This window comes from Brassica rapa, chromosome A05 (genome assembly GCF_000309985.2).
Source record: "Brassica rapa cultivar Chiifu-401-42 chromosome A05, CAAS_Brap_v3.01, whole genome shotgun sequence".
NCBI classification, from domain to species: Eukaryota; Viridiplantae; Streptophyta; class Magnoliopsida; order Brassicales; family Brassicaceae; genus Brassica; species Brassica rapa.
The window spans coordinates 12,309,595-12,370,542 of record NC_024799.2 but is presented as its reverse complement, the minus strand read 5'-3'; the positions used below and the strand labels follow the sequence as shown (position 1 = coordinate 12,370,542).

Genomic DNA, 60,948 nt, shown 5'->3' with positions numbered 1-60,948 from the left:
GCCTTCCATAAGGTTAAATAACTATTTTTTGTATCGGTAAAAGGTTTAAATTTTATGTTTTAAGTTTTAATTTTTTTTTGTTTTCGTATATTCATGATATACAAAAAATTTAAACCTTTTAATTTTTTTTGTATATTCAGGGCCACAAAAAACATAATATAGCAGTACAAATTAAATAGTTTACCTAAACACTAAAATACGATTTTCTAGCTTGTAGAAATGTTGACAGTTTACATATTCTAAAGATATTACTAATTCATTTACATTTATTAACCATATTGTTTGGAAAGAAGTCACAATATATATAGTTCTTTAATACATTCTTGAAGATATATAAGATTTAGGATATTTTTTTTGCGTCGATTTAGGAAACTTATATATGCCAAATAAATAAAGGAAACGTACTTATCGATCACTTAAAATTTTCAGCATGGAGCAAGCTACGACCGGGCAGAACCAGACCCAGAAACAACTGCAAAGCAACCACCACGCTGTTCCAGCTGTCGGGAACAGTCAACCAGATAATCTGAAGGGTCTGGGTATAATGATGCAACAGCTGTTACAGAGTCAGCAGGTTCAAGCCAAGGCGATGAATCAGGTTACCACGGACATCAACAACAGGATGTACAACATGTACACCGACCTGAGTACAAAGTAGGATACTGTTGCTAGCCACATAAGGAAAATAGCTGCTTAGATTGCTCAAACTGCTAAAAGTGTCAAGAAGCAGCAAGGTACCTTACCCTTCCTGGAAAGAATATGATGAATCCTAGGGCTGAGCATTGTAATGCAACAGAACTGAGATGTGAGAAAGCTGAGAGAAAAAAACCGGAGCAACTGTCTGCTGAGACTGCTCTAGGCGCATAAGAGAGAACAGAGCACCCTGCTAGTTCTGAATTGACTGCTCCTGACAAACTTGATGAGATTCCACCAGTTCGAGTCTATGTTCCTAAGGTTCCCTATACGATTCCACCTAGACATTTGATGGATCCCATTAGTGCAGAGCAGCTGGCTGAGTTTAGGAAGATGGTGAGAAGGCTTCCTCAAAAGATCTCATTTGAACATGCTTGCGAGATTCAGCCATTGCATATGTTTTCAAACATTGCAGAGAAACTCGTGGGGAAATGAAAGCTCGCTTTATTGAAGCATTGACACCATCACTGAAGGCATTGCCTAAGGTTTATGATCCTGGAAAGATTTATTTTCCATGTTCCATTGCTGGAGTTGAATTCAAAGAAGCTCTTTGTGACTCTGGGTATAGTGTGAATCTTGTCTCAAAGGCAATTGTAGACGAACTGGGCATTGTTGATGTTGAGCCTTCTCTAGTGACTCTGGCTTTTGGAAAATCTTCCACGAGAGTCCCTTATGGCACCATTCGCAATCTTCATGTCCAAGTAGGAGACTGTATGCTCCATATCAAATTTCAGGTTGTTGAGATGAGCAAGGATCATGACATGCTTTTGATTTCTGGAAGGTCATTTATGGCTAAAATGGGAGCAATCATCGACCTGCCTAATAAGAGAGTCTCCTTCTTCAACATCAACAAGAAGGTTTTCTACAAGACTGTCCCAACAAGATCACAAATCCGATACGCCTCTTGCATCTCAGTGGTTAATGGAGAACAACCGATAATTATTCGTAAGGAGTTTGGAGAAAAGGCTGAGATCAAAGAAGCCCTGGTTGGAGATCCTCACGATACAAAGAAACTCAGTGGAATGCAAAGGTGAATGAAAAAGTTCAGAAGAAAAGGGTTAAGGGTGACCCTATGATAACTTTGATACCTCGCTTGTGTGATGATAAATCTATTGAGTATGAGGTAAAGTGCAAAGGTACCTCTAAACCTTTCTCTAAAGTCAGATTAATTCTCACACATGAGCTGAAAGAGAAAGGAGAAGCTGTTGTGAAGGGGTTGTTGAGCAGAGTTTTGAAGCTGAACATTTCTGATTGTGGAGCTTGTTTTGGAACAAGCCCTCATGCTCAAACCGACTGATTAATGTCACCAAATCAAGCTAGTGACTTAAACCAAGCGTTTGGTGGGAGGCAACCCACTGGTAAGTGTAAATATAACTTGATTTTGTTTTTGTTTGCTTATTTTTCGTTTTTGTTTATTGAGTTTAAAGTCAAAAAGCAGAAAAATCTGAGATACTTAAAAATTTTGGGTTGTTAAAGGAGTGACTGCTCCAGGCAAAGATCTTGCGATGGAACACCCATAATTTTTGTGGAGCGCCCGCTCCACTCAGGTAAGTATCTCACACACAAAAAGAAAATGTTTATTTTTGTTTTCACCTTCTCTCTGTTTTATTTCACACCAAGGACGTTGTGAAGTAAGTATGGGGGAGGATTTTCGTCGTTTACTAACTCGTTTCTTTCTTTTGTTTTTCTTTTGGGTCTGTTTGAGTCAGTTTTTAGGATTGAGTCAGCCAAAACTTTGTGCAATTAGGACCTTATTCCGTGTTGATCACTAACCACCTTGTGCTTTAGTTATCTTATTCAGTGGCCTTAGCAGTGGCGAAGGACACACATGTGGACCTGGAACACCCTGACATATCTCACTTGATTCTCCAGAAGTTCTCAGCCGATCAGGTTACACTGGGTAGACTTAACTCCACCTAACTTGAACCTAATCTTGATTGAAATTCTTCTTCTTATGGACATTAGATCAGAGAAACGAGAACACACTCAGGACTTCTTATCCTTTTTATCCATCTTGCTGATCCTGAGTGGTTAGCTCATCTTTAGCTAGTTCCCACCCTGCACCTTAGCCTTTATTCCACCTTCATGCATTTGTTTTTCCGTGTCATATGTGCAGATATGTGCAAAAAGGTCGGAGAGGAAAGGATTAATGCAGCTTCTTACTCGTTACTGCTGCAGAAATTCAGTCAGAAAGGAGAACATGTAGATTAAGGGAGCAACCGCTTCATAACCAATGAACTGCGCAAGAGCAAGGGTGGAGAACCAGAATGGTTGCGAAATCAGAACCACCAGTGGCACTCAGAACCATCATGTATCACCTCCTTCTTCGTCACATGACCGTATCAGTCTTCAAATAAAAAAACGAAAAAAGGTGATGGAGAAAGGGAAGAAATCAAAGAAACATGAGCCACTGGAAAGGTCGAGCAAAAGAGTGGATACCAAGTTGAAAGATTGGAGAGCATGCAGATGATCTGAGCATCCAGATGGCTGATTCAAAACGGAGCAGTTGTTCCCGAGGAGGCAAAAATTAGTAGAGGATGTTGACATCAATGGATCTATCTTCTCTTGCCATTTTGTGCGATATCCTACATCCTCTCCAATGAAATAGTAGCCCTTAAACACTCTTAACTCCACCATTAAATAGCATGTTTCACAACTAGGCTGTCTACCTTGAATATGTGTCTGTGATGAGAAGCTCACGCTACTCTTAAATGAATGTAGAGAGTTTTGTTTCGATAGTGTTGTTTTTTCAGGTTTGAAATGTAGAGTATGAAGCTGATTTTTGAACAGTAGTCAGTGGGGTTCCGGTAAGGGTGTGTTGTCCTAGTTTTACTGCTTGTATGGTTCAGAGATTCGTGGTTAAAATATAGTTGCTGAGAATATGAGAGTTTCCGCACTTTCAAACTTTTCTACGTGTTCTTGATACTTGGCATTGTTTGAGGACAAACAAGGATCTAAATCTGGGAGAATTGATATGTTGTGTTTTTGATACATTCTAACAATGTTTTCTAAAGTGTTTTTGAGTCTTTATCGAGTCTTTCTAGTCTACAGTTCTCATAACAAATTATGGAACTTTTATAAAAATTCAAATAAGAATCAGGTCCTGAAGTTAACCCTGAACTTTATGCTAACTATCAATTGCCAATGACAAAAAAAAAGAGTAGAATTGTATGCACTATAATTAGAGGTATATGCAATCAAATGATGAGAAACCGCATATCAATTGTGCCAAGGAAAGCACACAAGGATTTGACCAAAAGCTAGCTAATTGCTTTCATCACTCCCCCTATAAAGCGGTAAGAAAATAATGGATAATTCAGGATAAGAGACCATCATCAATCTTATGGTTCAACTAAGCAAAATATATTTTGTTTCAAGCGAATATTGATTTTGCACTAACTACGTGATAAGTATTGGATCAAAGACTGATTCTTTCCACTAAACCATTATCATGTGGCTCCCAATTCAATAATTCGGCCAAAAATGCATCTACTGATTGATACTAAAAATGTCCAGTTTCTTTGCTTGTTGGTTTGTCGGCAGGGAGAACTTCACGATCTCAAGATTAAAAATATATTAAAAAAGTTAACAAGTGTTTCAGTCATCATTAGAAAAGCCCCTGCTTGCTTTTGTAATATCGCAAATGTATTTGATCGCCAGGCATAGAAGATTACACAACTAGCAAATATACGAATCCAAGATATCGAATGCTTACATGAGCAAACTTGCTCTCAGTTTTTGATAAAGGGAAATAGAATGCTGAGTTCCAAGATGTTACCAAGAAGTGGCATCGCAGCACCTGTATCGGGAAAGGCATTGAAAAATACGTCACGGTCAGCCATGAAAGTTATGGAAAGCAGTGTTCGATGACAAAATCGCAATCTATACTCAAAAGTAGATAATGCGGAAAGATACACAAATCCAATATCGATTGTTTCAAGAACTGGCAGTTCCGTGAAAAAAAATATTTCAGATGTTCAAATTCAAGAGAATACCCAAATAGCATCTCAAAATCAAAACTAAAAATCCAAAAACAACAACAAATTACAGAGAAAGGCAAAGTAATCTGTGAAGACAATTCTGGAAAATCACTCTTGTTGTCATTCAAATTAATGGGTCAGTCAAAGACCACACAATGCACCATTTGCATATATATAAATGAAACAGATGTAAAAAAAAATCACTTTCTTGCAGATGAGAGTAAAAGAGTATACACACCTTACACATGTTTTATTGATCAACTAAAAGCAGCAAGTAACTTCTTTTGTATAATTTCCACACTTAAACGTGGAGACAACCTTGGCAAAATCTCCTACCATGAAGAAATATTTTGTAATGAATCAATCTTGCAAGAAAAGAAAAAAGAAAAAGAAATCTACATAACAAAAGAAGGCTTGAAATGTAGAACACACACACCTCTTTGCCATCAGAATTCTCTTTGGCCAGGACTGGTATCTCATACTGATAAGCCCTTTCCCAATCAGGATTCGTTGTGATATCTCTTACCTAACAATGTTCAATGACAAACAAAAATCACATCAATTTTAACGAACTCAAATCAATCCACGAGGATCCAAGAATTGGACATCAATTATTTGTAGTGGGTTGCGAAAGACCTGAAGAGTGACGTGGTGGAGCGAATCAGGACCGGAGAGAGAGAACGCAGCTTGAAGCTTCTCTTTGAGTCCATCGCAGAGACAACATCCTGGTTTCGAGTATAGAACAAGCTTTCTTGTGTTTGGTCCCGAACTACAGGACAAAGGAATGGTTCCCCATTGTCGTCGTCCACGCTTTGCAGCGGCAACAAACGCCCAATTCGCTGATGATATCGCTGCCGCCATTTAGCGTCTTCTGCGTTTTCGCATCGTTCTCTCTATATCCTTTGTTTTCTATTAGACTTTTAGGCCCACAGTGATCCTTCAAATCACTCGGCCCATACACTTACACGATTGGTAACATTTCCTACGCTATTATTTGAAAAATTAGTTTCCAAACGTATAATATGTAGAGAGAGGAGAAGAAAAAGGAAAAAAAAGGACACGTTTAAATGAAACGTTAATTTGATTAGCTAATTAATTTTTAATCGTGATTAAGCTAAGATGACATGCATCAATACACCTAGGACTGCCCTCTTTAAAAGCATCAATAACTTTAATTAATTCAAGTATTTTTGGCAAAATAATATTGTAAACATAAACATATTTACCAAAAATTTCATTAATATCTTTTCAAATTTACAAAATAATTCACAATTAAAAGAGTACACACATAAATCTCAAAACATGTCATAAATAAAACTATTACACATGGAGTTAGAGATTATTTCTCTACAAAGATAAGTTTGGACTCCACTTGACATGAAAGAAGTCTCCGTTAAAAGTTTTCTAGGGAATTATGCTTTCCAAGACTCTGTCATAAGACTTTGAGGAACTCTTCTATTGCACGTATTTTAGAAGACTTCTGAAAAGACTTCCAAAATCTGACTCAGATCTGAAAAATCTGCATATCTAAAAACGTTCAAATGATTTCAAGACAAAGAAAATGAATAGAAAGTTAGATAGATATATCTTTATAGAACACAAAAAATAAATATCTAACATTTATAGATCTACCTTTAAAGGAATGGAAAGATGAGAACCATGTAATAAAAAAACTGCAAAAAACAAAATAAATTAGTGAGATGAAACAAAAAAAAACGAAAAATTCATATAAACTTTGACGTTTTGAAATTCAAAGAGATTAGAGAGAGGTTGAAGAGTTTTATTGAGAATCATTACATTTTTGTTGCAGCCATTTGAGAGGAAAAGAGAGAATGTATAAATTTTCTTTATTATAGAGACAAAATTTCATTAAGTTAAATATTTTCGAATCAGGTTAAATTTCCTGGAAATCTTATACCTCTAAATATATTTCTCGCCCAAAAGACTTGCAGGAAGTCTTCTAGACCCTAAATTTATACCATAAATATATGCAGCCTTTTATCTTGTGTATAATCAGTTTCTATATTTTAAAGTTATCTCACAAATCTATATTCATTAAAAACAATTCAAAAATCAATATTGATCTGGTTCAACTAAGCAAAATATATTTTGTTTCAAGCGAATATTGATTTTGCACTAACTACGTGATAAGTATTGGATCAAAGACTGATTCTTTCCCCTAAATCATTATCATGTGGCTCCCAATTCAATAATTCGGCCAAAAATGCATCTACTGATTGAAACTAAAAATGTCCACTTTCTTTGCTTGTTGGTTTGTCGGCAGGGAGAACTTCATGATCTCAAGATTAAAAATATATTAAAAAAGTTAACAAGTGTTTCAGTCATCATTAGAAAAGCCCCTGCTTGCTTTTGTAATATAGCAAATGTATTTGATCGCCAGGCATAGAAGATTACACAACTAGCAAATATACGAATCCAAGATATTGAATGCTTACATGAGCAAACTTGCTCTCAGTTTTTGATAAAGGGAAATAGAATGCTGAGTTCCAAGATGTTACCAAGAAGTGGCATCGCAGCACCTATATCGGGAATGGCATTGAAAAATACGTCACGGTCAGCCATGAAAGTTATGGAAAGCAGTGTTCGATGACAAAATCGCAATCTATACTCAAAAGTAGATAATGCGGAAAGATACACAAATCCAATATCGATTGTTTCAAGAACACGTTTAAATGAAACGTTAATTTGATTAGCTAATTAATTTTTAATCGTGATTAAGCTAAGATGACATGCATCAATACACCTAGGACTGCCCTCTTTAAAAGCTTGTTATTTTATTGAAGTTGTATGAATAACTTCAATAAATTCAAGTATTTTTGGCAAGATAATATTGTAAACATGAACATATTTACTAAAAATTTCATTAATATCTTTTCAAATTTATAAAATAATTCACAATTAAAAAATACACACATAAATCTCAAAACATGTCATAAATAAAACTATTACACATGGAGTTAGAGATTATTCCTCCACAAAGATAAGTTTGGACTCCACTTAACATGAGATAAGTCTCCGTTAAAAGTTTTCTAGGGAATTATGCTTTACAAGACTCTCTCATAAGACTTCCAAGAACTCTTCTATCGCATATATTTTAGAAGACTTCTGAAAACTTCCAAAATTTGACTCAGATCTGAAAAACCTGCATATCCAAAAACATTCAAATGGCTTCAAGACAGAGAAAATGAATAGAAAGTTAGATAGATCTTTATAGAACACAAAAAATAAATATCCAACATTTATAGATATACTTTTAAAAGAGTGGAAAGATGAGAACCATGTAATAAAAAAACTGCAAAAACAAAATAAAGTAGTGAGATGAGACAAAAAAAATTAAAAATTCATATAAAGTTTGATGTTTTCAAGTTCAAAGAAATTAGAGAGAGGTTGGAGAGTTTTATTGAGAATCATTATATTTTTGTTGCAGCCATTTAAGAGGAAAAGTGATGTGTACATTTTCTTTATATATGGTGACAAAAAATTTCATTTAGGTTAAATATTTTCGATTCAGAAGACTTTCAGGGAAGTCTTCTATTAGACGACTTCCTGGAAATCTTCTACCTCTAAATATATTTCTTGCCCAAAATTAGAAGTCTTTTAGACCCTAAATTTATACCATAAACTTAAATAACTAACTAAAACAGAAAGAAAAAAAAACACTTTACTAAACTTAAAATAAACTTGAAAGCGTTTAATATACACGAAACTAAACACATATAAGTCAAATTATTTTTCCAAAAACCGTCAAGCTTCCAAAATCTAACCCTAAAAATACAAACAATACTACAACATATGTTACCAAACATAAACTAAAGAATACTATGACTCACTACATTTACTCATATGTGTTGGAAAATTTTCAATTTTACTGTATCTTAATTTATATCATTTACATATGTTTATAATTACATAATTTCAATTTTTCCCCATCAAAATATTTTTAATAAAATTTATAAATTATTCTTAAGATCTACAATATTGAAAGTCTTATCCCAGAAGACTTACAAAGCCCCCAGAAGACTTACAAAGCCCCCAGAAGACTTCCACGGGTTATATTCGTAAAAGTACATTCTGTTTTTTTCGTTTGGTCATAAAAACTACTTGTAATTTCACTAGCCTCTTGTGTTAGTTTTGCATTTGATTCAAGTTGGGATAGATCTTTATGTTTAAAATTAAGTTATGGATCATATTTGTCAATTTCCCCTAAAACAAATGGAATAATGACAGTTAAAGGAATAAAATGAATAGAATTATAAATATTTATGTAACATGAACTGTAGTTTTTTTTACAGGAATATAGTGGTATGGAAACAAAATTAATTTTTTTTCTTTTTGTTTTTCACTGGAAATGTCATTGCTTATATACTATTAAAACTTAGGTTTCTGAACGTACGAAACCAAAAACAAGAACTTAAGAGTTAAGACAAACCATATCCGGATCCTTATCCGGCGGATCCATAATTTTAAGGTATCCGGATCCGGATCCTTATCCGGCGGATCCATAATTTTACTATCTTTATCCGGATCCGGGGTTTTCGGATATCCGGGTGTCAGATATCCTTCTAAAAATTGTAATATCCGGCGGATATCCGGATCCGGATTTGGATCCTTAAAATAAATAAATAAATAATATTAATATATATAAAATATTAAAGATAATTTAAAACTAAAAAAATATAGAATGTTTTTGATATTTCTATGTATAATTTTACATAAAATTTACATATACTATTATAAAAATGAAAATATATTAAATAAAGTTAGTTTTTATATATAGATATTATTATTTTTGAAATAGTTATTAATAAAACTTACGGATCTGGATATCTGGACTAAAAAATCAAGATATCCGGATCCGGATCCGGCTTTGACGGATCCAACATTTTACTATCCGGATCTGGATTCGGATTCGGCCCCTCCGGATATCCGAATTTTTGGATCGGATCCGGATCGAATGTCGGATCGAATCCGGATCTCGGATAAAAGTCTCAGGCCTAACACTAACAACAGAATCATATGCTGAGTGAAAGTCAAATTTACTTTTTGCAACAGTTTTGAGTTTTGAGATCCATGACTGAAGAATTTGAACCGACCGGTTTTGGTATAATCTGGATCAAACCTAAATGAACCAACAAACACATACACTGCTGAATACTCAAAGAAGCAATATATGCAGAGGCAGCAAGAAGCATTTGTCACAATCACAAAACAACTAAGATTGTGCCCCTATGTATAACAAAAGAAAGGGACCCTGCTCTCATAAACAAAAGAGAACACACAAGTGTTCATATCATTCATCTTCTTTCACTTCCTGCATCTTCAAGCAGATACTGAGTATAGAGGTCGATCTTGCCAACAAATCACTTGACAACCGCTCTCTTCTTTGATCATATACCCATAAAAACCATAGCCTTGAAGCAACCTCCTAGCCTGCAACATGACATAATAGCTAAGCGGAACATTCCCAAAACCAGCCAAATCAATCCTCTGGCTCCATTTCTCAAGCTTCTCATGTCTTTCTCTTCTCTCAGATCCCTCACACGCTATGATGTTCTTGATCTCCTCTCCAAATTGCATTTTCTCCACTTTGATCCTATCTTGAGATGTTCTTGGAATTTTGTTTTCCAAGCAATCAAACAATGCTGCATACGTGTAGACTGATTCGAATAGTCCATCAATGTTGAGCCATTGTGGTCTGAGTCTTGCTCAGTGACCACCATGATCTTTGGAGACAAACCCCAAATAGCATTGAGGAATCTATCGATCTTTCCTGAATTAGAAAGAGGCAAAGATGAGGCCGAGTCACCACTCAGGCTGTGTCCATTGTTGTTCCTCATATCAGAGTCAGAGGCCAAGAAGGTATGCAACGGAAGAGCCGAACTGACGGCTAAGGCCTCTCCTGTCTTAACACGCAGCTGATCTACGTCTAAACTGAAAGGGGAAATCGAGTTTCTCTGCTTCCTCGATGAGTCTATGAGCCATTTGATCAAGCACTTCCTTGTGGTGATGAACGCCAGTGATTCTCAAATGCGGAGTGGACCTTCAGGCCTGGAGTTAAAAGCTTGAATCAAAGCAAGCCATAGATCAGGCTCTGAAGCGTCGAGATCAACCACATAGAACCATCTTCTCTCCTTCCATAGCCTCGAGTATAGCTCGGTTAGTGAGCAAGTAAGATTGATACATGGTGTTTTATACATCTTGTATATATGCTTTTCAATTTGTTTTCAAGTCTTTATCGAGTCTTCCTAGTCCTTTTTGAGTCGTTACAGGTCTGGAGTTGCATTGGATGGGAGATGGACCAGCTGGAACAAAAGAGGCAGAAAACAGTGCAATTTGGTGATTTTCACGCAGAACAGTCTTGATGACTGTTCCGGATAGCGGAGCAACCCGAGTGACTGTTCCGAGTGCATGTTCCAGCGGCAGAGATTTTTAAGAAAACTACAACCTATTTCGGGATTTGCCATAATCTCTCTATTTTCTCTCCCAGCCGCCTGTGGCTTTGATATATCTTCTTTTTCTGTTTTTCCTGATCATTCTACGTTTTTTCTTTGAGAAGAAACCAGACCTTAGAGTTGGAGACTTGAGATTTTGCCACTTTGTAAAGGGAGAAGGCCATCTCTCTCGATTTAGAGAAGAACCCCCTGAACCCTATTACATTATTTCAGTCATATTTCATGTTGCTTTATATCTTTGTCTCTGTGTTTTCTTGCTCCATGGCTGAGTAGTCAGCTTGCTTAGTCTAGGGTGTTAGGGTGTTAGATCCGTGAGCTTGACATAAATAAGTTATAAATCGATTGTCTTCATTCACTGTTGTTCTTAAGGCTTGCATCAAGTTAACCACTTAGTGCCTGATTCTAGGTTTAATCTATTCATCAAAAGTGTTATAGGTTGCTAGACATAACTTGAATGAGCATTGCATCCCTAATCAGCGAAAGTAGATATTAGGGTGTTTTGTGAACATATCAGACTTGATCTCTATTGCTTGCTGTCGCATCTTGATCCAAACGAGAGTTTAGGTATCAAGATCGATCAGCATAGGGGGCAGTTCCACGACAGTGGGCTGTTCTACTTGAGTGATCCGAGTTCTAGACTAGTCTTTAATCGAACTTGAATAATTGTTTGGCTCATACTTGTTTAACACCCGACTAAACCACTCTAGGCTAGCATTTTTAATTATCTGTATTCTTTAATTAATCTTGTTACTTGTTTCTCATGAAACTCTCAAATCTTAAAACCCACATATTGTTTTAGCTTGATATTGATCCCATAAAGATAAAGTATTGGTCTCTGTGGATTCGATCCTAAAGTGCTACATCGACATACCATTCGATTGTGGTAGTGTGCACATTAGGTTAATTAGTGTGCGTATACACGTAATATCAAAGATAGTTTGACTATAGGGAACTGATAGGTTTAACTATCTGTAACTCAATGAACAAAGGAATAATTCTTTATTATCAATGAGAAATACAAGTACAGCTTGAGTGTGATCTAAAGTAATACTCTCATAACGAGCAAGCTCCGATCACCAGTCTCATGGCGACTGTGTATTCTAGACTCATCACGCCTAAGAACAAACAACATCAAGCATACCTCTTCCTCTCACTAGCTTACTGCTTATATACTCTTGTTACAGACTCATAACAAACTAACGGCAAACCCTCTCCCTCTATCAGAGTCTTTGCTCCTTCTCTTCTTTATTTCGAACTTCCAACGGCTCCTGCCACGTCACTCCTTTCCTTCTCTACAATCACTTCCTTTCCTTTCTTCCTCCTGAAGTAAGCCTTTTTGAACCTATCAACACTTCCCCCAACAAAACCAAGCTTGCCCTCAAGCTTGTAATCTGGAAACTGCTCGATGAACTCCTGATAAGGCAACCAAGTATTCTCAGCACTAGATTTACCCACCCACGTCACTAATAACTCCAAAACTCCTCGTGAATCATAACGTTTATCCAGCACTTCGGCAGGTTCCAACTCGATCTGATCTGGTCCCAAACACACCTGAGGCAAGTCCAACACTTGTTCCTGAGGATTTATGGCCAACTTCAGCTGCGAGACATGGAATACCGGATATATATTGGATGAAGCCAGCAATAACAACTTATAAGCTGCGTTACCTATTTGTTCCTTCACCTGATAAGGTCCATAATACTTTGCTGCTAACTTCTGGCAAAATCTCCTCACCACTGACTGTTGTCGATAAGACCTCAACTTAAGATACACCATATCCCCTATTGCAAACTGGACATCTCTGTGGTGCTTATCTGCTTGTTCCTTCATGACTTGTTGAGCTCGAGCTAACGTATTCTTCAATGTTATCAACATTTCATCTCGCGTCAATAACGATTGTTCCAACTCAAAATTCTTTGTAGATCCGGTTCAAATGGTAACAACGAAGGAGGATAACGACCATAAAGAACCTTAAATGGAGTCGCTTGCAGAGCACTGTGAAATGTGGTATTGTACCATAGGTCTGCCCACGATAAAAACTTCGACCATGTACGCGGATGTTCAGAAGCAAAGCATCGCAGATACGTCTCAAGACATCTGTTCAAAACCTCAGACTGTCCATCCGTTTGAGGATGAAACGCAGTGCTATACTTAAGCTTGGTGTCAGCCAATCTGAAAGTTTCTGCCCAGAAGGTACTTAAGAAGATACTATCTCGATCCGAAGTAATGCTCCTTGGAAACCCATGTAGTTTCACAATATATCTTATAAAAGCTCTCGCCACATCTGTTGAAGTAAACGAATAATGCAACGCAATGAAATGCGCATATTTACTCAACCTGTCAATGACCACCAATATCACATTCACACCATTTGACGTTTGTAATCCTTCAATGAAGTCCATATTTATATCTTCCCAAACTCTCTCCGGAATTGGTAAAGGTTGAAGAAGACCTACTGGAAACAAAGTTGAGTGTTTGTGTGTTTGACAAATGCCACAGCTCGCCACATATTCTTGCACCGTCTGATACATCTTGTTCCAATAAAATGACCGTTGTACCCATTTCAATGTCTTCAAAAACCCCTGAATGTCCTCCCACTTTACTGTCATGACACTCCGATAATATCACAGGAATGAACTTTGCAGATGTCGCAATTACTAGCCGCTGTTTAGACCACAATCTGCCAACACTGACCCTTAACTTCCCTGACTGTAATGTTCCTTGTTGTAGCTTGTGTATCGCCTGTTGAATGTAAGGGTCATGCGCACATTCTTTATCCAGATCTTGCCATTGTAGTGCTGAAGGCATCGTTAGCGCCAGCAACAATGATGAAACCGACATACAACGAGATAAACCGTCAGCCGCTTTGTTCTCACACCCTAGTTTATAGGAAATCTCAAAGTCGAATCCCGATAGCTTTGTCAACCATTTCTGATATTCCAAATTAACTTCTTTCTGTTCTAGCAAAAACTTCAAGCTTCTATGATCTGTACGCACCTCAAATCTGCGACCTATCAAATAATGCTTCCATTTCCTTACGGCCATGACAATAGCCATTAACTCTCTTTCATATGCTGGTTTAAGCTGTTCTCTGTCGGAAAGAGCATGGCTGAAATACGCTACTGGTTGATTATCTTGCATCAAAACTTCTCCAACTCCTACTCCTGAAGCATCTGACTCCACAACAAACTTCTTATTGAAATCCGGTAATGCTAACACAGGTGCTGACACCATTGCTCTCTTCAATGTCTCAAACGCCAACTGAGCTTCCCTCTTCCAATCAAACTGATCTTTCTTCAGAAGTATTGTCAACGGTCTATCCATTACTCCATATAGTCTTACGAAACGTCTATAGTAACCAGTCAAACCCAAGAACCCTGTGAGTTGTTTGATAGTCTTTGGAACTGGCCATTGATTCATCGCCTCTATTTTCAAACTATCCGTTGCCACACCTTTTTTTGAAATGATATGGCCAAGAAAATCCACTTGTGAAGTCCCAAAAGAGAATTTCATCTTATTGGCGAAAAGCTTCTGTTCCCGCAACACTTGCAGTACCAATCTTAAGTGTTCGACATGTTCTGACATATTCTGGCTGAAGATTAGTATATCTTCAAAGAACACAAGAACAAATTTTCTCAGAAACGGCTTGAAAATTTGATTCATCAGCGCCTGAAACGTTGCTTGAGCGTTAGTTAAACCAAATGGCATAACCAAGAATTCGTAATGGCCCTCCAAGGTTCTGAAAGCAGTCTTCTTAATATCATCTTCAGCCATTCGAATCTGATGATAACCAGAGCGCAGATCCAACTTAGTGAAAACCGCAGCTCCATGTAATTCATCCAGAAACTGGTCGATGACAGGAATGGGATATTTATCAGGGATTGTCACTCGGTTGAGAGCTCTATAGTCGATGCAAAAGCGAGAAGACCCGTCCTTCTTCTTGACTAGTAAGACTGGACTCGAAAAGGGACTGTTACTTGCTCTTATTATCCCTGATGAGAGCATTTCTGTCACCATTTGTTCCATCACAATCTTGCTTGCATGAGGATATCGATACGGTCTCACTGAGACTGAAGATATTCCTGGTTTCAACACGATAGAATGTTCTTTGCCTCTGAGTGGTGGTAAGCCTGTCGGAATGGCAAAAACATCTTCGAACCCTTCTAACAGAGACGTTAAGAGTGAACTCGTGGTGCAAGATTCTGACGGATTATTCTCTGGTTTGATGGATGTAACGCTCGAGGAAAACAACAACACTCCACCTTCTTGATGTTTTCCAAGATATATTGGAGCTAGTGACTTAAAAGAGAGCTTATTACAATGCAGGGACTCATCGCCATACAGTGTAACTCGCTGCCCTTCATAAACAAATGAACATACTTGTTGCTTCCAATCAACCTCGCATGTGCCAAGTGTTTCCAGCCACTGAACTCCAAGGATTACATCCACGTTTCCCAGTTCTAAAGAGATGAAGTCTAACGTGAACTTGTATGATTAAGCATTAATGTGACGGCTTTGCAGGTTCCCCCTGCTTTTACTGTAACACCATTGCCCAATAACACGTCAAGGCTGCTATCAGCACAAACTTTCAAGTGCAGCCTGTCCACAATCTTTGGAGAAATAAATTGTGCGAAGCTCCGCTATCGAGCATGACTATCACCTCTTTGTTGTTAATACAACCTTTCAGCTTCATTGTTCTTGGTGAGTCCAATCCGAAGAATGAATTCAAAGACAATGTATGAAGTTCTTGATCACAACACGTAGCACTCCATTGATCTTCTTCATCTCCCGTGTTCTGATCAACTACTTCTAGCTGTAGACCATTGATTACAGTCATCACGCGTAAAGCTCTATTTGGACATTCCGATCTGTGTGTGACTGACCATGGAGCTTTACAGTGGAAACAAATCTTATCTTTTCTCATCTTATCCAGCCCAGCGTCCGTGTATTGTTGTCTAGGACGAACTGTGTTCTTCCCTGCTTGATTCTCTTTGTTTCATTAACTTTTATATAGTATATGTTATTTGTGAATATTTCCCTGCTTGAGGATCTTTCATTCTTATCACCTCTTTCATCTCCTGTGTCAATCCATTGTTACAAAAAAAAGTCTGTTTAGTCAATTGCAAAACTGCCATGTGCGGTTACAAGTAGACTTCATCCTAAGTCTGCATATAAGCGTAGACATACAAAACAGTTTACTATCGCGACACATATATGAAAAATGACGAAAATCATGTAAATGGTTATTTTTTTTCCAGTGTAAAGCTCGTTTCCAACCTTCTCAACTCCAAATATGAGTGAAAACCTACTCCTTTTCTCTCATCAGAAATTTAGAAGCGAAGCCTTGCAGAGAATTCCCGGAGTTAGGAAGCCCTAGCCGTCAAGCTATCTCTCTCTCTCTCTCTCTCTCTCTCTCTCTCTCTCTCTCTCTCTCTCTCTCTCTCTCTCTCTCTCTATCTCTCTCTATCTCTCTCTCCCCTTGCCGTGAGCAAACGCAAGTGGTGGTGGAGGCCATGTGGTGTTTTTTTTCCCGGATCTCATCTCTCTTGTCTCATGTTTCTAGATCCAGATCCAGGTCTAAGCTAAAGTGAGGTGTTCTACCCAGATTTCTTTCATGCTCCTTTGTATTGTTGAATTAGGAGCTAGGATTGAATAGATCCTGATTGATGTTAGGTCGAATAGAACATGATGAAACCCTAGGATGATAGCCGCATAGTACACATTGCATAAGAAGGCTCATACTGTTAAAGGACTTTAAACGGACTGCCTTGTGTTGATGTGGTGATATTGAGATGATTCTCTGATCTGATTGTTTGACTTGAGTGTTTGTGAAAGCTAGGATGTATAGAAAGAATTACACCTAGGATCATATAATGTTGTTAACCGGTCCGGCTAGATGAATTCGTGAATGGTTGTTTAATGAATTGAATGTAACACTGAGAACGTGTGGCGTCAAAAAAGAAGAACGAATGAGTCTAAGGAATTAGGAAAATGGAAATGAAAGGAAAAATGAAAGAACAAGGAAAAAGGAAAGTTGAATGATTGAATTGTAAGCCACCCGGAATAGGGACGCAACAAGAAAGGGATGGGTTGGATCGCTTGAGCTGTGTAAGTCCTAGAGTTTTAGAATGATTGAAGTCTTAAATCGAATTATGTGTATTGAGTGATGACCGAGATCATTGCATTGCTTGATTTCGTGAAATTGAACTGTTACAGTTAGTTAAGTAATTTTCGTTAAATTGAATGTAGTGACTAGTCGGTTCTCGTTTCGCATTGAGTAGTATAGAGGCTCATGGGGGAAGACTGGTCTAGAATCGATTCACTGAGTATTCCTTACTCACCCCTCTTTTCCCCTTCCCTTTTGCAGAACCGTAAGTAGAAGGGTCGATTGTACCAAAGGAAACACGCATGAAGTTCTTGGGACCAGTAACGTGACATACGGAGATGTCGAATGTGGAGGCATGTGTGTCCTTGGCCCCATGCTCGGGAGCCCCGGTCGGAACGGGGGAGAGGCGGGTGTTACAAATGGTATTAGAACCAGGTTAAGGTCCCTCAATCTGAACTTAAGGGATCAGCGTTTCTGCCATTGTTCCTTACTTCTCTTATGGTTATGTTGGACCCGTCGTAGTCAGTGTCAAAAGAAGGGCCAACCAGCTGAAAAGTTCCGGCCCGAGATCGGATCAACAAATAAGTCCTCGAACCATGATGTGGTGGAGTTCTAGATGCCTATAGGGTGGATAAACAAGGAATTGAAAGACAAGTATACATAGGGGTCATTTACCTAGCACGGCAGGCTAAGGAGGAATGGAGGATTTTGACATTTTACCTTGAGGATTTTACACCCGTCCGACATCACCATCCCACGTCGGACCAAGGAGTCAAGCGAACAAGGATTGGACTCAAATCCGAGGGCATGTGTAGCTCCACGGAAGAGATATCTCTGTAAGGAAATAGCGATGCATCATTCTGATATTACAGTCAAGCTCGTTACCCGTATATAAAAAATGGGAAAAGGGTGCCGAGTACTAGGGATGGGGGAAATGCTAGAGCGGACTTCTCCAATGCCGGCATGGTTTGAACCGAAGGCGCCAATGGAGGGGGGCGAGCAGAAGGAGCAGACACGTCAGGAAGTGACACTTGAACTTGAGATAATACATCGGCTGAGAGCAAAACTGACCCACGAGTAATCGGCCAGTGGTTGGAGGATTTAAGGGGGAAAACCGATTCCGGATCGCGTGGAATAAACTAAGGATCTTCTTAGGGCAAAAAGGTTGATGCTAGTAAGGACGATGGAGGACTATCTTGGGGCAAAAAAGTTGATTCTAACAAGGACGATGGAAGATCGTCTTGGAGCAAAAAGGTTGATGCTATTAAGGATGATGGAGGATCGTTTTAGGCGAGGAGGCTGCTGCTAATAAGGTTGATGGAATGCCTCTTTGGGAAAGGAGGGATACTAATTAAGGTAGCGGGTCTTTGTAAGGATGTCTTCACCAGTGCATCACGAGTTCGGAAAAAGACGCTTGCATCATGGATCAAATGGGACGAGGGCGTATGTCCAAAAGCCCTACTGTGACACCCGGGGTAACATTAGTACCTACCCTCTTTTCGGATGAAGAGGAAATGGAGTTCGTGGAGCAGCCAAACACCCACATCCAGAAGACGACCATGAGGCGCCGGGTGCAGATACCGCATTTCCAGAGGGCGGCAGAGTATAGGAGAATGAACCTAAGTCATGGGACTTTCCAGTTCGCGCCTGAACTAGAAATGATTGATGTTAGGTCGAATAGATCATGTTGAACACCCTAGGATGATAGCCGCATAGTACATATTGCATAAGAATGCTCATAATGTTAAAGGAGTTTAAATGGACTGCCTTGTGTTGATGTGGTGATATTCATATGATTCTCTGATCTGATTGTTTCACTTGAGTGTTTGTGAAAGCTAGGATGTATAGAAAAAATTACACCTACACTACAAGAAAACAGCGGTATTCTGACGGACGTTCCGACGGAAAATGAATTCCTCGGAATATACCGAGGCATTTCCTAGGCAATTCCGAGGAAACACAAAATTTGGCTTCCTCGGAATTTCCTCGGAATATTCCGACGGAATTCCCAGGAAAATTCATTTCGTCGGAATATTCCGACGGAATACCGAGGAAACTAGTATTCCTCGGAAAAAACCGATGAATTCCGAGGAAATATTATAGACGTTAGAGAGCCGTTGGAGAGCCGTTGGGGGATTTTAAAAATTCCGAGGAAATTCCGACAAACTAGCCGTTTGCATCGGAATTCCGTCGGAATTTCCTCGGACCGTCGGCAGGATTTCAACTATAAATACAAGCACCCCTCTTCCTCTTCATTCACTCCATATCTTCATCCTCCCTCTCACTTTCTTTACACACGAATTTGATTCATAAAAAACATGTCTTCTTCAAATTATTTTCGTTCTTGGATCGATCGACCTCATTTGGATCCGAACACGAGATTGCTTACGGAAGAATACCAACAAGGTATAACCGAATTCATGGGGTTAGTTCACCGACAACCGGAAGCAAAAACAGGTATGTTAAGATGTCCTTGCTCTAATTGTAAAAATAAAAAAGTTATTAAAGAATGGGATGTTTGGACTCATCTATATTTGAGTGGGTTTACACGAAGTTACAAAATTTGGTATCATCATGGAGAAACTCATTATGAACTTGGTAGTACTAGCGAACCTCAGCCAGCGGTTAGATTAGAAGATCCAATTAGAACGGATGTAGATTACGGTGTAGGTACTGAGCAGATGGTAAATGATCATTTTAGAGGGGAAGATTTACCCAATGCCGAAGCTAGGAGATTTTATGATATGTTGGATGCTGGAAAGCAACCATTGTACGAAGGTTGCAGAGATGGTCATTCAGCTTTATCATCTGCTACAAGATTGATGGGCATTAAGACGGATTATAATTTGGCTGAAGACTGTGTGGATGCGATTGCTGATTATGTAAAAGGTATTCTACCCGAAGATAATGTAGCTCCTGGCTCATACTACGAGGTTCAGAAACTCGTAGCTGGTCTTGGTTTATCGTATCAGGTAATAGATGTATGCAGAGACAACTGCATGATTTATTGGAGGGCGGATGAACAACGGGTTTCATGCAAATTTTGTGGGAAGCCTCGTTATAAAGATACGAGTGGAAGAGTTCCAGTACCATATAAAAGGATGTGGTATTTGCCTTTGACGGAAAGGTTGCAGAGGCTGTATCTGTCTGAACGCACAGCGCAACCAATGAGATGGCATGCGGAGCACTCAACAGATGGTGAGATCAGACATCTTTCAGATGCAAAAGCGTGGAAGGATTTCCAATCAAAGTATCCCGACTTTGCGTATGAGAGAAGAAATGTCTACCTTGGATTATGTACTGATGGTTTCAGCCCGTTTGGCAAGAGTAGAAGACAATATTCTCTATGGCCAGTCATTCTTACACCATACAACCTACCCCTAAACTTGTGCTTGCGACGAGAGTTTTTGTTTCTCTCGATTCTCGTTCCCGGACCAGAGCATCCTAAGAGATCACTTGATGTGTTTCTTCAGCCACTAATATATGAGTTGCAACAACTATGGACTCAAGGTGCTGAAACATACGATGTTTCGTATAAAGAAAACTTTCAAATGCGGGCAGTACTAATGTGGACAATAAGTGATTTTCCAGCATATGGTATGTTATCTGGATGGACAACGCATGGAAGGCTATCATGTCCATATTGTCAAGATAACACTGATGCTTTCCAACTAAAACACGGAAGGAAAACGTGTTGGTTTGACTGTCACAGGAGATTTCTACCACCAGATCATCCATATCGTAGAAGTAGGAATTTGTTTACGAAGAACAAGAGGGTGTTTGACAGTCCACCTCCGGAAATTCGTGGGAAAGATTTGAAGACACAACTTAGAGATTTTGGTGCAGAAAGGACGCCAGACGTCGGTGGACATGAGCATTTTCCGGTAGATGGTGTTGGAAACCTACATAACTGGCACAAAAAAGTATTTTTTGGGATCTGCCATACTGGGAGGATCATCTACTAAGGCATAATTTAGATGTCATGCATATCGAGAAGAACTTTTTTGACAATCTCATGAACACGATCCTTAATGTTCAAGGTAAAAAAAAGGATAATTTGAAGTCAAGACTGGATTTAGTCGATATATGTGCTCGTTCAGAACTTCATGTTGATGAGAGTGGTAGGGCTCCTTTTCCCATATACCGACTTGATGCAGCGGGAAAGGATACCGTTCTTTTCCTATTTTTTGTAATTATTAAACTATTTTCTATATTTATTAGACATTTTAAATATTATTAAAACTATTTTTTGTAATTATTAAACTATTTTCTATATTTATTAGATATTTTAAATATTATTAAAACTTATTTTTGTAATTATTAAACTATTTTTTTAATTATTAAGCTATTTTTTATTTATTAAAACTTTTTTTTGTAATTATTAAACTATTATATTTTTGTGCTTAAAAACTATTTTTAAACTATTTCAGCAAGAATTCAACTGGAATTCCGATGATACGCTCTCTATCTATCACCATTTTGTCCATAAAGTTATGGACAACTATGGGAAGCAGATGTACGAGTGGAAGAAGAAGTGGGAAGTAAACAAGGTAGTTTTTAATTTATTAACAATTTTTAATTTATTAAACTATTTTTAAAATTATTAAACTTTTTTTTTTTAAATTAAAAGGTCCCAAAGTCGATGAACGACACGGTCTGGAAGGAGTTGTGTGCGCATTGGGATAAAGAAGAGACGAAAGAAACTTCTTCCACCAACTCCAACAACCGCAGGAGCGACCGTAAAGGAAAGGGCATCTACAAGCATAACTTGGGTGCTCAATCTATTGCCACTCTGGCGGATCGCATGGTAAGCTCAACCGCTTTTTCTTCAATTATTTAAGTTTCAGAATTTTATTTTTTTTTGCATTTTCAAATTTCTAATGTTTGTCTAATTTATTTTTTTTCAAGGCGGAAGAAAATGAGGGCGACCCAGTTGATGATCTCGCCCTTATGAAAAGGGCGTATACCAACAAGAAGACCGGCCAGATTGATGATGGTCTTGTGAGGGACGTGGTCGACCTGGTCCAAACTCAGGTGTATGACGAAGTGTCTCAGCTTCAAACCGATGATGACGATTCGACGGCCTCGACCAACTTGTCCCGGGTTCGAATCAACGAAATCGTTGAATCGGTAAGTTTTTTTTTTAAAAAGTTCAATTTAATTATTTCTTGATTTTTATTTTATCATCAATTTAAATTATCTAAATTTGGTTATTTATATTTCAGTCGGTTCCAAAGAAAAAGGGACGTTTGGTCGGTTTGGGTCGTCGCTCCCGGTCGGCTGCTCCTTCTTCTGCACCACATGCGTATGTTGATCCAGAAGTTCTTACGGCTCAGCTGAGGGACAAGGATGATCGGATATCTGCGTTGGAGACCCAGATGGCAGCTCAACAGGCGGGCTATGAGACTCAGAAGAGGCTGAACGAGCAGATGATGGAGATGATGAAGAGGATGTACCCGAACGAGACGTTCCCGAACATTCAAGACCCGTAGTTTTTTTTTTTTTCCAAAAACTCTGAATGTTTTATTTAAATTTGAATAATCTACTATGTTTTATTTTATGTTTTATTCAATTTTAATTTTAATTTTAAATTTTAAAAATTTTAATTTTTAAAAATAAAAATAATTTTTTAAAAAAATAAATTTTTTCAAAATTCCGAGGGAATGGAGTTCCTCGGAATATTCCGAGGAACTTTCTCCCCTCGGAAAATTCCGACGAACTTTAAGTTCCTCGGAATTTTCCGAGGGAATAAGTTCCTCGGAATTTTCCGAGGGAATAAGTTCCTCGGAATTTTCCGAGAAACTCCATTCCCTCGGAATTTTCCGAAGGAAGAAAGTTCCTCGGAAAATTTCGAGGAACATTTGTTCCTCGGTATTTTTGGATAAACATTCCGAGGAATATTTCGTCGAAACTTCCGAGGATTGGACCATCGGAATTCCCTCGGTATTTTCCGAGGAACCTTCCGACGAACTTCGTGTCCTCGGAGTTTCCTCGGAATTCCGTCGGAATTTTCCGACGGAATTCCGAGGAAGTATGAATTTCCGAGGAGATATTTCCGAGGACTTGTTTCGTCGGTATGTCCTCGGAATAGCGTTATTCCGACGACATACCGACGATTTTTTCCCTCAAGATCCCGATGTTTTCTTGTAGTGCTAGGATCATAGGATGTTGTTAACTGGTCCGGCTAGATGAATGGTAAGACCTTCGTGAATGGTTGTTTAATGAATTAAGTGTTACACCGAGAACGGATGGCGTAAAAAAATAAAGAATGAATGAGTCTAAGGAATCAGAAAAAAAGGAAATGAAAGGAAATAGGAAAGTTGAATGATTGAATTATAAGCCACCCAGAAAGGATGGGTAGACAGGAAACAAGAGGGCGTAGCGTTCAAAAACGGTGGAAATGCGGGGTCGTAGCATTCAAAAATGGCGGATTAAGATTATAGGCGCCGGTAAGATTGATTCACACCGAGTCTTGACGGGAAGGGATCATAATACACTGCAAGGGCGAACCACATCCAAGGGACAGAATGTTGAGAATACCAGAGCAGGCGGGTCCATAGGGATGCAGCAAGAAAGGGGTGGGTTGGATCGCTTGAGTTGTGTAGGTCATAGAGTTTTAGGATGATTGAAGTCTTAAGTCAAATTATGTGTATTGAGTGATGACTGAGATCATTGCATTGCTTGATTTCGTGAAATGGGACTGTTACAGTTAGTTACGTAAGTTGCGTTAAATTAAGTGTAGTGACTAGTCGGTTCTCGTTTCGCATTGAGTAGCATAGAGGCTCATTGTTGTGGTCATGAAATCCATGGTTCAACCAGAGTCTCACCAAACCGTCCAAACCGGCCATCTAGGAGGTAACAGCGACCGAGGTTCAGTCCAAGGCGTATATCTCCACAACCAGAAGGACTTTCAACATGGAACCAATAGTATTGGATTCTACACTCAAGAATGAGTCCAGCAAAAACTGGAATCGGGCCAAAATATTCACGGAGCAAGAAGTTATAATTTTACATGTCAGAGGTTGTCCAGCCCGTTTATCTACGAGTACCCGACTTTAGAAGTAGTTTAAAGCCCAAGGAAGGAGCGTCCTGAACCAAAGCCCATCATAGGATTCAATAGGGATCTATCAGCTTTTCAGAAACCCCAATATCAGGAGAAATTGACACGGAAATCAGAAGTTATGATCAATATCCCAAAACCGGCCAAACCATTCTGCACTTACCTCAATTGGAAGCTAACCGGTTCAATCAGCTTCAAAACAGACATTGGCGAGCAGGAGATCATTTCAACAAATCAGGAGGTATTCTAGGCGTCCAGGAGGAGGTCTACAAGTTTATACCATGCACCAGCAACCATTGGATCAGGAGGATCCTCATTTACTCAAACCTGCCTTATTTGGAGCAAACCGACACTAATGTCCAACAGCTCTTTTTATATCAAGCTATGGACGAGATCAGAACCTTTCAAGCCATCCAGAAGAACCCAAGTAAGCTATCTTATCCATTAAAACCGTCCAGGTTCAAGAAGAATCAAGTTTCTCACTTGAAGCCAAAATCCCATAAAAGGCTCCAACGGCTAGTTTTCGATTTTGTTACTTTGCTTGATTTGTTTCCTTTTCTATTTGTTTTAGAATGTTAGGAAATTTGTCTCTGAGCATTATATAAGCTCCTAAATGTGCATTGTAAAGAGCACCCCTCAATCATCTAAGAATTTATAAAAGTTATTCAGTTTTTATCAAAGAGTGTTCTTTGCATAAAATATCGGTCTTTAGGATTTTCTTTGTTGTTCTATTGTTTTCGTGACTCGTGAGTCTAGTTTGTTTGTGAAAATCAAACAAGTTCAGTATACATATTGAGAGAGTCAATCACCTTGTTTCGATCATCCATCAGATTGAGAGATTCAATCAAACCTTCATCCGCAAATCCACTTCAATCCATTATTTGATCAAGCTGAGAGTGATACACATCCAGCAGCTTGATTCCACCTCATCAATCCTTTTTCTTTCATTTAATTATTCTTATTATTGTTATTATCATCATCATCTCATTCGTTTTGCATTTGTTTCAGGTTTACACCTTGATTTCAATCATATCTCCCACCCGATCATCTATTTGGTCGATCTATCCAAACCTCAGGCCATCCATCCGACCAGCCTGAATCTGTCCCCAAAACATTTTGGTATCAGAGATCAAGCTCCTGACTAAGGTATATCTATCGTTGCATCATATTTAATTTGCCTGCATTTGTTTTCATCATAAACCGAAAATCCATAAAAACTGTTTCTTTGTTTCAAGTTTTATTCATGCATTTGTTTTTGTGTTCTTTCTCTTCATCCTTTTAAAAGCCACGAAAAAGAAAAGAAAAAGTCTTGTTTGATTCATTAAAAATCGAAGATCCCCAAAAGAAATGTGTTTGTTTCCTTTTTGTTTTGTTTCCATAATCAAAAATCCCATAAAAATTGTTGTTTTGAATTTGTTTCCTTTTCATTTGCATCCATAAACTTAAAAGCCAAAATAAATCATTCTCAGTATTCTCATACCATTTCTAGTTGTCCATTTCGTGCTTGCATCAAGAAAACCAAATAAAAATATTGCATCTTAGACTCTTAGTTTAAATCATTCTTGCATATTGTTGGATTAATTGTTTGCATATTAAGAAAACTCAAAAAAAAAAAAAATTCAGCAATTAATTTGCTTTACATATTTTCGCTTCATTTATGTTTAGTATCATTTCAGATAGTCTCCATTCGATTTGCATTGAGAAAACCAAAAGAAAAATCATTTTTGCATAGTTTATTTCATTTTGGTTCATAATTGCATATTTCTCGGTTTAGGTTTAATAAGCTTGCATTATTCATTTGGTTCGACCAACACTTCCCATATCTTCACTTGATCTTTTAGATTGGTTGCAGGGAGAAATGGAAGAGGCAGCATAAGGCCAAGCTTTAATAGCCTCTCAAAAACAGCTATTGGCCGCTATAACAGGAGTACAATATCAGATTGCTCAGCTGGAGAGAAGAAACAAGGCACAAGCCAACGTACACACAAAGGAAAAAGAAGTTTTGGAGATGCACCTGAGGCTGTCTATGTTGAACCCAAGCCACCAGATCCTTCAAGCATCTGTCAAACTCCAATTTCTAAAACCCACAACCCTCATGTTGTTAATTCTCGGTTTGATTATAATTCCTTTGCTGATAAAATGGAACTCTTTACATTTTTAGGAGGAAGAAGCTACCTAACATGGGAGAGGAACCTTGATGAATGGTTTCACTACAACAACATTCTGAAGGAAGAGAGGCTATCTTATGCCATTGATCAACTAAGAGGTAATGCCTTTAAATGGTGGGTACAAGAAGAAGATTATAGATGGTTTACAAGGAGTCAGCTATCAAAACGTGGAGAGATCTTAAGGAAGTCATGAGGGATGAATTTGCACCAGAACTCACAAGTTCTAAGACCCAAAAGATATACCCAAGGAGGTATCTAGCTCTTGGTTCCAAAGAAAAATCAGAACCTGTTATTGTCCAAGTAAAGGCTAAGGTAAGTCCTACACTTGATAAATTTGTTTATAAATCATTTCCCACTGGTATGAGTCACTTGTCTTTGTCCAAGAATGTTAAGACAGGTCCTGAGATCCAGAAAGACACGATCTCCCCATCCTTGTTGAGATCAAAAGTTGTCCATGATTTAAGTCCAAGAGACAAGGAGATTTTAAACCCAAATAAAGAAGAGCCATCAAGCCAAGGTAAGTCTTCTAACTCTGAGGATTTGAAATATCAGACATGTTATAGATGTCATAAGAAAGGAAACTATGCTGTAGTTTGTCCTACTAAGCAAGCATTGATAGAAACATCACTAGAAGAGAAAACAGATTTATCTATGAAAAGTGATAGTTTTATTCAATCTGATTTATTGGTTTCAAGTTCTTGTGTAATGCACTTGTCTTTGTCAAAAAGTGTTGTAACAGGACTTAAGGAGGAAGAATTCAAAAGAAAGGAATCACCAGGCGTCACCCTTGTGATAGACCAGAAGATGGTTCAAGACACAAAGCTGTCCATGTTGCTTAAAGAAGCAAAACCGGTCATAAAAATATCCCACCAAGGTAAGTGTCTAACACCACCTTTGGACACTAGTACTGACGTGTGTGTTCTTGGTACAGGGAGAACAAATGAAATCTATAAGCTTATTGAAGTTCCAAAGAAAGAACCAGACCATAAACTCAGTTATGAACCCACTCCCAAGTGGAAACCGAAATCTGACCAATCCATTGTTCAAGTTCCAAAACCTATGGTAAGATTCATTTTAGATCAGCATTTTCTTAATATTTCAATGACAGATATAATGCACTTGCTTTTTGTCCAGCATGTTGAGAAATTTTCAGGTTGCAAAGAAGAAAGCCTTCAAAGAAATCCCACCAGATTATCTTATGTTGCTAGGAGGATCAACTCCAAAGATGATCAGAAACTTGGCCACCAAACCCTTGAAGAACCATCCACTCCAGAAGAGATGAAATGGCCATAAACATAGCAGAGTCGTGATCCTTTCACACCTTTTCAAAGAAGAGCCACCAGATGCACCATGCATTACCAACCCAATATTTTATCAAGGTAAGGTTCTAGAATCTCAAAAGAGAATGAAAACTGACTTGCTCTATTCTAGGGCAAGTTATACAGTTTTGAGGTCGAAACCTTGTCAAGTAGGAGGGGATGTTGTGGTCACGAAATCCATGGTTCAACCAGAGTCTCACCAAACCTTCCAAACCGGCCATCTAGGAGGTACCAGCGACCGAGGTTCAGTCCAAGGCATATATCTCCACAACCAGAAGGACTTTCAACATGAAACAAATTTTATTGGATTCTACACTCAAGAAGGAGTCCATAAAAAATTGGAATCGGGCTAAAATATTCACGGAGCAAGAAGTTATGAATTTTACAAGTCAGAGGTTTCTTAGCCCCTCTTTTCCCCTTTCCTTTCGCAGAACCGTAAGTAGAAGGGTCGATTGTACCAAAGGAAACACACCTGAAGTTCTTGGGACCAGTAACGGGACATACAAAGATGTCGAATGTGGAGCATGTGTGTTCTTAGCCCCGTACTCGGGAACCCCGGCCGGAATGGGGGAGAGACGGGTGTTACATTCCTGAACAAAACCATAACTGAAATAGAGTAGTGCGAAACGCAAGTACAAGTATGACTACACTAATTAATAAGCAGTTGTACAGGTTTACTACACAGAAAAAGATATGAACTGATGTATTGTAATATTTTTATCTATGATTAGGTGGATCTGCACAAAACACTAGTAGGGTGACCAGGAGTGCTGTAGATCATGGGGTGTGCATGTGGAACAAGACGTTCCAATTGGTGGTCGTGCTGAACCAGATAAACTGAGAGACGCGCTTCATGTGTTGAAATCAACTGAAGATGGAAATAACCACATCAACTTAGATGACTTGGGTTCTGAAGTTGACGGGGCCAACGGGGGTTATGACCTTAATCTTGAAATATAACAGATCGCCCTTGACCTTTTATTGTTTCACTAAATTTTATACTCGCGCGTAGTATTAATAATAATTTAGACTAGTTTTGTAATAACTTTTAAACTAGTTATTTAATTTATTTATATAGTTTTCTTATCTGAAATATGATTTGTTGTTCTCAATATTTATGTCTATTTATAACTATACCCTCTTATTAGCTATTTAGTTATTTGTATTTATAAACGTAATAATTATGTTTTTAAGCATATTCATAAATTTTTGAAAAATATTAATTTTTATTTAAAATACTACATAAATTGCTTGATGCATGTAAACTGTTAATACATTATAATATTTATGATACATTTTACATAGATTTTATTTGAATAACATAAATGATTGAACTATTTGCATAATATCTAATTTTATTTGTATTTAGAAAGAAACTTTACAGTTAATGTGTGATTGTTATACGTATGTGATAGTATAAAATTTATATTTAAAATTTAATCACAATAAATATTTTGATGAAATTTAATTAATATTAAATAGCCTTTGTAAGATAATATAAAAAGTAAAGTAAATATAATGAATTTAGCTAATGTTATGTAACACTTTATTTATTGAATTATTAATATTGAGAATCTAAATTATTAGATTTAGCTACTACTTGATCTAATTAATTATTTGTATTGTATTTAATCTTTCATGATCGTATATTGTATTAAAATATTTATAATTTATTTTTTGCTATAATAGCTAATATTTGTTTGTTTTGGAGTTTAGGTGAATATTTTTAAGATCCTTTGAAAACTATTAAATAATTTTGATAATTGGTTTTTCTAGTTGCCAAATGTTGACGATAAGATAGCAAAAATCTTAGATAGCGTATTCATTGTTTTCTAAATGTTAAAAAATTGTATGTTTTTAGTTTGTTGATTATAATACTTATAAAGTATATTTATACTGATAAATTCATATCGATTGTTCCTTCTATCATTCTTTTATGTTATCTTTCATGCTAATTTATTGTTAGTATTCGTTATAAACATTATTTAAAATTTTACTAACTTTTTTGACATGCTTTATTAGGCTCTTTATTTTTCATTTATCTTATAAACATTGTTCTCTAAATATTTTCTTCAACATAACTCAACAGAAAGCATCTTAAATTTTATATGTTATATGAGGTGAATCACACTAATAATTATAAGAATTTATCATGTAGTTTACTTTAAGAACAATAATAAAAATCTTGTAATTCACATCATGTTAGATTTATTTCAGTATAGCTTATTTGGTTAGTTTCTATGAAGATTTTGACTCTAACTGACTAGAAAAAAACATAAGATAATTGTGCTGATTAATATTAAAAAAATTAATGGATTATTAAATTTGTTAATTTCTTTTGATTGATTAAAAATAATTTGAAACTCATAAATAAATTATGGCTTGGGGCTCTAAATTTGTTCTCTTACTTAACATATTTTAGAGAGAGCAAGTGTAAATTTTCAATCTTTTTTTTATATTTGAATTATTCTCTAGTATATCCGGTATTTTGTGGTGTGATACATTTTTTTTGTCTATCGGATTTTGTCTTCGGCTTGCATGATTTACTTTCTATCGTGTATGTTTTACGTTTTTGTTCGTTGTTACTCTTCATTCACTCCAAACCCTATATTTCTTTTTCATGAGGATTATGTGATTATTTGATTGGGATATTATTAAATAAAATACATTTGATATTGGTTTCTAATTTATTTTGAAAGTATTTTTTTCAAGTTTTATTTTGAAGAGTATATTTTATTTTGTGTTCTTGCATGTTAAAAATCGTGTATTCTTTATCTTTTATTTTATTTTAGTTTTTTATAAAACAATTCCAAATATTTTGTATATATATGAGTCGATTCCATTTTAATGATTTATTTATTAGATTGTATTGTTTGATGTTAAATTATATTTTGTATTGAAATAATCAGTTTTGGAAATTTTAACATTTTACAAATAGTAAACTATAATTATTATTTTTCATCTTTTCATTGGTTGTTTATAATCTTATGTGTATACTCTTTATGACTTATAGCCTCAAATTTTATATAGTAAATAAAATGATGATTTGACATATTTTGGTGTTTTAAAATAATATGTGAATATTCTCAATGATTTACATCCTCAACTTTTATATAGTATATGTTATTTGTGAATATTTTCAAGAGCATATAGCTTAAGCTTTGAAAATCATGAGTTACATTTATTTACTTATAATTGTTTAAAAGCCTTGTATTTTAAAATTAATTCTTCTTTTGTGTTTTATTTTGATGTTGAATTTCTAAAAATATTATATATATTAAGTGAATTTATTTATAATGTTTTAATTTTGTTAACTTACTTTGTTTGATATTGGTTTCTATTTTAGTTTTAAATGAATATTGTTTTGAAAATGTTAATGACATTGAGGGCGTCCACGTAGGATTTAAAACAACCAATCGGATTATGACACATCATTTTTAAAATATGTTAAATGTTTCCAAAAAATAGTTAAAAATATATTATATAATTAAGTAGGCTAATAAAAGATAATTATTAGTTTTAAAAAGGTCATGATTTGCAAATTTATGTATTTTTTTTGGTGAACTTTTTTTTTGTCAGCTTTCCAAATTTATGTATATTAACATAAAATATTAGTTTTAATATTTAATGTCGATATATAATTATTAGATTTAAAAATCAAAATTTAAAATGTCAAAAAAATATCCTTAAATAAATAGTTTAAAAAATCTATTTAATAATTAAGCAGGCTAATAAAATATAATTATTAGTTTTAAAAATGCTATGATTTCCAAATTTATGTATTTTTGTCAGCTTTCCTAATTTATGTATATTAACATAAAATAGAAGTTTAAATATATAATTATAAGATTTAAAAATCAAATTTTAAAAGTAAAAAAATCCTTAAATACTATATTGCCTTTTTATATGAAAATTATAAGCAAAATAGAAATATTAGAAAAATACAAAATACAAAAAAATGGAACACTGATGTTAAAGTAGTTGAATAACAATAAACTAAAACATCTAAAAGGGAAATTCACTTAATACATAAAATAAGAAATTTCTAATATATGTAGTATTGGGTGACTATAAATAATTGTCTAGTTCTAAAAGTTTTCAAGATTTTACATTGAGAAAGAGAGAGATATTGAAAAGAGAAAAGAGATATGGTCGGTTCTGCTACTTCTTTTGTTTTCGATGATCTTAGAAAGGGTTTTAATAAGAATGAAGTTCTTGCTAGAGTGGTTCACTTTTGGGAAGCACGTAACGTCAACAAGGGTGGTTTGCTTCTGGGCTTCGAGTTATTTCTTATTGATCAAAAGGTATAAAAAATTATTTAGACGAGCACTTAACTTTTGGGTTGTATGTTGTTTGACACAATTTTTTTACAGGGAACAACAATCCATGCCTCCATACCAGCTAATTGAATAGGGTGCTATGAAGAGATTTAAAAGCTGGTGTAATCTATAAGATTAAGAACTTCTTGGTCATCAACAACAAAACAAGTTACAAGGTGACTTCTCACAAGTTTTTAATTCATTTCACTCAGCATACAGTTCTTGCACCCACAGATTATGCTGGCCATGATATTGAGAGGCAAAACTTTAGGATTCGTTCTTATGCTGAGTTCAATGAAGCGGTCAACAAGAACAAGAACGAAGATCTATATGGTAAAAACTTTACTGCTGTCCATATAAAAATATATATGATTTTATAATCAAGTTCTTATGACATGACAGTTTTATATAGATGCCCTTGGAAAGCTGGTTCTCATCAACAACGAGAACTTCAACAATGGTGTGACTAATAAGAGAATAGACATTCACTTGCAATTAAAAGAGTGAGCATGTTTTCCCATGAGTTCATATTCTTTTAATCTTAAATACAATGTTTACTCACCATCTTTCTCTATTTTCTACTCAGTGGGCCTATTGTTCGTGTAACACTTTGGGGTAACGGTGCTGCCAATTTTCAAAAGAAACTGATGGAAAGTGTTGACAAACCTATGGTGCTTCTCGCTACAACAATGAACCCAAGAACATTTAGAGGTTTGTAATCTCACAAATAATTATATATTGTTGCTTATTTGACCTTTAAAGTAATACTAGATTTTGACCCGCGCTTTTGAAACGCGGATATTTTTTCCAAATAGTAGTAATGTTTGATATGAATTATTATTTTGGTTTTGATGTTTTGAAGTATATTATTAAGTTACAAAATTATATAATTTATCAAATAGTTTATTTTTAGAATATATATGTACATTCTTATGTTACAACATCATCATTGTATTTTGTGTGTATTTTGTAAGAGTTACACTTGTTGAGTTGATGATACAAAAAAAATTACTTGGCAGATTTTGAGCTAATCCAATAGTATATATTTGGAGAATTTTTAATATTTATAGCAGTGTTTTCATACGTGACCCAAACCTACAGTCTCAGAAGTAAATCAGGTGATTCATATATAATCCGGTATGAATTTTGTCAAAACCTTGTATATAAAAATCTGATAAAACTTGGTGAAAACGTAAAAATCTATCGTTAATCCGCTATTCAATATTGGTTGACCCGATAAAATCCCATATAAATCGGATGATATTTTTTCAAAAATTAATTCAAACTTTTGAATCAAGCTTTGAAGCGCGAGATTAATACTTTTTCAAAAAAGAAAAATCTTGTTTAACTTAGGTATTCCAAACCTAGTGAAAGTTTATATCAATCTCAATGTGTTTTGTCGATAAACGGAACATCTCTCCATATTTTCAAATGAGGCCATATATCTTATAAAAAGTATAATTTTATAAATAATTTATATGTTTTAACATTTCTTATGATTTATTTTTAAATTTTTGTATTTAATTTATTTTGCTATTTTAATTGAACTATAATTTTAGAGATTTTGGATAATTTTGACTCGTATTATGAGTCTCTTTTGTTTAACCTATTTTAGCTAGTTAACAATTTATTTTTATCAAACAAAATACATTAATTTTATTTATAAATATTCTGACTTGCAATATTTTTAAACTATAAATAAAAATTGATTATTTCACCTTTAATATTTTGAAATTTTATATTTTAAAAGTATAGTATATTATAAATATATGAATATGTGTTATTATGTATGTATAATTATTTTAAAATAGATCACAAATGATATATATCATGTACAACTGTTTACACACGTTGAAAACCAGAATATATAACTTACATTAATTGTTACAAAATTTGAATAAATTATATTCATATTTTAGATTATAAGATACTGTATAACAATATAAGTATGTGTTGTCAAAAAAGAAACTTATATAATCAGCGATATGGGCAACAGTTCAACCATGTATATAATTTTTAAGGGAATATATAGATAATTTTAGTAAATTTAATTACGTAAGAAATGAATGAATGAGTACCAATAGGGTGATACAATTCAGAATATTTCTCTTGGCTAAAATCTCTTCAAAATCTATTCTAATATATAGTATTTATGATTGATATAAATTTGACTATTTATATTCTTGATGTTGGTAGGATATATTTATTAAGAGTAAATTGGTATATTTGGTAAGTTGCTAGACAGAAGAATAATTGTGTAAATCCCGTCTAAATTTTAAAATGTTTCGCGTGAACCATATCAACATGATACAAAATCAATTTGGTAGATTAATTGTAAAAAAAAAGCTAATAGTCACGAAAATCTATGTTTTTGCATTTATTTATATATTTTTATTTAAAATTAAAATTCATTTGGAAGAATTTAATAATTTGAGAGAACTATTAAATATATCCTATAATATTTCATGAATCTGACAATATATAGATTTATTAAGTTTTAAAAAATTATAGTTTTGAGATTCCATATAATCTATATAGGGTTTAGATGTTTTTGGTATTGAGTTTTTTTTTCGTTTGAAAGTTAAGAAGATGGTGAGATAAAAATAATAATGAAAACAGTGTTCAGTTATCTATTCATGTAGCCTACTAAAATACAAAGTGAACCAAAATATTGATTTAAATATTATAGTCCAAAATGCATCTTGAGTTAGTTGTGGACCTTGTGGTATGTATCGAAAGTAATAATAGTCGATATACTAATAGTTTTTATGTGAATAAGTCAAATTTGAATAAGAGTATTGACATCATATATGGCTGCATTCTCATTGTCCATAGTCAAAGAGAAGCATTAAAAAACACGTTAGGCAAACATGTGACATTGCAGGAGCATTTCCATATTTTCGTGTATTATAAGGTCTACCAAATAAAATATATATGTAGTTAGGATCTGATATCAACGTGTATAAAAATGTGGATCTAATAAATAATAAGTAGTGATTAAATTATTGTTAGAGAAATATATGGTAATATATTGGTAGTATAAATTTAAAGTAAGACCAAAATATTAGTCGTTTAATAAAAAGGTTCAAACAACTTTTATAGGTAGATTTTTTAGGACTCCTTCCCTTTTAATAGTATAGATAATTTATTAACCATATCATCTTTTAAATTGCATTGTGTAGACGTATTTAGTTTGTCCTTCACTTCTTCCACAAGGATTTTTTTCGACAATGATATTGAACCAAGTAATGGCTACTTGACATGGTAAGTACACGCTCACATGAATATACTTCACCATATTTAGTTGTGTTATTTAATATCGTAACTGTCTTCTTTTTTTTTTACGACAATCTCCATGTTTTATTAATTCAAAGTGAAAAGGTTAGCCTTTAAAGCTAGCCAATTCGGAATTACAGAGTTTACATGGGAAAATAGAGAGAGTTGGGAGCGAGCTCCTTTACCAAGGAGATCGGCCCTTACATTGTGCTTTCTTGCAATGAAAGAAATAGAAAAATAAGAAAACATAGCACGTGTGTGATCGGAATCATTCCATTCTGAGGCCAATATGGGCCAGTCTTCTTCTTCGTTTATCAGCTTAACAAGCTGAAGACAGTCCGATTCAAAGGACACTGTTGAAAATCTCAACTGCAGAGCAGTTTTCATTGCACACAGCAAGATATTAAACTCGTCATGCAAAGGGGATAGAACTTGTTCTATCCCGAACGAACCATACATGGTTCTATATCAAAAACACAACCACCACCAACAAAGTCTGAATTTTTCACCCAAGATACATCCACTTGGCATCTTGGAAGGTGTGAATCATTCTCATCGTCATTGTGTTCCTGTATGGTGGCTTCCTGAGGTTGGATATGTTCTGAAATGTGTTGTGCAACCCTCCATTCTTCTTCTTCCTGAGTTGCGTCTTGGACGGTCTCCGGGGGTAGAATAACTTTGCCATTAAAAATTTTCTCGTTTCTACCTTTCCAAATGTACTACAAGATCCATGGGAATCACTTCATTATATTCTCTGGCGCTCCTCTTTTCTTTGCTCGGAGGAGAAGGTAGTCAAGTTCTCGTATAGAAATTCACTCGGGAAAACACCCAGAGACGTCGGTATGTCCGATAGAGCCCAGGTCTGTAAGGCCGGTGGACATAAGAATAGGAGATGGTTGACGGTTTCGTCTCGTTCGCCACATCTGGGGCATGTGCGATCTATCCCGCAATGTCTGTCCACAAGCCGGCTGCAGGTGGCTATGCATTCGGAGATTGCTTGCCAGAGGAAGTGTTTGACCTTTCGTGTCGTTTTCAATGTCCATCTCAGCGCTTTCAACGGGTTAACACTCGGCTCCGAGACATGGTTGTCGTCTCGTTTCTCCTCTTTTAGCTGGGATGCTAGCTTATAACCGGACTTGACTGTATAGCGCCCCGATTTCGTATAAATCCAACAATATCCATCTTCTTTATCATTATGACAAGGTCTTATGCTCTGTATTAACGGGATATCTTCTGGATCAAAAAGAGAATGCAGCTCATCGGTTTTCCACTGTTTCGTAATCTGGTCTATAAGCTGATTAACAAAGAGATTCTGGTCCCGATGGATTCCGACGTCATTGGCTGCCCGTGCCAGGACAGTCGGTAACCATAGGTCTAGCCATACGCGAGTACTAGCTCCTGTGCCTATGGTTTTTCGCAGTCCTTCCTGCAGGAGATCTTGTGCTGCCAGCATACTCTTCCATCCGTAAGATGGAGAGTTTGATGTTTTGACTTCCATAGGGCTTATATGACGATAATATCTGCCTCTTTAGGACCCGAGCTAGAAGGGAATTCGGATAGTGAAGTAATCGCCACATTTGTTTGGCTAGTAAGGCAATGCTAAAATCATGAAGGTCTCTGAATCCTAATCCTCCTTTCTCAAGAGGGATGCAAATCTTTTCCCATGTGATCCAGTGTAGTCCCCGATTTATTTGCTTTTGTACTCCACCAGAACTTTGCAATTGCTCCTTGTAGCTTTAGAATAATCTCTTTGGGCAACAAGAAACATGACATTACATACGTAGGGAGTGCTTGAGCGACAGATTTTAAAAGAACTTCTTTACCTCCCTTAGATAAGAATTTTGCAGACAGAATTATTAGACGATCTCTAATAAAGGTGAATACTTGTCGTTTGGACCCGCAAATCTTTTCAGGTTAGCCGAGATACATACCCATTCCTCCTTCTTTATTGATACCCAGTGTGTACTTCAGAGCTCCGTTTATTTCTTGATCGACTCTATTCCCAAAAGAGATTGAGGATTTAGTTAGATTAAGCTACTGTCCCGACGCCTGCTTTGCAGAAGAAGAGACTATCATCTGCAAGTAAAAGATGGGACACTGCTGGGCTGGCTCTTGCGATCTTCAGCCCTGTGATTCATCCTTCATCCTCTGCTCCTTTTAATTGCGAGATAAGTGTTTCTGTCATCAAAATGAAAAGAAAGGGGGAAAATGGATCGCCTTGTCGCATGCCTCGAGTCGGAGAGACGTTCCCTTTTGGTTCTCCGTTTATAAGAACCTGATAAGATACCGAGGAAATACACCAGTGAATCCAAGAGACCCATTTTTCATCAAAGACCATTTTAAGGAGGAGAGCTTCAAGAAAGTTCCATTCGACTCGGTCGTAGGCTTTACTTATGTCCGTCATGATAGCTACAAACTTCGCTTTACACATGGGATTTGTACGAAGGGCATGGAAAGCTTCCTGAGCTAGTAGAATATTATCTGAGATAAGTCTTCTCGCCACAAAGGCGGATTGGGTTTTCGATACCATCTTAGGCAGAATTTTCTTCAAACGTGAGCATAGAATTTTGGAGATGATCTTATAGCTGACGTTGCATAGACTGATGGGAAGAAATTCCGTCATCTCTCTCGGCCGTTCCGTCTTTGGGATTAGACAAATGTGTGTCTGATTTAACCGCGGGTCAAAAGAGTTCAAACCAAAGAAATCTTTCACCATTTTGATAATGTCAGTTGCCGTAACTTCCCAGAAACGTTGGCAAAAGAGGCTCGTCATGCTGTCTGGTCCTGGCGCCTTATCAGGATTTATCTCATCTATCGCCTTCTTTATTTCTTTATCATATGGATTTCGCGTTAGTGTTGTGTTCATGCCCGGGGTCACTTTCGCAGTAATGTACCGGAGGGCTTCGTCGAAATCTCCTGGCTGCGAGGACGTAAACAGGTTCTGGAAGTACTCCGATGCTGCTTTTTCTATCCCATATTCGCTTTCAGCCCATCCCCCATTCGGGGTTTTTAGCTTGGTAATAGGATTCGGAGCTCGTGTCTGTTTTGTTATGGTATGGAAAAACTTTGTGTTTTTATCTTCATCCTTTAGCCATAGTGCCCTACTTTTTTTGTCTCCAGCATAATTCTTCCTCTCGGAAAGCCGTGCAGAGGTTCCATTTTAGGTTCAAGATCTCTTCACTCGTAACTGTCTAAATTTATGTTACATATGTTTGATTTCAAAGGCTGAGAGAAAACGGGAAAAACTCCGAAGTTACAACATCAGAGGTTACAAAGCCAGAAACTGTTACACTTTCTGAACTTCATCAATTCCTCAAAAATGACACTCCACCGGTATTAAAAACGATTATTTTCCTTAAAATCAGTTACAGAAATCTGTTTCTTACAGTGACAATATTGTTACATCTATTGTTACAGAAATCTCCACAGGTATCATCATACGATCGGTTGTTTTAAATCCTACGTGAACGTTCTCTATGGCTTATAGCCTCAACTTTTATATAGTATAGATTAGATTTTATACTCACGCTACGCACAAGTCTATATTAATAATTTAATTTAGAGATTATAATAATTTAATTTTTTTTTTAAAATATAATCAATTTCTATAAATTTAAATTTTTTGAATTCATATGTAAAATATCATTTAAAGACTTTAACATATGTTTGTCTATAAAAAAATATACTTTTTAAATTAACACTTCTTAGCATCTAGTGTTTTTATTTATAGATGTATATATTGTATTTATAAACGTATTTATATTGTTTATAAGATATAATGTTTTAAATTTTCAAATATTATGTAATTTGCTTGATATTGTAAATATTTTTACCATACATGATACATTTGATATATCTTTGGATTTAATGCAAAAATGATTAATCTATCTGCATAATATTTAAATTTTATTTGTACTGAACAAAGTTTTACAAATAATGTATAACTATTATATTTTTATTGTGTGCACAGACATACTTAAAAACTTTATTTGATATCTTAAATATGTATGTGAAGGTATAATATTTAGAAATAAATATAAATTACAACTAATATTTTACTGAATTTTGCTTATTGTTAACTACTTTTCTTGGATAATAAAAATGAAAATATAATGAATTTTAATTAATTTTATATAAATTTATTATTGAGGTAATAATATAATCAATTCAGAGCATAAGATTTACTTATACTTGGTCTAATTAATTATATTATATAGTAGGGAATCTTGTATGATTGTATAATTTTTTTTGTAATATATAAAATTTTGATCTTTGTAAGAAGAGAATAAAAGTTAATCTGTACTAAAAACAAATAATGTTTGTTTCTGTTGCTGTTTTACATAAATATTCTTAAGTATTTCTTAAAGTTATTACATAATTGAAAAAAATTCGTCTAAGCCAATAAATTTTGCATATAGTATATTATATTATAAATGAATATTGATCATTCTTCCTATTGTTTTGTAAGTTATCATTCATATTACAATTTATTGCTGGTATTAAATATAAATTTATTTGCAATTAAACTAATTTATTAGACATGAGCCTTTAGATTATTTATTTTTGTCCATTTATGTTATAAACATTGTTATCTAAATAGATTTTTCAACCAAACTTGTATGAGATAATTTTAATTTATTATATGAAACCTATCGGTGAACGTATTATATGTTTATAAGAAATCATCATTTAGTTTTCTTTATTGTAAATGACATAAATCTCTTAAAATATCAGGTAAACGTGGATTGCTTCGTATTAGCGTATTTTGATTAGTTTATACGAAGGTTTTGATTGAAGTTGACTTACAAACTCTGTGTCAAAACATAAGATAATATTATTGGCTAAAATTTTGATGAGTAAATAAATTTATTATATTTTTGGATTTTCAATACATAGTTTGAAATTTATAGATAAAGTGATTTTTAACAATATGTATTTTACATAAGTGGAATTATCTTCCATGCGGTTTTTTTTTAATAAACTTCTTGTAAATGTGTTAAATGCACATTGGCTATTCTTCTTATTATTTTTTAGGTTTTTATTCATTATATAATTTGTTGTTGGTATTACATATTATTTTATTTGAAATTCAACTAATTTATTAGACGTAATACTTTAGACTCTTTATTTTTCGTCTTTCTTATAAATATTTTTATAAAATATCTTTCTTTTTCAACCATTTTTGTATGAGATCGTTTAAACTTTATCTATTATATGGAACATATACTTTATCGGTGATATATATTTATAAGAAGTCATCATGTGGTTTATTTTATTGTTAATGCCATTACATATACTTTATATAATATGATAGTGTTGATTACAATTTCAAAATTTTGATGAGTAAAATTTTTTTGTTACTTTCTTTTGATTGAAAAGAATCAGTTTAAAATTCTCTAATAATCTGATTTTAACAATATACTAGATCTCGACCCGCACAACCGTGCGGGTTTTTGTTTTCATTTACTTTTATATAAATATTTTGTTTTCAATTATAAATTGGTATATATTATAATATATATATGTCTATTAATTTTTAAAACATAATAAGTTTACTGTATATTTTTTTAATTGAATAGATTGTTTCAAACTTTATCATGTATTTGTATTTTCTTCTATATATATTTTTGGATTATTATTTCATTATTAAAATCGTAACTATATATATAAAGATTAGTAAAATATTGTTTTATTGTCATATTTAAAGACATTGTAACATTTCACAAATTTAAAAAGTTTTTTAAAAATTAAACTTTTCGCTTCATAGATTTATATTATCGAGTAAATAATTAAACATTTAGTTTTTGTTTAATTTTTAAAATAACCAATATAGTTTAAAATTGTTTTCATTGGTTTATGGTAGTAAAGTTTAATCATTGTTAGATAATATATTTTTTGTTATTTAAAAAAATATTTATAATTTTAAAAATTAACATCGACAAATATTTAGCATATAGAGGTATAATATTACAACATTAAATTATATCTATTTAATTTATACTATCTATAAATCTAATGGATCATCAATTGTTTAAATCCAATTATTGATAGCCCAATAAAAATTTCTGGTATGCCCAAAAATTAAATGATAAGATTAGATATTAAATGTAACATGACTTTCTAGGAATAGATACATTAGGTCCATATTTTAAAAAATCACACATGAATCAAAGTTGTGACTTCTGTTTTAATATATAAGATGTGTCACGCAAGTGGATTATACTTACTTCTAATTCTCTTAAAGTAAGTGTTTTGTAAGTCAAAGAATAAATTGCCTCCGTAGAAAGAAAAAGAAAACTGAAACCAGCCGTTGTTTTAGTTTTTTTTAAACCATGTTAATTTTGTTTTTAGTCTCAAATTTTTGATATTTATTATATATATATATATTATATTTTAATATATATATATATATATATGATATATTTATGCTTTAACATACTTATAACACAATTTTTTATTAATATCTTTGACTTTCTTTCCAAAATAATTGGCATGTATGTAATGTTAATTTTTAAAATAAGCTCCCCTATATTTGTTTTGATTATTTGATATTGATTTGATTTTTCCTTTTAATTAAAAAAATATTTGTTTCTGAAAATCTTGATATTTATAAATTCTATGTGTAAATTTTTAATATTATGTAGTATCAACTTTGTGTTCTAAATTCTTATAAATTAAATTCTTGAAGTTTATATTCTTTTTAAAAGATATATTTGTTAGTTTTATGTTAAGTTTCCAAACAAATTTCTATGGGTCAATTTAATTATTTTTAGTGAGTTTGAAGTTTATGTTAATTTATATGAAAATTTATTCTAATTTATATGAAAATTTATTTTACTTTAAACGATTTGTTTTTGGAAAACTTTGACATTTTATTTTATCTCATTCCATAAAAGACTCTATCTGATGTGTTCATCATCCTTCCAGAAACTATTAATAATTGGCATAATCTGTTTCCACACTCTTTCGTCGAGTATTTATGTATGGTAGGGTCGGATCATAGACCGATAGTCGCAACGATTGATGACAAATTCATTAAATTTAAAAAATCTTTCCGCTTTGATAAGAGATGGATAGGACAAGAAGGACTTATGGATTCAATTACACGAGGATGTAACTCTAGGCGTGTGAGGGATAGGAATGGAATTGTGGATAGAATTCATTGGTGTAGACATGAGATCTCAACCTGGAGGAAACAGAATCCGCCATATGGGAAAGAGAAAATAAATTCTCTCCAACAGGCTCTTGAGGAAATTCAGAACAATTTTTCTAAATCAAATGAAGAGGTCCTAGAGGTTTCACGGAAATTGCAAGAGGCGTATCGTGATGAGGAGCAATATTGGGAGCAAAAATGTAGAACTAAATGGCATACATGTGGGGATAGAAATACAAAATTTAATCATGCTTTGACAAAACAAAGGCGTATCCAGAATAGAATTATAGGACTCCATAATGAGGAAGGAAATTGGGTGAACTCAGAGACGGAAGTGGAAGAAGTGGTGGTTAAGTATTTTACAGAATTGTTTCGAACAACTTTGCCAACTGAGTTGGATGGTTTTTTGGAAGAGGTACTGACCTCAGTGACGGAAGCCCAGAATCTCCGGCTAATGGCTGATGCCACCGAAGACGAGGTCAAGGCTGCACTATTTATGATGCAGCCGGAAAAAGCACCAGGTCTTGATGGAATGACTGCGCTTTTTTACCAACAGTCCTGGTCGATCATAAAAGGAGATGTGGTTGATATGGTCAATGATTTTTTGCGAACGGGGAGTTTTGATGGAAGACTGAATGTGACGAATATTTGTCTTATTTCAAAGACAGCGAGGCCAAATCGAATGATTGAACTTAGACCGATAAGTTTGTGTATGTTGGGTATAAAATTATTTCAAAGGTGCTATGTCAGAGGCTAAAAGGCTTGTTAACAAATCTTATTTCAGAGACCCAATCGGCATTTGTCTCTGGAAGGCTAATTTTGGATAATATTCTCATTGCGCAGGAAATGTTCCATGGGTTACGAACAAATAATTCGTGCAAGGGAAAATTTTTAGCGATCAAGACGGATATGAGTAAGGCGTACGATAGGGTTGAGTGGTCTTTTTTACAGCGCCTTCTACTGAAAATGGGTTTTTCTATGGAGTGGGTGGCTTTGATGATGCAGTGTATATCATCAGTTAGTTATAAGGTCTTATTGAATGGACAACCACAAGGTTTTATAGTCCCAGAGAGAGGTTTGCGGCAAGGGGATCCGTTATCTCCATATTTATTCATCCTCTGTACAGAAGCCCTTATTGCCAACATTAGGAAAGAAGAGAGGTTAAAACGATTAACAGGACTAAAAATAGCACGGGCAAGCCCATCAATTCCCATCTTTTATTTGCGGATGATAGTCTATTTTTTCGTAAGGCAACGATGGAGGAATGTAGTGTTATCCTACAATTACTCAGAGATTATGAAATGGTGTCAGGACAACAAATTAATTTTTCTAAATCATCGATTCAATTTGGACATAACGTTCCTGTGGATCTGAGGACGGCCATCCATAATCTCTTAGGTATTACAAATCTTGGGAGAATGCGGAATTATTTGGGGATTCCGGAGAGTCTTGGAGGTTCAAAAATACAGATATTTGGGTTTTTAAATGAGAGGGTACACAATAAAGTGAATAGTTGGACAGTCCGCTTTCTTACAAAAGAGGGTAAGGAGGTCTTAATAAAATCAGCTGCTTCACCCATGCCAACTTTTGTGATGTCTTGTTACAGGCTCCCCAAAGGGATTACCAGAAAAATTACAAGCACTTTAGCTCATTTTTGATGGAGTAGTGGGAATAATAAAAAAGGTATTCATTGGTTCTCGTGGGATAAAGTCTGCATCCATAAAGATGACGGGGGTTTGAGCTTTAGGGACCTGCAGGACTTTAATACGGCTTTGTTAGCCAAACAATTATGGCGATGATTGATAAACCAGAGTGTTTATTTTCCAAGGTTTTTAAAGGTCGTTATTTTGGGAATACTCATCCTCTGGATGATCACAGATCTTACTCCTCTTCTTATGGATGGAGAAGCATCTGTTCAGCTAGGCCTCTGGTTAAAAAAGGGCTAATCAAAAGAGTAGGAACCGGGCAATCGGTATCCGTATGGAATGATCCCTGGATCCCTGCTCCTCGCCCGAGGTCAGCATTACCAAAAACTCAGTCTCAAATTTTAAATCAGTCTCTTATGGTGGGTGATCCTATAAATCCCATTGATTTTTCATGGAATGAGGATCTCCTGAATGTATATTTTCATCCAGATGATGTGAAGATTATTCGTGTTATAGCAGTTAGTAGAACACAAAGGCCAGATACATATGGCTGGATGTTTACGGACTCTGGTAAATACTCGGTTAAATCAGGGTTTAGGACAGAATCCTTATACCCGGATCGGGGTCCAAGAGTGTTAAGTTATGGACCTAATGTTAAATCCTTTTTGGCACATTCTTGGAAACTAAAATGTTCCCCGAAACTAAGACACTTTGTTTTGCAAGTTTTATCTGGGACACTACCAGTATCCAAAAATCTGAAGGCTCGTGGAATAGAGTGTGATCTCCGGTGCGGTATTTGTGGGGCAGAAGAGGAATCCATCTATCACGTTATTTTTGAATGTCCACCAGTAACTTCAAACATGGGCTTTATCTCGAATCCCTTCCCCTCCCGGAATCTTCCCATCTTCCTCAGTTTTTACCAGTCTGGATCATCTTTTTTGGAGACTCCCAAAAGATGTTGACTCGGAGTATTTTCCATGGATTATGTGGTATATATGGAAAAATAGGAATGACAAAATTCATAATAATAGGACTGTAAATCCTCAAGAAATTTTGCGCAGAGCGGATGTTGAAGGATCACTTTGGGCTGAGGCCCAACTTTTGGTACAAGAGAATCATGAATTTCCACCGACAGATAGGAGTTGGCAGACATTGGGGTCCTCTCGAGTTTGCTACATTGATGGGGCGTGGAGAGAACATGATGCTTTTACAGGCCAGGGCTGGTATTGCCGGACGATAAATTCAGAGGACGTAATGATAGCCTATCATCTTTACATGCTGAATGTGAAGCTCTGATTTGGGCGATGGAGTGCATGAAGACCCTGCAGTTCTCAGATGTAGTATTTGTGACGGATTGTTCTCAATTGGTGAAGATGTTGTCCTCACCTGAACAATGGCCGGCGTTCGCTACACACATGGAAGAATTCTGCCGAAGTAAGACTTTCTTCCCCAACTTCATGATCAGACATATCTCAAAGGCACAAAATACAATGGCGGACAAGCTGGCACGTGGTGCGAGGAGTTCTCCTTCAGCTATACTATATGTCGATTCTTTACCTCCGGTTTGGCTATCTGAACCGGTGGTCCCATAGGCTTCTAGTCTATTATGATGTCAAAAAAAAAAAATCGTCTTCCTAGCCTCACATCCGGTGCAACAGGGGCAAGCCTAGGAAAGATCTAGGTGGGGCAAGTGCCACATGCAGATTTTTTTTCATTAGTTGCATTGAAAATCAAGGATCTTAAATGGCTTATCATCTCCAATGCTCCGTACACCTTTGGTTACGACTGTTATTTTATTAAGTATACCCCATGTTGTGAAATTTTCTAGATCTGCCCCTAGGTGCAATGGGTCCAGTCCAAGATCAACCGGTCTTATAATTTCTCAAGAAGCGTCAAGATGCACCACTACTCATTTGTTCTCACATCCATTGCCTTTAATTGGCACACTGAGTCGCGGTTTAGCTGCTTATATGCTTCTCCCGACAGCTTTATCTTCAGCTTGTTCGTTGTGAAGCTCAAATGTAGTAATCAATGTTGTGATTTGTTGTATTGTCTCTGTTTAACGATACCATTATGTTTCACTTGTATTTGATGTTTCCTTCACCAAAATAGTAGCAAATCTCTTAGCCGCTTATATTTTTGATCTAGACCATATTATTTCTTTGTTTTGTCTCTCTCTGCTTGAATTATAATAAGAGCACTCTAATCAAAGTGATCATCTGCATTTATATAACTTGACAACATGCCATTGAAGTTAATTAATTGAAAATTTTGTTGAAACCTCTAATATTACTTTTTAATCTAGTTTTCCATTTTTCTCATTTAGTTTTACATTACTGGAAGTCTTGACTGCAATGTATTAATTTTACATTACTGAAAGTCTTGACTGTAATGTATTTTTAGCAATTTTTATACAGTTTTGCCTATGTCAGAAGAGAAAACTCAAAATGTTTTTTCTTGAATACATTGAATATAGGAAAAATGATTACTGACTACATGAAGTATCGGTCATTACATGGCTAACCATGCAAACTAAACTAATGTATACCTAGCTACGCGAAGTATAAGTTATGCATGACAACATCCCTCAACTTAATGATATTATGTAGTTAACAACACAAGTTTAATTTTGTTCATTCAAAAGCTGATGTAGATGTCAGAGACTGTTTAAATATTTCGTTTCATCAATTAAAATATAATCAATCTAACCGTAATTTAACTAAAATTGGGTTTTAATCCACATTTTAAAAGCATAAGAATATTTTTAACAAAATTTAATTTACAAAATCAATATTTTTTTATAAGTAGCGTTTTGACCTTTTTGTTTTAGTGTATTTGATAACTATATAATTATATTATTTTATTTATATTAAATATGAAATTTATATAGGATTATTTAATTTTGTTTTTAATTATTCTAATCTGTTTTGTTCTTAAATTTAATAATAGTTATGTAATTCATTTGATTAATTTTGTGATATATACTTATCTAATAATTTTTTTATTATAAAACTTATTTGATGTCTACTTATTGACTCTAACATTTTATTTGTTTAATATAAAATTTATTAAATTAATGAATTATTTTATTTATATTTTCATTTAAAAATTAATTCATTTAAATTTAATAAAACTTTAAAATTAGATTTGTATTATTAGATTACTTTTATTCTTAAAAGTATATAATTAATAACTATATACACGAGATAATATTTGGTTTGGCGTCAAATAAGTTTTATAATTAAAAAATAAAATAATATCTTATATAACTTTTAAATTTAATATAAATATAAATAATATAATTATATAGTTTTCAAATGCTAAAATACTAGTTATCAAAAAATATTGAAACATATTGATTTTGTAAATTAGTTTAAAAAAATAATCTTATGCTTTTAAAACGCGGATTAAAATCTAATTTTAGTTAAATTACGGTCAGATTAGTTATATTTTAATTGATGAAATAAGATATTTGAACGGTCTCTAACATCCACATCAATTTTTGGATGAATGAAATTAAACTTGTGATGTTAAATACATAACATCATTAAGTTGAGGGATGTTGTCATGCAGAACATATATTTTGTGTAGCTATGTATACATTAGTTTAGTTTGCATGGTTAGCCATGTGAAGGCCAATACTTCATGTAGTCAGCGATCATTTTCCTTGAATATAATAAAACGTTTTTGCGTAGGGGTTTAGATAACTCAAGGTATCGACCAGCCCAATATAATTTTTTTTTTTTGAAATATTGATTTTTTAAAATAGTAAATTAAAATCATGATTTATCATATATTTGTGGTTTTAAATCATATTTAACTTCTTATAGCTTCGATTAAAAGCTCTTGTATTCCATTTTTTAAAATGTTAACTTTCCAAAATAAAAATTATATATAATTAAAAAAAATTCGTTAGTTTGTGTTATTTATATGTAATTCAAAATTATATGTGATTTAAATTATTATAGGTCTGATTTTTAAAAAAGTTCTGTATTTTAAAAAGTTCTGTATTTTAAAAATATATTTTCAGTTTGGGGAAATTAAATGTTTACTACTTTCATGGTACCACTTTTCATTTTTACTACCACTGAAGAGACATTTTCAAAAATACATTCTTCATTAAGTGGCAAAAGACTCTTTTGCCCTTGTTATTTATATATATAATAAATCATTATATAAATAAAGAAATTAAAAATAAAAGAAAAAAAAAAAAAAAAATAAAAAATAAAAAAAAAGTAAAATTTTTTTTTATGTTTCCGTGTTATACTTTTTCAAATTCGAACTTTTTTATAAATTTTTTTGTTGAATTTTTTTTTTGAATTTTTTTTTTTCAAATTTCTTTTTGAGAAAACGAAAATTATGTTTGAAACTATTTTTTAAAATTTTTATATATTTTTATCCGTTATTAGGATTTTTAATCCAGATCTCGACTTTACTCTCAAAAGTGCAACGTATAACTGGCCATGAGAGAACACTGGTATAGGTAAAAACAAACCAACATTTTCTAGCGTTTGACTTTGACTTTTATTGATAGTCATCGCAAAAGCCAACGTAACTGGAAACTGTCTTCGACGCATTCTGAAGGGAAACTTTGTGTCAGGTGGTGTGACAAACATTCTCGGGATCCAAACTGCCTCTCCGGAAATATCGTTGCCCGTTATACACGTTGTTTATTAAGAGACAAATGAAAATTTTACGTAATATTTCTGTTGTCATTTGACAAATTTGTCTCTTTTGTTTTGCAATCATTTTGATATAATTTAATGAGAAAATGACACAAAGAACACTAAATCAAGTTTTCCTCCCCAAACTAGCACTCAGGATTAGAAGTCACAAAAATAGGTTTCATTAAAGGGGCAATTTACCCTTATGCCCCCTTCTTTAACTAATTTAAAAAACAAATTTGAAATCAATTTGTCGCCGTCCTCGTTTCATCGCTTCTTCTTCTCGTCTCCCCGTCCTTGTCGTCATCGTCTCCCCATCCTTGTCGTCGTCGTCTCTCCGTCGTCGTCGTCGTCGTCTCTCCGTCGTCGTCGTCTCTCCGTCGTCGTCGTCGTCGTCGTCTCTCCGTTGATCCGTCGTCGTCGTCGTCTCTTCGTTTATTTATCGTCGTCGTCGTCGTTTCTCAATTGATCTGTCGTTTCTACGTCTATTCATCTCATTCTCTCTCTCTTGTGTCTGATTTGATTAAGGTTTGAATCATTTCATTTTGTTATACATTATCTAGGTTTTGTTATATATTATTCATTTGTTGACGATTTGAAGTTGATTTTGTAGAACAATGGAAGTTTTGTGCATCTGTGGACAATGGATCTCAAAAGAATCTCTCCAGTGGGAGTTTCTTGTTGATTTGAAGAGGAATGCATCAATCATTTCCATAGAAGAAGATCTACTGTATGAAGATTTGATGAAGATTGTCTCTGAAGATTTTAGTGTTAAAGAGGAAGAAATCAGTTTGAGTTATGGTTTTTCATTGGATATGAAATGTATTATTGAAAGTTTCCCCCCACTCTCGATAGGTAATACTCGTCAGCTCAGAACTTTCATTTCCAAGACTAGAGCATTTGATGGAACCTGTCGTTTGTGTGTTAAGGTTTGTATGATTTTTTTCTTACTTAGACTTTTCAGGATATGCTTCATAACCAAGTATTATGCCTTACAGAACTACTTGACTTTATGCAGGTTAGTACTGATCCAGCTAGCTGTAACACTCAAGCTTCTGATACAGTTGCTTCTACTGTTCCATTGAATGCCAATCCAGCGATTCTTTCTACTGTGCAGAGTGAAAAACAGGTACATTGTCCTTAATTCCCTTTTTCTGTTTGTGTTTGCATGATATGCTTCATAATCAAGTACTATGCCTTACAGAACTACTTGACTTTTGCAGAGTCTTCTATATGAAGGTGTTTCTACAGTTCCTCTGAATGCTCTTCCGGATTTTAGTACTGATTCAGCTAGCTGTAACATTCAAGCTTCTGATACATTTGCTTCTACTGTTCCATTGAATGCCAATCCAGTGATTCTTTCTACTGTGCAGAGTGAAAAACAGGTACATTGTCCCTAATTCCCTTTTTCTGTTTGTGTTTGCATGATATGCTTCATAATCAAGTATTATGCCTTACAGAACTACTTGACTTTTGCAGAGTTTCTATATGAAGGTGTTTCTACAGTTCCTCTGAATGCTCTTCCGGATTTTAGCCCTGTCCATATTGGACTTTCACCAAACACGAGAGTAGCTGGCGATATTAAGGTGAATAGCTATTTTAAGACAAAGAGAGAGTTGATGTTGAGGATGAAGAAATGGGCTTTAGAGTGGAAGTTTGAGTACAAGACTGTCTCTTCTAACAAGTCAAGAGTGCTTTTGAGTTGTGTTGATGAAAATTGCACGTGGAGGATGCGTGCTATCAAGCTACCTGTTTCAGATTTTTTCGTTGTTAAAAAGTATGTTCATGAGCATACATGCGATACAACACACAGGAAAGCCAACCACAGACAAGCATCTGCAAAGTTGTTGGGTTCTTTGATTTCCAGCAATTATGGAGAAAAAAAGGAAGGTCTCAAACCGAAACAGATCATTGAACAGGTCAGGATGCTGCATGGTGTTCACATCAATTACAAACAAGCTTGGAGAGTGAGAGAAGAAGCTCAGATTTTGGTTAGAGGGACTCCTGAAGACAGCTATTACAATTTGTCTAGGTGGTTGTATAAAATCACAGAAACAAACCCTGGTTCCTTGACTTATCAACATGTTGATGCTGCAGGAAAGTTCAAGTATGCATTTGTGGCTTTTGGTCCATCGATAAGGGGATTTTCATTGATGAGGAGAGTTATTGCAGTAGATGGTACATTTCTGAAGGGAAAATTCAATGGGACTTTATTGGCAGCTTGTGCTCAAGATGGGAATTATCATCTATATCCTCTCGCCTTTGCAGTGGTTGACGCAGAAAACGGCGCCTCTTGGAAATGGTTCTTTAGAGGTTTGAGCCAGAAGATCCCGGACGCTTCGGATCTTGTTTTTGTATCAGACAGGGCTAACTCCATTTCTTCAGCGTTGGAGGATGTATATCCCTTATCTCACCATGGAATTTGCAGGATCCATCTGCTCCGCAACATCACTCCTACATATGCGAAGACTGGGTTGCTACCTCTGGTGGAAAGCGCTGCTGATGCCTATACGTGTCACGAGTTCTGGTTAATCTTCAAGGACATAAAGGATAAATGTCCTGAATTGGCTAAGTATCTGGAAGAGTCTGATTTTAGGAAGTGGGCACGAAGCTATGCGCCTGCGAACAGGTATAATATCATGACTACCAACATTGCAGAGTCTCTCAATTCTATGTTGAAGATGCCTCGTGAGTTGCCCATTATCTCTCTCCTTGAAACTATCAGATTGACGATGACCACTTGGTTTTTTGAGCGACGCGAAGCGGCTGCGAAACATAAGCACCTGGTTACTCCAAAAGTTGTTCAGAAATTGGTATCTAGGTTAGGGGCCGCAATGTTGTTGAATGTGTATCAAGTTGATCGAAGCGAGTTTGAGGTGAAGAATGAAACAATGAAGTTTGTTGTTGACTTGGAGAAGCGGCATTGCACATGTAATGTTTTCGACATTGACAAGATCCCCTGCATCCATGCCATCGCTGCTGCTAAGCATATCAAGAGAGATGAAAACCGTTTTGTTGATGCTTCTCACTTGACAGAAACGTGGGCTAAAGCTTATGCTGAAAGCATACATCCTGGTGGAGAGTTGTCAACGTCCACCTATCCAGAGAATATTGATGAACTGTCTTGCCCACCTCCAGCTACCAAAAAGAAAAGTGGACGCCCTCCTACAAAGAGAAAGAGATCCGTTGGCGAGTTTGGGGTTCCTGGATCTAAATCTCAGTCCCACAAGTGCAGCAGATGTGGCACAGGAGGGCACAACAAGATCACATGCCAGAGGCCTATAGGATGAAGTTCTACATTTTTACATTTTTATCGATTATTATTTGGATGTTGGCTATTTGATGGTTACATGATATGCACAAGACCATATACATTTTTTCTTTTGGAACCCTATCCTGAATAAGTATGATTTCTTACAACTTTTGTAATATACAACATTATCTTTTGATCTCATTTCAATTTTTAGTTTAAACTTCTTTGCTAGAAAAAAACACAGTAATATTCAACTATTCTGGAATCCTATCCAACTTTTGTAATATACAACTTTTGTAATATACAATGTATTATACTATCAATTGTATGGCTAAATACAATTATGTGGAAGCAACTAACAGATGATTCTCCTCAGCCTAGCGGCTAAACCTCGAAACCTATGACACCGAAACATTTGCTCGACCCGGGTTCGACTCTCCTACGAGTAATGGGTGATTTTTTTTTTTGTTCAATTGTATGGCTAAATACAATTATGTGGAAGCAACTAACAGATGATTCTCCTCAGCCTAGCGGCTAAACCTCGAAACCTATGACACCGAAACATTTGCTCGACCCGGGTTCGACTCTCCTACGAGTAATGGGTGATTTTTTTTTTTTTGTTCAAACATATATCTCAGGAATCACATTTGTTGCAATCGGAAGCCCATCCTGAACTATCAAAGATCTTTCCAATGTATTATACTATCAATTGTATGGCTAAATACAATTATGTGGAAGCAACTAACAGATGATTCTCCTCAGCCTAGCGGCTAAACCTCGAAACCTATGACACCGAAACATTTGCTCGACCCGGGTTCGACTCTCCTACGAGTAATGGGTGATTTTTTTTTTTTGTTCAAACATATATCTCAGGAATCACATTTGTTGCAATCGGAAGCCCATCCTGAACTATCAAAGATCTTTCCAATGTATTATACTATCAATTGTATGGCTAAATACAATTATGTGGAAGCAACTAACAGATGATTCTCCTCAGCCTAGCGGCTAAACCTCGAAACCTATGACACCGAAACATTTGCTCGACCCGGGTTCGACTCTCCTACGAGTAATGGGTGATTTTTTTTTTTGTTCAAACATATATCTCAGGAATCGAAAAGTCTCTTCCAAACGACATCATGTAACTCAGTAACCGAAGAGTTTCTTTTCGTCAAGACTGGCTGTTATATGATTGGTTATTTTCAGTAACTGACTTCAATAATCGAAGAGTTTCACAATAATCAAGAGTTTATTTTAACTGACTTCAATAATCGAAGAGTTCCTTTTTGTTCTATAAATATAAGGGACGATATCAGACCTTTTATTCACTCACTTCATTTCGTCTGATTTATCCTTTTGCAATACAAGTTAGTTTTCGATTTTTTCATTTTCCATTCAATTCATGAACTTTTTTCTATTTCTATTTTATCGTACATCTTAGTTTCGATTTTGTTGCAGGACAAAGTTTCAATGGAAGGAAGTTCAAAGAAGATGATGAAGCGTCCCATAGAGGAGGTTTACGGATGTGATGCCGCCGAAGGTTTCAAGAAGGGGAAGAAGGAAACTGTGGTACATTACAGGGCTCTTCTTCGTTTGTCCAACGAATACAGGCTATCTGAGAATGATTGGAATCTTGCATCCAGCAAAGCAAATTCAATTGCTGTCCAAATCGAGTTGCTTGAAGATATTATCAAAGCTGATGGAAAATTTGATTTAACTGCTGAGTTGGAGAAACTCAAAGAAGAGCACTCGGAAGCGGAAGGAATGCTTGCTGATGTGAAGGTCAAAGTCCCTGATTGGGATAAACTTGGCGAAAGTTGGTTGTGTCATGAGTAATTTCATGTTATCGTCTTCTCTTTTTATGTTTTTAAGGACCACATTATGTTTGAATTTCAGTTTTTTATTTTAAATGAATAAGTACTTTTGTTTCTCTTGTGTTGTTTCTTCAATTAACAACCTAAATAAAAAACTTGTTCAATGTTTTTCACTATTTTGTAATGGTTTGGCCTAGTGTTCTTATAACTTGGTTATCTGATTTGCTTATTTGTTTTTGGAAAGCCATCCTGAATACATAAAATGATTTCCAGATTATATAAATCTATCGTCTGTGAATAAATAAGTTCACATTTACTCTGTTATCGAATATCCACCGTAGCCTAGTGGCAAGCCCTTCTACTCTTAGTGTACCCTTATCACACAATAAGCCGTGTTCGATCCCCGTTGTGTATACTCACATTTTTTTTTGTTTTTAATTAAATATTCAAACGTTATTTTCGTTTTATTGTAGCTTTTGGCAAGTATAAGACCCTTGGTACAACGGCTGCACACTTGGATTAATCTATCGAGAGTTCACGAGTTCAATCAACATCAGATCACATTCTTTTTCATTTTTTTTTTGTAAACTTTAAAGGAATTTGTTTTTGGAAAGCTATCCTGAATACCTAAAATGATATCCAGATCATATAAATCTATCGTCTGTGAATAAATAAGTTCACATTTACTCTGTTATCGAATATCCACCATAGCCTAGTGGCAAGCCCTTCTACTCTTAGTGTACCCTTATCACACAATAAGCCGTGTTCGATCCCCGTTGTGTATACTCACATTTTTTTTTTTAATTAAATATTCAAAAGTTATTTCGTTTTATTATAGCTTTTGGCAAGTATAACACCCTTGGCACAGCGGCTGCACACTTTCATTCATCTTTCGAGAGTTCACGAGTTCAATCAACATCGGATCACATTCTTTTTCATTTTTTTTGTAAACTTTAAAGGAATATGCTAGGCTTTGGTGCATTTTGCTTTCTCACTCTTTTTCTGGAAACCCATCCTAAAAGTACTATAAGCATTTGACAATTCATCAATACATCCTAAAAATTTTTCAATAACAATCTAAATGAAAAAAACGTTAGGGATAATTCATTACAAACTTAAACTTAAACGTTAGGGATAATTAATATCAAAGTAGAAAAACAGAGTAGAAAACAGAACAAATAACAGAAAACAAAAAGAACATTTTCACTTCCTTTGACCTTCCTGGAAATCTTTATCCATAAACTGGTCGAAGATCTCACAACATAGCTTGCTTCGTAAGTCCATCGCAGTTTCATCATTTATATTAGCCATGCTCTTCAATCCCAGTGACCTGCATTCCAGCATCTTCACAACAAAAATACCACAGTTGTATGGAAATTTTGTCTTTGGAAGCCCTTCTGCAAACTTAACTTCAAATGGACTGATATCTTCGAAATTAACCTCTTCACCAAGAAGTTCCATCTTTATGGCACTAATCAAACTGTCATAAATACCCAAAATTATACAATAAATCAATCACCAACAGACAACAAAATGAATATGTAAAAATGCATCACAAGCACAAGCAGCAAGTGACAAACTTTTATTTTCTAAATTAGCTAAAATTCTTTTTTCAGGATACGCATACTTTCACAATCCTATCCATTATCAATGTAACAATATAAATTAAACTGATTTTTCTACACTGAATGATAAAATTAATATTTTTACCTGCCAGTTCTTGGATTTGATTAAGAGCACGTTTGATATTTTCTTTTGGAAGACCACAATGGAAGAGTGTGATTGTGTTGTCCATCAATTGTATCTCCACCCCAATATAGTGACAGCTCAACTTATCTTCAATGACACCATATATAACATCAACATCTTCCAGCCATACCTTCTTTGGATGTATTACACCTTTCACAAGTTCGCCTACACAGCCCTCCAATAACTTTTTTCTTTTCTTATGTGGCTTCCTGACAGATTCATAAGCGTACCCAACCACTTCTAAGAAATTGACTGGTACAAAGCATGCTGCTGGAAGATTGTTGTTGCGGAACCAAGCACCTTGCTCAACCCTCTTACAATTTAGCATTTCAAATGCAACATTTATGTGCTGCCAATGTAACAATATAGTTAGAAACTTCATATAGAACTGCTATAACATGGACATCTAGCATAGCTCAACTCAACCTCTTCCTAAACATATGACACAATCAAATAGAAGACAGAACAGAGTGTTGATTACCTCTTTGTTGAGATTTTTTTCTGCATCGTCCATTTTTTGAAAGAACTCTTTTTCAATTTCTTTTCCATTGATATAAAACGGTCTGTAGTTGATAAAATTAACTAGTATCAATCGAAACTTTTACAAAATAAATTAGGAATATTTATGCGAGGACAAAAAGTTGCTTACACACGATATATGCCCCGTAGATCCATCCAGTGTGCAAGCCTTGAAAACCGAGGAAATTCAGGTGTCACAAATGGATCAATTGGAAGGATTACCTCAGGTGTTACAGGTATAGGAGGGTTTCTAGGTCGTATTGGCCTCTTCTCTTCTCGCTGTAGAAAAGGAAGCAAATCTACTGGCTGAGCATTTGCTTTCTTCTTCTTACCAACATGTGGCTTCCCCTTTAATTAAAAATAAAGACAAAAATTCAGGATCGTTTTTATCTTTATACTTGAATGCCTTCCTAATATGAAGTAAAAATATTTTTTATACCTTTTTTGCATGATCGTCTTGACTTGGTTTCACACTCTTACCCTGCTTTACTTCCATCTGTGAAACAAAACCGATATATCAAACTATTGACCTGAACTTCAATTCAAGTGGATCTTATTCATTTTTATTACCTCTTTTGCCATTTTCCCAACACCATCTTCTGATGGACCAGCTGCTTCATTTTTCTTACAAGCGACAGCCTTCGCCTTCCCCTTTTTGAATGACAAAAATTCAGATACATTTATATCTTAATTCCTAGTATGATGTATAAATATTTCATACCTTTTTATCACCATCTCCTTCACTTGGATTCACACTCTGCGTCTGCTCTTCTTCCATCTGAAAATCAATACCGAGATATTAAACAAATGACATTATTTTTCAATTCAAGTGATCCAAGGCATTTGTTTTACCTTTTTTGTCATCTCCCAAACACCATCTACCCATTTTCTTGGTTTTCGCATCTCAGAATGGTGGAAGTAAATTTGTTTTTAGAATTGTTCAAAGAGACAAAACACGAGCCATCAAACAAAATGACTTTAACTTTTCCAGCGCACCAGGCACCATTGTCGAACGCCTCCACGTCCTGCATTAGCTCATAACTTTTCTTCGCTCCAGATCTCTCAGGTGGTGGTTGAGGACGTATTCTGTCAATTGATACACGTGTCTCAACACTCCTTTTCCTCTTCTTTTCGTCCAGAGACGGGACGGAGTACTCAACTTTCACCATCTCAACCCCATCAACCAAATATGTTGCCAACACATTTCCTGGATACCATTTATGACAAGTATTGTCATCTTGTGATGAAATCTCCACATTTGCTCCGATCTCAAAGGGATTTTGAACTCTGCTTTCTACATCCTGTGATGGTTTAGATTCAAGGATATCCAGTCATTTTGATAGTTGCTGTATATTTATTAAAGGTTTTAATGAAAGTAATACCTTATTTTGCTCTGTTAAAAGATTTCTGCGAGCTCGGGTATTTGGCTGTGTGTCGGAAATGTTTGGTGAAATGATCTCATTCATAAGCTCGTGAGTCTCCTGAATTCAGGAATGGTTGAATGAACACGTACAAGGGCTTCCAAAAATTACTTGAAAAGTCCAATTTTTTAAAGAAGGTACCTGCTGCGTCTGAATTGGAGTAAGGACTGGAGTCTCAATATTCTGTTGAGCTATTGGAGAACCAGGTGTCTCTTTCGTGATCTCATTCATAGGCTCTCGTGTATCCTGAAGTCAGGAATGGGATTATGAACACGTACCAAATTCATAATTTTATAAATACCAACAGTTTTCAAAATTATACTTGCCTCATTGTTAAGTTGTTCATCTGCTTGATCTGCATTGGCTTCACCTTGTCTGGAAGCCGTCTCATGAAATGGAGTTGTGTCAGTCTGTGCAAGTACAACAAAAATTAGGAAGGCAATCCTAAATATGTATAACATCTTCCAAAATTACTTGACAACTCAAAAAAAAAACTGAATCAAGAACTAGATAAACATTAATTTTAATTTCCGAAAAAAAAGTTACCTCATTGTTTGGAGTTTCATATGAAGTAACTCTTTGTAGTTTCTCTAGTTTTGTCACACGTTCTTTAATCTGTTTCCTGTCTTTTTCAATCAAACACAAACGATCGTTCATGATCCTTAAATTATCTCCCACCATCTCGCTGATTCTGTTGATCTTTGATTCCAAAGACTCCTCCTGATACGAAGTAGAAGCTTGACTCATCCCTCCATTCCCAAACAGTAAAGATGCTCTTCTTATTTCTTCATTAGCACCGTATAGGTCTACTGACATGTTTCGCCAATCTCTAATTTTAAACTTATAACCTCTCTTGGATAAATCGGCCATGTCATCCAGATCTTTATTAGCTTCGTCTTCCATGCAAACATCAGCTTCTGGATCATTAGAAATAGGAGGTAGGATGCATGTGACCTTAAGCTGAAACCATAAAAATAATTAGCTTTTAAATGGAGAATCATAAGGCAAAACAAGAAAAAAATAATGTAAAAACTTACATGATCTTTGATTTCAATTAGGAGAACATCTATCAGCTGTGGAGAAGCTATTTGAAGGTACTTCTCACACAAAAATATTGGGGTAGACGGTTGAACGCTCAGAATAGGAACAACTTGACTGAATGCATACTGTAGCAAAGGTACTGACTCAAGTATCCATATAAGAAATGCCATAGGGAACCCTTGCAAATCATAATTGTTTTTGTCGAGGCTTTTGTCGACAGCTCTCTGAAGTGATTTTAACAGCAAATTATAAGCTGTTCTCCCCCATGGGTATGTCATCAAGACATCCATATCCTGCGCTATTTTCACATAATCCAAAGTAAAAGTTGTGCCACCGTCGAGAAGGCTCTTCTGTAGTAGTATGCTCTCAATCAGGAGGAGCATTGCAAGGCAGAATCTCTCATCAGAAGCATCTTCTCTTGTGTTTCTGAGCTGCTTCTCCACGTCCTTTACTGTATGAGTACGCCCTTTTAGGAAGTCCCACTTAAATTTCTCGGTTCCCTCTCGTGGTTCTCTTGCTTCACCACTACATTTCAAACCAGTCACCATGTGGAATTCTCTTATAGAGAACCTCATTGGCTGAGCACCAAAATGGAACCATGCTTCGTGTCTCTTCACTGTCTTGATGCTTTTGGTGAGAACTGCGTGCACTATCTTAGCTGATAATTTCAAAGACCTCTCTCCAAGCTTGATCACCGGTCCCAAAAACGTCCCTCTTATTCTGTTGAACTCATCATTTCCTAGAATTTCCTTAACAGTTTTGATATAAGCAACTATCGAGTGTTGGTTTATCGATATCGTCTTCTCTGGCTCTGATCCAATCGGATACCTCAGCTCAGGCAGTGCTAGTCTTAATGGTAATGGATCTCCCATCTAGTTTCTATCCTGCGTAAACAAGAAATTTTTTATTAGGTGTTGGTTTCCTGAAACAATACAAATCCTTCCTGAAGTCTATACACATGCATATTAGGTTAAAACGAGCAAGTCTATACACAAGCAAAAACCAGGAGACCAATCTCTCAGAAAGAAAACACACATAAGGTTTAATCTGCAACATACCTTCAAGAGATATAGCTCTAGAAATGGTTTTTCTCGGAGAATAGAGAGAGCTCGCGTAAAAGATCGAGAGAGAGAGAGTTTCTGGAGATGGGTTTTCGTCGGAGATCGAGAGATATGGAGATGAGAGAGAGATTCGAGAGGCGGAGACGAGTGAGATTCGAGAACTTTGAAACGGCGAGAGTGTTGAGACGGCAAGAGTTTTGTTTTTTTTCAATCGAAATGTATTGTTTTGGAAACCTATCCTATATTAATTGGTTTAAGTATGCTTATGGTATATTCTTTAACAGATGATTCTCCTCAGACCAGCGGTTAAACCAAGGCATTTTATAACTCAAAAGTCTCTCTATCCCCGGGTTCGATATGTGGTGGATTCAAAATCTATTTTAATTTTTTTTTGTGTTACAGTTTGGAGTTAAATAAAATTAAATGTAATCCATTAACAGATGATTCTTCTTGGCCTATTGGCTAAACTCCCACACTATCCAAATACGCAGACTCTCTCCCTCTGGGTTCGATCCTTTGTGGTTCTAAATTTTTGTTGTCTGTAAACATCACAATTTTAAGCTTACCATATACATGTCCAATCCTTAGTATATAATCTCATTTCATTCTTTTTTACATTTGAAACACTTAACTTTTTTTCTGGAAACCCATCCAGAAACATTATTTTAACCTTCCAAGATATATGATACCCAAATAAAATACTTGATATCCTTTCCAATCTTTCTTATGTAACCAGACGCCAACAACATAACAAAATAAACAGTCATAACTAAAACCGAGTCTTAACTAAAACAAAAAATGTTTTCATGCATCATTCTCATTTCCCAAAGCTCTCATCCACAAATTGGTTGAAGATCTCACAAGACAAGGTTCTCCTTAGCTCCAATGCATTGTCATCATTAATCTTTGTCATGTCTCCTATCTTCAATGACTGGCACTCCAGAATCTTGACAAGAAATATCCCACAGTTGAAAGGATGTTTTGTCTTGGGTAAACCTTGTGCCTGCTCAATCTCAAATGGAATCATCTTCACCTTATCTACCTCATCACCAGAAGATTCCACCAGCAGATTAGAAATCAACACTGTCATATTTAAAAATCAATATCAAGATAGAATCAGTTGAATATTTCAAACCAAGAAACAGATGAATACATCAAATACAGATTGTTTATACATACCTGCCAACTTTTTCACTTGAGGAATATCAATGCTGTTGCTTTCCTTTTGAAAACAAT

At 35.3% G+C, this 60,948-nt stretch overlaps 7 protein-coding genes and 1 pseudogene across 9 annotated transcripts in view; 3 read left to right on the top strand and 5 right to left on the bottom strand.

Annotated features, from left to right (window-relative positions):
• Positions 1-4,243: 4,243 nt before the first annotated feature.
• LOC103849538 lies at positions 4,244-5,583 on the bottom strand. The gene is made up of 4 exons (XM_009126292.3): positions 5,310-5,583; positions 5,110-5,199; positions 4,912-5,005; positions 4,244-4,492 (listed from the first exon to the last, which is right to left on the bottom strand). Exons 1-3 carry the CDS (start codon positions 5,532-5,534, stop codon positions 4,931-4,933), a joined length of 390 nt encoding a protein of 129 aa, XP_009124540.1. The 5' UTR covers positions 5,535-5,583; the 3' UTR covers positions 4,244-4,492; positions 4,912-4,930.
• A 1,385-nt stretch (positions 5,584-6,968) lies between these two features.
• On the bottom strand, positions 6,969-11,440 carry LOC117134041 (annotated as a pseudogene).
• An 11,444-nt stretch (positions 11,441-22,884) lies between these two features.
• Positions 22,885-29,389, top strand: LOC117134284. Of its 3 annotated transcripts, XM_033292498.1 has the most exons (6): positions 22,885-23,830; positions 24,407-24,739; positions 27,412-27,542; positions 28,025-28,125; positions 28,231-28,378; positions 28,556-29,389. In XM_033292498.1, the coding sequence occupies exons 1-6, from the start codon at positions 23,653-23,655 to the stop codon at positions 28,757-28,759; spliced, it is 1,095 nt and encodes a 364-aa protein (XP_033148389.1). In that variant the 5' UTR covers positions 22,885-23,652; the 3' UTR covers positions 28,760-29,389. The 3 variants fall into 3 exon arrangements, 1 of the variants encoding a protein (XP_033148389.1); XR_004458523.1 differs by having other exon boundaries at positions 22,885-28,125; positions 28,556-28,759; XR_004458522.1 differs by having other exon boundaries at positions 22,885-28,437; positions 28,531-29,389.
• Positions 29,390-31,947: 2,558 nt separating this feature from the next.
• Positions 31,948-32,837, top strand: LOC103849556. The gene is made up of 4 exons (XM_009126319.1): positions 31,948-32,103; positions 32,331-32,451; positions 32,531-32,621; positions 32,705-32,837. Exons 1-4 carry the CDS (start codon positions 31,948-31,950, stop codon positions 32,835-32,837), a joined length of 501 nt encoding a protein of 166 aa, XP_009124567.1.
• A 16,637-nt stretch (positions 32,838-49,474) lies between these two features.
• On the top strand, positions 49,475-52,147 carry LOC117134346. Its single transcript, XM_033292619.1, has 4 exons — positions 49,475-49,786; positions 49,876-49,986; positions 50,081-50,242; positions 50,318-52,147. Exons 1-4 carry the CDS (start codon positions 49,475-49,477, stop codon positions 52,145-52,147), a joined length of 2,415 nt encoding a protein of 804 aa, XP_033148510.1.
• Positions 52,148-55,121: 2,974 nt separating this feature from the next.
• On the bottom strand, positions 55,122-57,112 carry LOC117134211. The gene is made up of 7 exons (XM_033292255.1): positions 57,042-57,112; positions 56,911-56,967; positions 56,760-56,840; positions 56,629-56,685; positions 56,320-56,537; positions 56,152-56,233; positions 55,122-56,019 (listed from the first exon to the last, which is right to left on the bottom strand). Exons 1-7 carry the CDS (start codon positions 57,090-57,092, stop codon positions 55,534-55,536), a joined length of 1,032 nt encoding a protein of 343 aa, XP_033148146.1. The 5' UTR covers positions 57,093-57,112; the 3' UTR covers positions 55,122-55,533.
• A 17-nt stretch (positions 57,113-57,129) lies between these two features.
• LOC117134345 lies at positions 57,130-59,523 on the bottom strand. Its single transcript, XM_033292618.1, has 6 exons — positions 58,648-59,523; positions 58,157-58,570; positions 57,752-57,856; positions 57,572-57,670; positions 57,333-57,490; positions 57,130-57,214 (listed from the first exon to the last, which is right to left on the bottom strand). Exons 1-6 carry the CDS (start codon positions 59,521-59,523, stop codon positions 57,130-57,132), a joined length of 1,737 nt encoding a protein of 578 aa, XP_033148509.1.
• An 895-nt stretch (positions 59,524-60,418) lies between these two features.
• Positions 60,419-60,948, bottom strand: part of LOC117134344 (DUF724 domain-containing protein 6-like) — a 6,166-nt gene continuing 5,636 nt past the window's right edge. Inside the window, exons 6-7 of the mRNA XM_033292617.1 lie at positions 60,892-60,948; positions 60,419-60,795 (exon numbers count right to left, since the gene is read on the bottom strand). The exon at positions 60,892-60,948 is cut by the window's right edge and continues 328 nt beyond it. Of these exons, the coding sequence (XP_033148508.1) occupies positions 60,530-60,795; positions 60,892-60,948 (323 nt within the window). The 3' untranslated portion in view covers positions 60,419-60,529. The remainder of the gene's footprint in view (positions 60,796-60,891) is intronic.

Coding starts and splice junctions, on each gene's coding strand:
- LOC103849556 (XM_009126319.1), top strand. CDS start 31,948: ATGGTCGGTTCTGCTACTTCTTTTGTTTTCGATGATCTTAGAAAGGGT. Junction 32,452..32,530: donor CAAGAACGAAGATCTATATG/GTAAAAACTTTA, acceptor AGTTTTATATAG/ATGCCCTTGGAAAGCTGGTT. Junction 32,622..32,704: donor ATTCACTTGCAATTAAAAGA/GTGAGCATGTTT, acceptor TTTTCTACTCAG/TGGGCCTATTGTTCGTGTAA.
- LOC117134211 (XM_033292255.1), bottom strand. CDS start 57,092: ATGCGAAAACCAAGAAAATGGGTAGATGGTGTTTGGGAGATGACAAAA. Junction 56,686..56,759: donor TTGGGAAAATGGCAAAAGAG/GTAATAAAAATG, acceptor TTTGTTTCACAG/ATGGAAGTAAAGCAGGGTAA. Junction 56,538..56,628: donor AAGACGATCATGCAAAAAAG/GTATAAAAAATA, acceptor TTTTAATTAAAG/GGGAAGCCACATGTTGGTAA.
- LOC117134284 (XM_033292498.1), top strand. CDS start 23,653: ATGCGGGGTCGTAGCATTCAAAAATGGCGGATTAAGATTATAGGCGCC. Junction 23,831..24,406: donor AGGGATGCAGCAAGAAAGGG/GTGGGTTGGATC, acceptor CCCCAATATCAG/GAGAAATTGACACGGAAATC. Junction 24,740..27,411: donor AGCCATCCAGAAGAACCCAA/GTAAGCTATCTT, acceptor TTCTTGGTACAG/GGAGAACAAATGAAATCTAT.
- LOC117134345 (XM_033292618.1), bottom strand. CDS start 59,523: ATGGGAGATCCATTACCATTAAGACTAGCACTGCCTGAGCTGAGGTAT. Junction 57,857..58,156: donor ATGAAACTCCAAACAATGAG/GTAACTTTTTTT, acceptor TCCTGACTTCAG/GATACACGAGAGCCTATGAA. Junction 57,671..57,751: donor CTCCAATTCAGACGCAGCAG/GTACCTTCTTTA, acceptor TCCTGAATTCAG/GAGACTCACGAGCTTATGAA.
- LOC117134346 (XM_033292619.1), top strand. CDS start 49,475: ATGGAAGTTTTGTGCATCTGTGGACAATGGATCTCAAAAGAATCTCTC. Junction 49,987..50,080: donor CTGTGCAGAGTGAAAAACAG/GTACATTGTCCT, acceptor TGACTTTTGCAG/AGTCTTCTATATGAAGGTGT. Junction 50,243..50,317: donor CTGTGCAGAGTGAAAAACAG/GTACATTGTCCC, acceptor TATGCCTTACAG/AACTACTTGACTTTTGCAGA.
- LOC103849538 (XM_009126292.3), bottom strand. CDS start 5,534: ATGGCGGCAGCGATATCATCAGCGAATTGGGCGTTTGTTGCCGCTGCA. Junction 5,200..5,309: donor TCCACCACGTCACTCTTCAG/GTCTTTCGCAAC, acceptor GAACATTGTTAG/GTAAGAGATATCACAACGAA. Junction 5,006..5,109: donor AGAATTCTGATGGCAAAGAG/GTGTGTGTGTTC, acceptor TCTTCATGGTAG/GAGATTTTGCCAAGGTTGTC.